The sequence below is a fragment of the Pistacia vera genome, unplaced genomic scaffold, assembly GCF_008641045.1.
Source record: "Pistacia vera cultivar Batoury unplaced genomic scaffold, PisVer_v2 Contig100, whole genome shotgun sequence".
NCBI lineage: Eukaryota > Viridiplantae > Streptophyta > Magnoliopsida > Sapindales > Anacardiaceae > Pistacia > Pistacia vera.
In genome coordinates this window covers 1,882,969-1,955,057 of record NW_022195028.1, presented here as the reverse complement: position 1 = coordinate 1,955,057, position 72,089 = coordinate 1,882,969, and the positions used below count along the sequence as shown (strand labels likewise).

At 33.8% G+C, this 72,089-nt stretch overlaps 5 protein-coding genes across 6 annotated transcripts; 1 reads left to right on the top strand and 4 right to left on the bottom strand.

Annotated features, from left to right (window-relative positions):
- Nucleotides 1-30,512: 30,512 nt before the first annotated feature.
- On the bottom strand, nt 30,513-32,159 carry LOC116130220. The gene is made up of 4 exons (XM_031415996.1): nt 31,616-32,159; nt 31,300-31,504; nt 31,027-31,223; nt 30,513-30,909 (listed from the first exon to the last, which is right to left on the bottom strand). The coding sequence occupies exons 1-4, from the start codon at nt 32,145-32,147 to the stop codon at nt 30,845-30,847; spliced, it is 999 nt and encodes a 332-aa protein (XP_031271856.1). The 5' UTR covers nt 32,148-32,159; the 3' UTR covers nt 30,513-30,844.
- Nucleotides 32,160-32,285: 126 nt separating this feature from the next.
- LOC116129099 lies at nt 32,286-33,536 on the bottom strand. The gene has a single exon (XM_031414886.1). The coding sequence runs from the start codon at nt 33,534-33,536 to the stop codon at nt 32,286-32,288; it is 1,251 nt and encodes a 416-aa protein (XP_031270746.1).
- Nucleotides 33,537-47,879: 14,343 nt separating this feature from the next.
- Nucleotides 47,880-49,322, top strand: LOC116129009 (G-type lectin S-receptor-like serine/threonine-protein kinase LECRK3). The gene is made up of 3 exons (XM_031414783.1): nt 47,880-47,933; nt 48,143-48,255; nt 48,356-49,322. Exons 1-3 carry the CDS (start codon nt 47,880-47,882, stop codon nt 49,320-49,322), a joined length of 1,134 nt encoding a protein of 377 aa, XP_031270643.1.
- A 2,823-nt stretch (nt 49,323-52,145) lies between these two features.
- On the bottom strand, nt 52,146-57,385 carry LOC116124686 (heptahelical transmembrane protein 4-like). Of its 2 annotated transcripts, XM_031410516.1 has the most exons (5): nt 57,119-57,385; nt 56,965-57,002; nt 56,306-56,565; nt 54,751-55,075; nt 52,146-53,134 (listed from the first exon to the last, which is right to left on the bottom strand). In XM_031410516.1, exons 3-5 carry the CDS (start codon nt 56,560-56,562, stop codon nt 52,481-52,483), a joined length of 1,236 nt encoding a protein of 411 aa, XP_031266376.1. In that variant the 5' UTR covers nt 56,563-56,565; nt 56,965-57,002; nt 57,119-57,385; the 3' UTR covers nt 52,146-52,480. The 2 variants fall into 2 exon arrangements, with proteins under 2 accessions (XP_031266376.1, XP_031266311.1); XM_031410451.1 differs by having other exon boundaries at nt 56,965-57,384.
- Nucleotides 57,386-61,943: 4,558 nt separating this feature from the next.
- On the bottom strand, nt 61,944-63,332 carry LOC116128917 (cyclin-D4-1-like). Its single transcript, XM_031414696.1, has 4 exons — nt 62,999-63,332; nt 62,522-62,921; nt 62,328-62,443; nt 61,944-62,144 (listed from the first exon to the last, which is right to left on the bottom strand). The coding sequence occupies exons 1-4, from the start codon at nt 63,254-63,256 to the stop codon at nt 61,944-61,946; spliced, it is 975 nt and encodes a 324-aa protein (XP_031270556.1). The 5' UTR covers nt 63,257-63,332.
- Nucleotides 63,333-72,089: the final 8,757 nt, after the last annotated feature.

Here is a 72,089-nt window from a genome sequence, read left to right as displayed (position 1 = left end):
GCTTAAGTAATTTACATTATCGCTTAAGCGATGAAAGCTTATAAACACTGGATCGCTTAAGCGATTTTTTTTTTTTTTTTTTTTTTTTTTTGGGAATAGGTTGTCAACCCCATATTAGGTGACATTAATGTGACTTCGGACATTCACAACATTAAATGATTATTAACGTTAATGTTAAGCGACATCGGTTATTAACACTTATTAAGGCCAATTAAGAAGGATTATTTGCAAACTAATTCCATCAACACATATTAAGGTTACAACCGTATGATATATGAATGAATGTCATAGAGCACTAGTGTGGCACGTTAGTGGAAACATACCTCATTTCATAAATATGGATGATGTATTTGAGAATGATTAGATTGAAATAAGCTTCAATTTTAATTGTACGATTAGTTCAGTGGACCATGATCGGTCTTGTCCATGATGGTCTTGTGTCAATTGATTTGATTATTTATATCACTTCATTGATTTTTTTTCAAAATTATATTTTAATTAAACTAAATTTTTTACGCCTGTACATAAACATGGAAAAGAAATATTGAAGTACAGAATGATTTTATATAATACAAATTTTAATGTTTTTAAAGTACCAAAGTAAATTACCCTTAATCGCCTAAGCAATATATGGTTTCGCTTAAGCAATCCTGTCTATTTAGCCTTGGTCGCTTAAGTGATAATAAATCGCTTACGCGATCTTGTCAAAGGCAGAATAAAGGACATTCTATTATACTGGATCACTTAAGCGATTTTAGGTCTCTCTTAAGCAATCCAGTTTTAGCCTTAGTCGCTTAAGCGATCACGTACAGGCCAGAATCAAGATCACTTAAGTGATGCTTCACTTTTACCCTTGGTTGCTTAAGCGATTATGTCTAAGGCAAAATCAAGTCACCCCAAATGCAAGATTGCTTAAGCAATTCTTTACTTTTACCCTTGGTCGCTTAAGCGATCTAGCGATCATGTCCAAGGCAGAATCAAGATCACTTAAGCGATTCTTCAATTTTGCTTCTTATCTTATCGATCTTTCGATATTGTGTGCGTTTGAGTGAGAAATTATATTTCGTATTGTGGGTGAGCTCTATATTCAATCATAACCATCCATATTTGTGAAATGAGGTACGTTTCTACTAACGTGCCACACTCGTGACTAATTTAGTAAATTGATTGATTAATTGACTTGATACGACAATTATGTTTATAATATTTATTTTGCCTGTCTTACTACTTTGGGCAGCAATCAGTGTCGTACAGAGGTAATATGCGAAATTTTACTTACTTAAACCCTTTTTAAAATGGATGAAAATGAAAAATAATTAATTTGATTTAACACGTTATAAAGGATGATTTATTCAAGGTAACAATTAAATTTAAAACATAAAAAATTGAAAACAGCTCCTTTTCAACGGTTGGCCTTGGCAACTCTCTCGATTTCATCCTTCTTCTTGATGACATAGCTGGAAATATAGGGACATAAAATCAGTTTAATGCACCACAAAAGAGAAACATAATAACTTCATCAAGCGATCTTCGGTCTTTTAAGCGATTTGCTTGTCAGATCTGCATATATGAAAAGATTGCTTAAGTGACCTTACATCGCTTAAGCGATCTAGTGATCACCAGATCTAATCTGAGTAGCAGATCGCTTAAGTGACCAAGGAGCGATTGGTTGTTATCTACAGATCTGAACATCAGATCGCTTAAGCGACCTAAGATCGCTTAAACAATCTGATGTTTAGATCTGCAGATAATAGCCGATCGCTTAAGCGATCTTATGTCACTTAAGCGATCCAATCTTATCTGAAGATTACTTGCTTTCTTGCTTTTGATCGATTCAAACCTAATTTTTTGGATCTGCATGTGATCGATTCTGGCAACTGCTTTTTGTATGGCTAGGTTGCTTGCAAATTGAGCACGTATTCATCCTCCGAGGAACCTCATAGGCTGATGGAATATGCTTAACTCTTTTTCTCCCATTTTTTGTCTTCTTGAATGATAGATGGATGATAATGTCAACCAACTTTGGTGGCACCATCCACTACTCTTCTAGAGGAACTGGATATATCATTTCCGAATAAGCCAACATGCAGTGATTTGCCATATAGAGAATGGAGCAAAGTTCCATGTAAATTCTTGAACCAAAATCCAGCTTCCGTTAGTGTTTCAGTGGTGCTAGTGCATGAGGACAAGGTAAACATTGAATGTTAACAGCTACAAGTTTTACTAAGAAGGTTAACTAGAGCATCCAGACCATAGCCACACACGGTGAACTCTTGAGCATTAAGAGGATAGGCAAACAGTGTATTTGACAGTTTCATACGTTCTCACAATAATTTTTCAATTGACGAAACAAAGGTTATGGTAAAATAATCTTACTTCGTACGACGCTGATGGAACCACCATGACAATGTCCTCTGGATTGCATCAAAAGGGCAACTATTGAAAACTCCCTTTCTATTAACAACTTTGAATTTATGGACTCGGCTATGTTCGTGGTCATGACATTGAACCTCCTTCTAGGAAAGTAAGCTCTACTCCATCGCTCGAAACCAACATCATGCTCAAGATACTTAGCAATTATATCATCCTTGATTTGGATTTGCAGGAAGTGTTCATGAACTCATCAACTTGATAAGCTTTTGCTGCCATGTAGTATGTCTGAAGGAGGCCAGCACACTTAAACTTTTGTTTTATGTTTTCACCAAGGTGCCTCATACAGAAGCCGTGATGTGCTTGAGGTTAATAGTGGCAATCCCCTTCTTTATAGAGTTGTGCCGATCGGATATTATGCACAACTAATCACTGTCAGGCACTATCTTATGTAATTGCTGAAAAAACCAAGTCCATGACTTGTCGTTCTCAAAGTTAACCACACACCATGCAATGAGATATGTGTGATTCTCGCTGTCCTGTGCAGTGGCCACCAACAATGTACCTCCATACTTTCCCATCAAAAAGCAACCATCAACAGCCAATACATTTCTCATGTTTACAAAACCATTTATAGTAGCACTGTAAGCAATAAAAAAATATTTAAACCTCATATTCTTGTCCCACTTCAAAGCGCTCTTCTACCTTAGTTTGTCAACTCAAGCATATAACAATACGTTTCTAATACTACATACCCGTGCTCTAGCGTTATTGTGGTTTTTGCAAGTGTACGAAATTGTGTAAGTAATAAAGTGTAAGAATACGGATATCGAACCCAAGAGAATTACTATTATCAATTACCAATTAAACTATCCTATTACTATTTGATTAATCCAAATTGTATCAAGGAAAACCTAAATAAATAAATAAAAAATTGAAATTAAAATAAATTTGATTAAAATAAATCACTGGGTTTAAAGCAAGATGACTAGACCTAGGGCATAGATTTCACACCAACTCTTATTCATATGTATCGATCACTTATACTAATTTTATTAAACTCTTCCTACAGGTCAAACTCCCAAAATTTCAAATAACTTTCTCTCGAACAATTATCAAATTAACCCCTAATTGCTAACTCGAATTATCTCTAATCAGATTTATGCAATTAGAGATCATTACGCTCTATAGAGTTTACCAAAACCTCACAAGTCGCAGTAACCTATCTTTAGCGTTCGCTCGACCTATGGTTTTACTACCATAGACCAACTAAGTATCATCTCTCAATCTCAACTTAAGCCATTAGTTCATTCAATTCTTGGGCCATAAGAATCAAAAGCATTAAGCATAATAATAAAACTTATGAAGTAATCTTAATAAAAATCAGCATAAATAAATCAACACATAATCAAGAAATTGGGCTACATCTTAGCCCTAGAAAAATAAAGTTAGTTCATAATAAACATGAAAGAAACAATCATCTTTATTAAAATAATCAACATGAATTTATAAGAAAGAAACAAGAAGAACTTCCCTATATTGTGAATCAAAGCTCAAGAAATTATGACATTTTTCTTCTCTATAGGTTTTTCTTTTCTTATTCTCTGCAAAAGAATCCCCAAAATAACGCTAAAAGACTTCTATTTATATCCCACAAGGGTTAGGGTTTTATATTCCGTAATTCTATTTAGTTTATGACTCTAAACCCTATTTTCCTAATAAAAAAAACAGAAGAAAAATTCCTAACTGACATGACTGTGCCTCAGCACTATGCTGCGGCGCGATCGATTCTGGAAAAAGTGTGCTGCGACACAGTGATAACTTCTTCTTCTTAAGTTCAAATCTTGCATCATTCCTCAGCACTCCACAGATGGTGATTTTTTATCATGATAACGATAGAATCTGGAGAAGTGGTAAACATATGAAATGTAGTCCTTTGAATTGGCTTTCTAAAAGTTAAAGAATTGGCTTAATCTAAGGTCTACAAATCAAGTTATTGTCAAAACACGGAGACATGCTCAAACTAGAGTGTAATCTAGAATCTCCTCTTTACTTCAAAGCTCCATAACTTCTTCAATTCAACTCCGATTCTCAATCCATTTTTTCCCACTCATCACTCATTCCATTGCTGACATGATTGTTCATTCAAGCATAAATTTAGCACATTGAAAAACACCCAAACACACCCGTGATCCCATAAAAGACAATTATGAAAATATTAAGCAACTTTACCAAATTAAGCCTAATTTCTCACAAATAATCCCCATAAACCACTAAATAAATGTGTATTTTCAAGCTCTTATCAGGCATACCCCTTACAAAATCTTGTGCATGTTGTCTCCCTTTCTAGCATTTCCAATAACTAACAGCGTATCCCAACTCTGTGCACACAAGTCTCTGAATGTCCTTAGGAGATGGACTTTTCCCTTCAACAAACTAACTTTTGACAAATTGTCCAATAACATAAGCGGAGGCTTGTCGATGCTCACATGAAATATGTCCTAACACACATGTGTGCTCACGGGTATATGTGCTAACAATAAATTTTTCAGACTCTACCAACCTTTTATAATAAACCCGTCACTTGCACTTTCGGTCACGACATGCAACTATCACCAACGATGAATTAGAATTTTTGGTGATGAACTCAAAATTACTTCTCACAGCAACAAGTTTTAGCTTCCTTACCACTTCCTCTTTGTTGTCAGATAAATACCATACGCGCAAGTCCAATCCATTAGTAAAAACATGAGATGATTCAATACTACCTGCAATTGCCGCCTCTGAACCTGCATAAAGGACCATAGTGTTCTCTTCCTCACAAACTACACCTTCTGCATAATTTGTATTTAAAGGAATCTCTACATCTGTGGGAACATATACGGGGTCCTCCTCATCGGCATTTTTATTCTACCACATATGACCAACCTATTCTACAATGTCTTCCTCACCACCCAAATCACCACCTACTCTTGATTTTTCAACTAAGAAATCAATGCCCTCGTAGTTCAAATTAAAACCAGCATTCTCTCCACCAACTTCCTCATCATCCCCTTCCTTTGAACAAACTTCAAACAGTTCATCTACAATAGAAACCCTTAAAATCGGCCTTGAACCATTATCGCCCACATCAATCATATATAATTTCACACCTTTATTCGATTTTAATATAGCAGGATGTACTTTATCTTAAAACATACTTCACAACTATATTACTACGTGAGCAACTCAAATCACCTCTTCTAATTATTTCATCAATCAACTCATCAAAACTAACCTCTGTGCTTACAACAATTAGTATAACTTCTTTGCTCTTCCTAATCCACTTCTAGCAACTTTCTTCCTCCACCCACTCACAAATATATTCAACACCCAAAACAACTTGTCCCATCTAATAATAGCCAAGTACCTATAATGCAAGAAAAAAAATTATTAACTGATGTATTAAGGGTTGAAAGATTTTAAAAAGCATCTACAGATTCGCTTGAGCGATCTGGTGTATCGCTTTAGCGATTTGGTATATTGCTTACTGGATTGCTTAAGTGATCCATTATATCATTTAAGCGATCTAGTATAAATAAGTCTGGTCGCTTAAGCGATCTTCTGCCATTTACTTGATTGCTTAAGCAATTTGTTGCCATATACTAGACTTATAGCAGATCGTTTAAGCAATCTTCTGCCATAAACCTGATTGCTCAAGCGATCTGTGATTTGCTGCATTACACCAGACATACCAAATCACTTAAGCGATCCATCATATCCAGAACACATTTTCAGTCATCTCCACCTACAATCGGTGCTACCACCCCCAGCTACCCACAATGCAAGAAACTATGCAACAAATTTCACTCCTTTCAACTTGTATTACTTCAAACACAACCCAATAACCCAAACAACTAAATCAAAATCATAACCCAAACCTAATCCATCATTAAATCTTAGTAAATCAAAATATAAAATGCAAAGAGGAGATACACATAGCTGGACGAAATGTCAAGAGAAGTAGGAGGAGGAGGCGAATCTGTGGCGAAGAAGATGTTAATGGTGGAGGAAGAAGAAGATGTACAGGAAGAAGATGTAGACAAAGCTTAGAAGAAACAACAACCAGGGGAGGGATGCGTTAATGGTGGGAGGAAGAAGAAGAGGGTGTTTGGGTTTGTTTGCAAGAATTTCGACTCTTTAGGGACATATTATAATTTTTAAAAGATTACACAATAATTCATTAATCCTAATTAACCACTAATCATGTTTAATTAACCTTAATCAACAATAAGGCTATTTACTTAACATTTTCAAACTACATGGCCTTTTAATTAAATTTGAACATGATTTGGTCTTTTAGTAAAATGCCCCGAAAAATTTTGTGGGTGTTTGGGCGGAAGAAATTGGTTTTTGGGCAGGAGATATGGGTTTTTTCGAGGAAGATATTGGTTTTTTATTTTATTGTATATTTTAATATTTTATAACCCTAAACCTTTGCCAAAATGGGTGAGAAAATATTCCCTTAGTGAAACTTTTAATGGTTGGGAAACTTTTGCCTCAGTGAAATTTCATAATTGTTGTTTTTTAACTTAATGTCAACGATTGAAACTACAATTGTCAAAAAAAAAAAAAAAAAAAGAAGAAAATTGTATAATTTATGTTTGACCAAATCCTTGATAATTAATAACTGTCAAGAATCATCTAAAACGGTCTAGGATTATCTCTACGGTTTAGAATTATTTCAAATTCTTTGACAGTTCATAAACTATCAAAAATTTGTCAAGAATTATAATATATATATATATAAAGCTAAATACCCATATGGGTTGATCACCACGTGGCATATTTTAGAAGCTCTAGAATTACTCTATTTTGGCCTATTGGATTGATAAGCCAATCAAATTGCTTTATCTTGACACGTTGGGTTGGTATTTATTGCTTCATCTATAATTATTAATTAATTAAAAAAATAGGGTATGTATTAATAATTAATAATAATACAGGTGCATTGCATTACCATTCTAAAGATCTAACCATAATGACACCTTCGATTTGTGATTGTCATGTGGTTGAATTTTACTGGTGATAATGTAGACAATATTAATTGCTGCATTGGTATTCCAAAGTCTAAATAGATAGACATAAAATTTGGATTACATAGGTGCATTGCATTGGTTGTATTAATAATTAATAATAATACTAATTATACAAGTGCATTGCATTAGCATTTTAGTCTAACCATAATAACATCTTGGATTTGTGATTGTCATTTAGTTGAATTTTATTGGTGATGATGTAGACAATATTAATTACTGCATTGGTATTCTAAAGTCTAAATAAATAGACATAAAGATTGGATTACATAGGTGCATTGCATTGGTAGTAAAAGCATACCTGTTTATTAATAATTATATAGATGTGTTGTATTGATATTGCAAACCTTTCTTCGTATTCAATTCATATTTAATATTTTTGGCATTTGAAATGTCTAAATAAAGGGTTATAAAAGGGGTGTATGTTCAATTGTGTATTATCGCAATATGTTAGCTAGTGTCAACAATACGTCGGGCATTTTGTTAATTCTTTATAGGTCATGTTAGTTTGTATCAATAATACGTATGTTCTTCATGATTTTTTTAATCGATGATTTTTTATTTATTTATGTTTTTGTTGTTATTTTCAAGTCAAAATTCATTAATTGGCAAGGAACAAAGGAAGGATGTCTGATTGACATTGTCAAATGAGTTGTTATTTTGATTCGTTCTTCTGAACTGTAAGTATATGTTCTAACTATTTTAATATGAGATTGTAAGTATATCTCCTAACTAATTTAACGGTTATTTTTTGGTTGAATGATTGTTTTTGTTCGATCAATCTATTTGAATGATTGATTGTGTTAGTCTTTCCGAACGGTAAGTGTATTCCTTGACAATTTTAATATGAAGATTAATTAACTTTTGTTGATTTCGTTTTTAGATAACAGTTGTTATATGAATGAATAATTGTTCCTTAACAAGCTTAACATAAAGATCGATTAAATTTTGTTATGTTTGTTTTCAAGGAAATGTTCATATACTTTACTAAGATCAAATCGAGGATGATCTTGTTGTCAGCTGAACTGTAAGTATGTGTCATATCTATATTAGTAGAAACAGGTCATTTGTGTTGAATATGTTTTCTGTAAAAACATTCGTGTATTTTAATTTGTTATATGAATGATTAATTGTTGATGTCCTGCTAATGTGTGAGTATATATGTTAAATGAATTAATTTTGGTTGATTCCATTTTCCAATTAATAGGTGTTATTTGAAATATTCATTATCAGTCTTAATATGATAATCCCTTAAATTTGGGTCAAATAAACCATTCCTTTTATCATCACACCCATTTTGTTTTCCATTGAATAATCAGTAGTAAATTGATCGTAACTTGCTTAATAAAAATCCAATTGATAGGAGGATTGAATATTTAACATAATTTGGATAATTGTAGCCCCACTGCTGAACCATTCCTTTCATCATCACACACATTTCAGCTTCCACTGAAAAGTTAGCAGTAAATTGATCATAACTTGCTCAATAAAAATCTAATTGATGAGAAGTTTCATCTTTAGAAACTAAATAGACAAGGCTTTAAATTGATATATTATATGCTTAATTTTGATAACTGTAGCCCCACTTCTGAACCATTCCTTTTATCATTACACACATTTTGGTTTCTTCTGTTTTTCGATTTCCACTGAACAGTAAGTAGTAAATTAGCCATAACTTCCTCAATCAAAACCAATTGATGTGCAGTTTGAATCTTTAAAAACTAGATAGATAGGGCTTTAATTTGAAATATGATATGCTTAATTTAGATAACTTTAGCCTCACTTATGAACCATTCCTTTTATCATCACATACATTTCGGTTTCCACTAAAAAGTCAATAGTAAATTGACCATAACTTGCTCAATAAAAATCCAATTGATGAGAGGTTTAAATATTTAAAACTGCATAGATAAGTATTTAATTTGGTATATTATACACTTAATTTGGATAATTGTAGCCCCACTTTCGAACCATTCCTTTTATCATCACACACATTTTGGTTTCCCCTATTTCTCGATTTCCACTGAATAATTAGTAGTAAATTGACCATAACTTACTCAATAAAAATTCCATTGATGAGCGGTTTGAATCTTTGGAAACTAGAAATAGAGAGCTTTAATTTGATATATTATACAATGAATTTGGATAACTATAGATTTGTGACCAAGCCATTCATTTTATCATCACACACATAAAACCAATTCAATTTTAGTGATGACAAAGAAAAACAAATATTGATATGTAGTTTTAATTGTATTTATTCTATCTCTTTTGGTTGATATTTTTTTATGTACATACATATATCAAAAACAGGTTGTTGTTAGATATAACAAATTTTATTTGTATCACAAATATCATCTGATGTTTGTTGCTGAACTATATAGCTTTAGTAAACAATTTATAATATGTCGAACCATTATTATTATCCTTAAAGGAAAACAAATATTGATATATAGTTTTAATTGTAATTGTTCTAACTTTTTTTTTTATATATATATTTTTATGTTACATACATATATCATGAAATGAGGTGGTTGTTGAATATAACTAATTTCATTTATTTAACACATACATTTCAGTTTCCACAGAACAATTAGTAGTAAATTAATCATAACTTGCTCAATAAAAATCCAATTGATGAGAGGATTGAATCTTTAGAAACTAGACAAATAGTTCTTTAATTTTATATATTATACGCTTAATTTGGATAACTATAGCCCCACTGCCAAACCATTCCTTTCATCATCACACACATTTCAACTTCCACTAAACAATCAGTAGTAAATTGACCATAAATTGCTAAATAAAAATCCAATTGATGAGAAGTTTGAATATTTAAATACTAGATAGACAAAGCTTTAAATTTTTATATTATATGCTTAATTTAGATAACTTTAGCCCCACTTCCAAACCATTCCTTTTATCATCATACACATTTCGGTTTTCCTTGTTTCTCGATTTCCACTGAACAGTTAGTAGTAAATTAGCCCTAATTTGCTCAATAAAAATCCAAGTTATGAGTGGTTTTAATATTTGAAAACTAGACAGATATGAATTTAATTGGATATATGATACAATTAATTTGGATAACTGCAGCCCCACGGCCATACCATTCCTTTTATCATCACACACATTTTGGTTTTCACTTAACAATCAGTAGTAAATTGATCATAACTTGCTCAATACAACTTCAATTGATGAGAGGTTTGAATATTTAGTTGCTAGACATACATATATTTGATTTTATATATTATACACTTATTTTGGATAACTGTAGCCCCACTGCTGAACTATTCTTTTTATCATTACACATTTCGGTTTCCACTGAACAGTTAGTAGTAAATTTACAATAACTTGTTCAATAAAACTCCAATTGATGAGAGGTTTCAATCTTTAGAAACTAGACATACAAGTCTTTAATTTTATATATTATATGCTTAATTTGGATAAATGTAGCCCCACTTCCGAACCATTCCTTTTATTATCACACACATTTTGGTTTCCCTTGTTTCTCAATTTTCACTAAACAATCAGTAGTAAATGGACCATAACTTACTCAATAAAAATCCAATTGATGCGCGGTTTGAATATTTGAAAACTAGAAAGATAGAGCTTTAATTTGATATATTACATGATGAATTTGGATAACTATAGACTTATGGACAAACCATTCATTTTATCATTATGCACATAAAACCAATTCAATTTTAGTGATGACAAAGGAAAACAAATATTGATATGCAGTTTTAATTGTATTTGTTCAATTTCTTTTTGTTGATATTTTTTTATGTTACATACATATATCGAAAACAGGTTGTTGCTAAATATAACAAATTTTTTNGCTACTTTGCTGAATCCGAATCTATCGGATGGCCATGATGCCTTGCTAGGGGCCAATCTTGGTCTGTGTATTAGTGAGACGATTAATTGGTGTTAATCGCGATACTATACACTGTCGGTATGATGAGGAGCCTATGGGTCACACACATAGAAGATAATTTAAGACTCAGAAAGAAATCATTTTGTTGGTAGCTTTTTATATTACATACATATATCATGAAAAGAGGTTGTTGCTGAATATAACTAATTTCATTTATTTAACAAATATCAACTGATGTTTGATGCCGAACCATGTAACTTTAGTAAACCATTCATTTTATCATCACATACATTTATGTTTCCACTGAACAATCAATAGTAAATAGACCATAACTTGCTCAATAAAAATCCAATTGATGAGAGGTTTAAAGCTTTAGAAACTAGACAAATTGGGATTTAATTTTATATATTATAATGCTTAATTTTGATAACTTTAGCCTTACTTCCGAACCATTTATTTTATTATCACACACATTTCGGTTTCCACTGAACAGTCAGTAGTAAATTGACCATAACTTGCTCAGTAAAAAACCAATTGATGAGAGGTTTGAATCTTTAGAACCTAGACAGATAGGGCTTTATTTGATATATTATATGCTTAATTTGGATAACTGTAGACCTACTATCGAACTATTCCTTTTATTATCACACACATTTTGGTTTCCCTTGTTACTCGATTTTTCAAAAAAAATCCAATTGATGAGCGGTTTGAATCTTTGGAAACTAGAAAGATAGGGATTTAATTTGATATATTATATGATGAATTAGGATAATTAAAGCTACTACCAAACTATTCTTTTTATCATCACACACAAGACAAATTCAATTTTAGTGATGACAAAGGAAAACAAATATTGATGTGTAGTTTTACTTGTATTTGTTGTATCTCTTTTTGTTGATTTTTGGATTGATTTTGTTGTTTGATTTGGGTTTTATGGGTTTTACAATTATCGTCTTTATTTAGGATCCTATCATCAAAATTTTATTTTTTTATTTTTTTATTTTTTTTTTGCTAGAGGTGGTAGTCAATTCTAATTGCAGCAAGTAGATTTGTGTTATAGGAAATTTATCTTCATGGCTTCTTCAATGTTTCAATTAAGTTGCCTTTAGATTATACTGTTGAAGTTGTTATTGCTTTCTATGTGAGTTCTCTTCTCAACATTTTTATTTTTTTCAATTTCTAAAATAATAATAATAAAAATAATTCATTTTCTCTTCTCAACAATCAAAATCAGTTTTTTCCTTTGGCTCTGTAAATCTCTTGATTAAAAGTTCACATTTTTCAATAAAGTTTCTCTTTTTCTAATTAATTTATAGACTTATCAATAATACCTAGTGGGTTATTTTACAATTTTACTTTTGCTTTTCTTGACAAAATTTTAAACTTTGGTTGCAGATTTCAAATGGTGACATATTTAAGAAGAATCATGATGATATAAACTTTGAGTTCAATTTGTGGATATTTTATTTATTGATTTTTTAATTATCAATTCAATATAAAATGAACTTCAATATAGAAAATATATATTTAAAACACAAAAAAACCAATAATAATGTAAAAAAAATATAATAAACATACCCGTGCAACGCAACTTGAAAATGAATATAAATTACAGAAATTGCGGAAGGTTCATATGAATTTAAAGTTTAAATAGTTGATTTTAATAATATTTAGGTGATGTTAAATATTATAAACGATTCACTACAAAATACTGATATCGAATATCAAAGACATGTCTGCAAAAATAATATCAATTGTATAAGGTGATGATCTTAAAAATATAATTAGACTATATAATATTAATGTGATCTTCTCAAGTTGGATGAATGATTTAATGACATCTACATATAATTAAAATTAATAATTATATAGGTATAATTATTAATTTTATCTTAACACAACTTTTTATATATATAAAATTTATATTTACTTTAAACTTTATATAATTTAACAATTATTCTGTTTTAGTCTAATTAGTTTATTTGTTTAAGACAAATTTATTTACAATCTACTTAAAAAACATTAAATAAATATATCTGCACGGTCCCACGTCTAGTTCTTGAAATGATTATGTATGGTTCTCATAAAATTACTCAGCATAAATAACTCAACACATAATCAAGAAATTGGGCTATATCTTAGCCCTAGAAAAATAAAGTTAGTTCATAATAAACATGAAAGAACAATCATCTTTATTAAAATAATCAACATGAATTTATAAAAGAAACAAGAAGAACTTCCCTATATTGTGAATCAAAGTCAAGAAATTTGACATTTTCTTCTCTATAGGTTTTTCTTTTCTTTTCTCTGCAAAGAATCCCCAAATAAAGCTAAAACTTCTTATTTATATCCACAAGGGTTAGGGTTTTATATTCCGTAATTCTATTTAGTTATGACCTAACCCTTTTTCTAATAAAAAAAAAAGAAGAAAAATTCCTAACTGCTGACTGTGCCCGCATTGTGGGGGGATTCTGAAAAAGTGTGCTGCGCACAGTGATAACTTCTTTTCTTAAGTTCAAACTCTGCTCATTCCTAGCACTCCAGATGGTGATTTTTGATCATGATAACGATGAATCTGGAGAAGTGGTAACATATGAAATGTAGCCTTTGATGCTTTCTAAAAGTAAAGAATTGGCTTAATCAGTCAAATCAGTTATTGTCAAAACACGAGACATGCTCAAACTAGAGGTAATCTAATCCTCTTTACTTCAAAGCTCCATAACTTCTTCAATTCAACTCCGATTCTCATCCATTTTTTCCACTCATCACTCATTCATTGCTGACATGATTGTTCATTCAAGCATAAATTTGAGCACATGAAAAACACCAAACAACCGTGATCCCATAAAGACAATTATGAAAATATTAAGCAACTTTACCAAATTAAGCCTAATTTCTCACAAATAATCCCATAAACCACAATAAAATTGTATTTTCAAGCTTTATCAGGCATACCCTTAAAATCTTGTGCATGTTGTCTCCCTTCTAGCATTTCAATAACTAACAGCGTATCCAACTCTGTGCCACAAGTCTTGAATCCTTAGGAGATGGACTTTCCTTCAACACTAACTTGACAAATTGTCCAATAACATAAGGAGGGGCTTGTCGATGCTCACCTGAAATATTCCAACACCATGTGTGCCACGGTATATGTGCTAAAATAAATTTTCAGACCTACAACCTTTATAAAAACCCCACTTGCACTTTCGGTCACGACATGCAATATCACCAACGATGAATTAGAATTTTTGGTGAGAACTAAAATTACTCTCACAGCAACAAGTTTTAGCTTCCTACCACTTCCTCTTTGTTGTCAAAAATAACCATAGCGCAAGTCCAATCCATTGTAAAACATGAGATGATTCAACTACCTGCAATTGCCCTACCTCAATAAGGCACAAGTGTTCTTCTTCCTCACAAACTACACCTTCTGCATAATTTGTATTTAAAGGAATCTCACATCTGTGGGAACATATACGGGGTCTCCTCACGCATTTTTATTCTACACATATGACCAACCTATTCTACAATTCTCCTCACCACCCAAACACACCTCTCTTGATTTTCAACTAAGAAATCAATGCCCTGTAGTTCAAATTAAAACCAGCATCTCTCCACCAATTCTCATCATCCCCTTCCTTGAACAAACTTCAAACGTTCATCTACAATAGAAACCTTAAACTGGCCTTGAACCATTATCGCCCACACAATCATATATAATTCACACCTTATTCGATTTTAATATAGAGAGATGTAATTTATCTTAAAACATATCACAACATATACTACGTGAGCAACTCAAATCACCTCTTCTAATATTTCACATCAACAACTCATCAAACTAACCTCTGCTGTTACAACAATTAGTATAACTCTTTGCTTTCCTAATCCACTTCTACAACTTTCTTCCTCCACCCACTCCAAAATATTCAACACCCAAAACAACTTGTCCCATGCTAATAATAGCCAAGTACCTATAATGAAGAAAAAAAATTATTAACTGATGTATTAAGGGTTGAAAGATTTTAAAAAGCATCTACAGATCGCTTGAGCGATCTGGTGTATCGCTTAGCGATTGGTATATTCTTACTGGATGCTTAAGTGATCCATTATATATTTAAGCGATCTATATAAATAAGTCTGGTCGCTTAAGCGATCTTCTGCATTTACTGATTGCTTAAGAATTGTTTGCCATTAATAGACTTATAGCAGAGCTTTAAGCAATCTTCTGCCATATACCTGATTGCTCAAGCGATCTGTGATTTGCTGCATTACACCAGACATACCAAATCACTTAAGCGATCCATCATATCCAAACACATTTTCAGTCATCTCCACCTACAACGGTGCTACCACCCCCAGCTACCCACAATGCAAGAAAATATCAACAAATTTCACTCCTTTCAACTTGTATTACTTCAAACACAACCCAATAACCCAAACAACAAATCAAAATCAAACCCAAACTAATCCATCATTAATCTTGTAAATCAAATATAAAATGCAAAGAGGAGATACACATGTGGACGAAATGTCAGAGAGTAGGAGGAGGAGGCGATCTGTGGCGAAGAAGATGTTAATGGGGAGGAAGAAGAAGATGTACAGGGAGAAGATGTAGACAAAGCTTAGAAGAAACAACAACCAGGGAGGGATGCGTTAATGGTGGAGGAAGAAGAGAGGGTGTTGGGTTTGTTTGCAAGATTCGCTCTTTAGGGAATATTATAATTTTTAAAAGATTACACAATATTCATTATCTAATAACCATCATGTTATTAACTTAACACATAGTATTTACTTAACATTTTAAACTACATGGCCTTTAATTAAATTTGAACATGATTTGGTCTTTAGTAAAATGCCCCGAAAATTTTGTGGTGTTGGGCGGAAGAAATTGGTTTTTGGGCAGGAGATATGGGTTTTTTCGGGAAGATATTGGTTTTATTTATTGTATATTTTAATATTTTATAACCTAAACCTTTGCCAAAATGGGTGAGAAATATTCCCTTAGTGAAACTTTTAATGGTTGGGAAACTTTTGCCTCAGTGAAATTTCATAATTGGTTTTTTAACTTAATGTCAACGATTGAAACTACAATTGTCAAAAAAAAAAAAAAAAAAAAAGAAAATGTTATATTTATGTTTGACCAACTTGATAATTAATAACTGTCAAGAATCATCTAAAACGGTCTAGGATTATCTCTACGTTTAGAATTATTTCAAATTCTTTGACAGTTCAAAACTATCAAAATTGTCAAGAATATAATATATATAATATAAAGCTAAATACCCATTGGGTTGATCACCACGTGGCATATTTTAGAAGCTCTAGAATTACTCTATTGGCCTATTGGATTGATAAGCCAATCAAATTGCTTTATCTTGACACGTTGGGTTGGTATTTATGCTTCATCTATAATTATTAATTAATTAAAAAAATAGGGTATGTATTATAATTAATAATAATACAGGTGCATTGCATTACCATTCTAAAGATCTAACAAAATGACACCTTCGATTTGTGATTGTCATGTGGTTGAATTTTACTGGTGATAATGTAGACATATTAATTGCTGCATTGGTATTCCAAAGTCTAAATAGATAGACATAAAATTTGGTTACATAGGTGCATTGCATGGTTGTATTAATAATTAATAATAATACTAATATACAAGTGCATTGCATTAGCATTTTAGTCAACCATAATAACATCTTGGATTTGTGTTGGTCATTTAGTTGAATTTATTGGTGATGATGTAGACAATATTAATTACTGCATTGGTATTCTAAAGTCTAAATAAATAGACATAAAGATTGGTACATAGGTGCATTGCATTGGTAGTAAAGCATACCTGTTATTAATAATTATATAGATGTGTTGTATTGATATTGCAACCTTTCTTCGTATTCAATTCATATTAATATTTTTGGCATTTGAAATGTCTAAATAAAGGGTTATAAAAGGGGTGTAGTCAATGTGTATTATCGCAATATGTTAGCTAGTGTCAACAATACGTCGGGCATTTTGTTAATTCTTTATAGGTCATGTTAGTTTGTATCAATAATACGTATGTTTTCATGATTTTTTTAATCGATGATTTTTTATTTATTTATGTTTTTGTTGTTATTTTCAAGTCAAAATATTATTGGCAAGGAACAAAGGAAGGATGTCTGATTGACATTGTCAAGAGTTGTTATTTTGATTCGTTCTTCTGAACTGTAAGTATATGTTCTAACTATTTTAATAGAGATTGTAGTATATCTCCTAACTAATTTAACGGTTATTTTTGATATGATTGTTTTTGTTCGATCAATCTATTTGAATGATTGATTGTGTTAGTCTTTCCGAACGGTAAGTGTATTCCTTGACAATTTTAATATGAAGATTAATTAACTTTTGTTGATTTCGTTTTAGATAACGTGTTATATGATGAATAATGTTCCTTAACAAGCTAACATAAAGATCGATTAAATTTTGTTATGTTTGTTTTCAAGGAAATGTTCATATACTTTACTAAGATCAAATCGAGGATGATCTTGTTGTCAAGGAACTGTAAGTATGTGTCATATCTATATAGTAGAAACAGGTCATTTGTGTTGAATATGTTTTCGTAAAAACATTCGTGGTATTTTAATTTGTATATGAATGATTAATTGTTGATGTCCTGCTAGTGTGGGAGTATATATGTTAAATGAATTAATTTTGGTTGATTCCATTTTCCAATTAATAGGTGTTATTTGAAATATTCATTACAGTCTAATATGATAATCCCTTAAATTTGGGTCAAATAAACCATTCCTTTTATCATCACACCCATTTTGTTTTCCATTGAATAATCAGTAGTAAATTGATCGTAACTTGCTTAATAAAAATCCAATTGATGGAGGATTGAATATTAACATATTTGGATAATGTAGCCCCACTGCTGAACCATTCCTTTCATCATCACACACATTTCAGCTTCCACTGAAAAGTTAGCAGTAAATTGATCATAACTTGCTCAATAAAATCTAATTGATGAGAGTTTCATCTTTAGAAACAAATAGACAAGGCTTTAATTGATAATTATATGCTTAATTTTGATAACTGTAGCCCACTTTGAACATTCTTTTATCATTACACACATTTTGGTTCTTCTGTTTTTCGATTTCCACTGAACAGTAAGTAGTAAATAGCCATAACTTCCTCAATCAAACCAATTGATGTGCAGTTTGAATCTTTAAAAACTAGATAGATAGGGCTTTAATTTGAAAATGATATGCTAATTAGATAACTTTAGCCTCACTATGAACCATTCCTTTTATCATCACATACATTTCGGTTTCCACTAAAAAGTCAATAGTAAATTGACCATAACTTGCTCAATAAAAATCCAATTGATGAGAGGTTTAAATATTTAAAACTGCATAGATAAGTATTTAATTTGGTATATTATACACTTAATTTGGATAATTGTAGCCCCCTTTCGAACATTCCTTTATCATCACACACATTTTGGTTTCCCTATTTCTCGATTTCCACTGAATAAGTAGTGTAAATTGACCATAACTTACTCAATAAAAATTCCATTGATGAGCGGTTTGAATCTTTGGAAACTAGAAATAGAGAGCTTAATTTGATATATTATACAATGAATTTGGATAACTATAGATTTGTGACCAAGCATTCATTTTATCATCACACAATAAAACCAATTCAATTTAGTGATGACAAAGAAAAACAAATATTGATATGTAGTTTTAATTGTATTTATTCTATCTCTTTTGGTTGATATTTTTTTATGTACATACATATATCAAAACAGGTTGTTGTTAGATATAACAAATTTTATTTGTATCACAAATATCATCTTGATGTTTGTTGCTGAACTATATAGCTTTAGTAAAAATTTATAATATGTCGAACCATTATATTATCCTTAAAGGAAAACAAATATTGATATATAGTTTTAATTGTATTGTTCTAACTTTTTTTTTTATATATATATTTTTATGTACATACATATATCATGAAATGAGGTGGTTGTTGAATATAACTAATTTCATTTATAACACATACATTTCAGTTTCCACAGAACAATTAGTAGTAAATTAATCATAACTTGCTCAATAAAAATCCAATTGATGAGGGATTGAATCTTTAGAAACTAGACAAATAGTCTTTAATTTATATATTATACGCAATTTGGATAACTATAGCCCCACTGCCAAACCATTCCTTTCATCATCACACATTTCAACTTCCACTAAACAACAGTAGTAAATGACCATAAATTGCTAAATAAAAATCCAATTGATGAGAAGTTTGAATTAAATACTAGATAGACAAAGCTTTAAATTTTTATTATATGCTTAATTTAGATAACTTTAGCCCCACTTCAAACCATTCCTTTTATATCATACACATTTCGGTTTTCCTTGTTTTCTTTCCACGAACAGTTGTAGTAAATTAGCCCTAATTTGCTCAATAAAAATCCAAGTTATGAGTGGTTTTAAATTTGAAAACTAGACAGATATGAATTTAATTGGATATGATACAATTAATTTGGATAACTGCCGCCCACGGCCATACCATTCCTTTTATCATCACACACATTTTGGTTTTCACTTAACAATCAGTAGTAAATTGATCATAACTTGCTCCATACAACTTCAATTGATGAGAGGTTTGAATATTTAGTTGCTAGACATACATATATTTGATTTATATATTATACACTTATTTTGGATAATGTAGCCCCACGCTGAACTATTCTTTTTATCATTACACATTTCGGTTTCCACTGAACAGTTAGTATAAATTTCAATAACTTGTTCAATAAAACTCCAATTGATGAGGGTTTCAATCTTAGAATAGAACATACAGTCTTTAATTTATATATTATATGCTAATTTGGATAAATGTAGCCCACTTCCGAACCATTCCTTTTTATAACTTGATTTAATATGTTATAAAGGATGATTTATTTAAGGTAACAATTAAATTTAAAACATAAAAAATTTAAAACAACTCCTCTTCAACTATTAGCCTTGGCAACTCTCTCGATTTCATCATTCTTCTTGATGACATAGCTAGAAATATAGGACATAAAATCAGTTTAATACACCACAAAAGATAAACATAATAACTTCATCAGATCGCTTAAGAGACCGAAAGCGATCTTCGGCCTCTTAAGCGATCTGCTTGTCAGGTGGACATATAAGAAAAGATCGCTTAAGCAACCTTACGTCGCTTAAGTGATCTGGTGGTCACCAGATCTGATATGAGTAGCAGGATCGCTTAAGCAATCAGCTGTTATCTGCAGATCTAAACATCAGATCACTTAAGCGATCTTCTATTCAGAGTTACAGATAAAAGCAGATCACTTAAGCGACCAAGGATCGCTTAAGCGATCGGCTGTTATCTGCAGATCTGAACATCAGATTGCTTAAGCGACCTAAGATCATTTAAACGATCTGATGTTTAGATCTACAGATAATAGCTGATCGCTTAAGCGATCTTATGTCACTTAAGCGATCTGATCTTATTTGCAGATTGCTTGCTTCTGATCGATTCGAACCTAATTTTCTGGATTTGCATGTGATCGATTCTGGCAACTGCTTCTCTTATGACCAGGTTGCTTGCAAATTGAGCACTTTTTCATCCTCCGGGGAACCTCATAGGCTGATGGAATACGCCTAACTCTTTTTCTCTGCTTTTCTGTCTTCTTGAATGGTGGATGGATGATAATGTCAACCAACTTTGGCAGTACCACCCACTGCTCTTCTGGAGGAATTGGATATATCATTTTTGAATAAGCCAGTATGTAGTGATTTGCCATATAGAGAGGGGAGCAAAGTACCATGTAAATTCTTGAATCAAAATCTAGCTTCCGTTGGTGTTTCAGTGATGCTAGTGCATGAGGACAAGGTAAACGTTGAATGTCAAGCACTTTACAGCTGTAAGTTTTACTAAGAAGGTTAACTAGGGCATTTGGACCATAGCCGCCCATGGTGGACTCTTGAGCATTAAGAGGATAGGCAAACAGTGTATTTGACAATTCCATACATTCTCCCAATAATTTTTCTTTTGACGGAACAAGGGTTATGCTCATGGAACCATCGTGACAATGTCCTCTGGATTGCATCAAAAAGGCAACTATTGAAAACTCTTTCTCTATTAACAAATTCGAATTTATGGACTCAACTATGTTCGTGGTCATGACATTAAACATTTTTCTGGGAAAGTAAGCTATATTTCATTGCTCGAAACCAACATCATGCTCAAGATACTTAGCAATTCTATCATTCTTGATTCAGATTTGCCAGAAGTGCTCCTCGAACTGATCAACTCGATAAGCTTTTGTTGCCATGTAGTATGTTTGAAGGAGGCCAGCATACTTAAACTTTTGTTTTATGTTCTCGCCAAGGTGCCTCATATAGAAGCTGTGATGTGCTTGAGGCTAAATAGTGACAATCCCATTTTTTATAGAGTTATGCCTATTGGATATTATGCACAACTCGTCACTATCAAACACTATCTTACGTAATTGCGAAAAAAACCAAGTCTATGACTTGTCGTTCTCAGAGTCAACCACACACCAAGCAACGAGATATGTGTGATTCTCACTGTCCTATGCAATGGCCACCAATAACGTACCTCCATACTTTTCCATAAAAAAGCAACCATCAACAGTCAACACCTTTCTCATGTTTACAAAACCATTTATAGTAGCACCGTAAGCAATAAAAAAATATTTAAACATCATATTCTTGTCTCACTTCAAAGCCGTCTTGCTACCTTGGTTTGTCAATTGGTGTTGTTGTGGTTTTCGCAAGTGTACGAAATCGTGCAAGTAATAAAGTGTAAGAATACGGATATCGAACCCAAGGGAATTACTATTATCAATTACCAATTAAACTATCCTATTACTATTTGATTAATCCAAATTGTACCAAGGAAAACCTAAATAAAAAAAAAAAACAATTGAAATTAAAGAAAACTGATTAAAATAAATTTGTGGGTTTAAAGCAAGATGACTAGATCTAGGGCATAGATTTCACACCAACTGTTATTCATATGTATCGATCACTTATGCTAGTTTTATTAAGTTCTTCCTACATGTCAAACTCCCTAAATTTCAAATAACTTTCTCTCGAACAATTATCAAATAAACCCCTAATTACTAACCCGAATGATCTCTAATCAGATTTAAGCAATTGGAGATCATTACGCTCTATGGAGTTTACCAAAACCTCAAAGTTGTGATACCCTATCTCTAGCGTTCATTCAACCTATGGTTTTACTACCGTAGACCAACTAAGTATCATCTCTCGATCTTAACCGAGTCCATTAGTTCATTCAATTCTTGGGCCTTTAAGAATCAAAAGTATTAAGCATAATAATAAAACTTATGAAGAAATCTTAATAAAAATCAACATAAAAAATCGACACATAATCAAGAGATTGGGCTATATCTTAGCCCTAGAAAAATAAAGTTAGTTCATAATAAACATGAAAGAAACAATCATCTTTATTAAAATAATCAACATGAGTTTATAAAAAAGAAACAAGAAGAACTTCCCTATATTGTGAATCAAAGGTCAAGAAATTCTGACACTTTTCTTCTCTATAGGTTTTTCTTCTCTTGTTCTCCCCCAAAGAATCCCCAAAATAATGCTAAAAATCTTCTATTTATATCCCACAAGGGTTAGGGTTTTATTTTCCGTAATTCTATTTAGTTTAGGACTCTTAACCCTTTTTTCCTAATAAAAAAAAGGGAAGAAAAATTCCTAACTTTCGTGACTGTGCCCCGGCATTGTGTTGTGGTGTGGTTGATTCTAGACAAAGTGTGCTGTGGCACAGTGATAACTTCTTGTTCTTAAGTTCAAATCTCGCGTCATTCCTCAGCACTCCAGAGATGGTGATTTTTGATCATGATAACGATGGAATCTGGAGAAGTGGTAAACATATGAAATGTAGCCCTTTGAATCAGATTTCCAAAAGTAGAAGAATTGGCTTAATCTGAGTCTACAGTTCAGGTTATTGTCAAAACACCGAGACATGCTCAAACTAGAGCGTAATCTAGAATCTCTTCTTTACTTCAAAGCTCAATAGCTCCTTCAATTCAACTCCGATTCTCGATCCATTTGTTTCTACTCATCACTCATTTCATTGCTGACATGATTCTTCATCCGAGCATAACATTTAGCACACTGAAAAACACTCAAACACACTTGCGATCCCATAAAAGACAATTATGAAAATATTAAGCAATTTTACCAAATTAAGCCTAATTTCTCACAAATAATCCCCATAAACCTCTAAGTAAATATGTATTTTCAAGCTCTTATCAGGCGTGCCCCTTAAAAAATCTTGTGCATGTTGTCTCCCTTTCCAGCATTTCCAGTAACTAACAATGCATCCTAACTATGTGCGTACAAGTCTGTGAATATCCTTAGGAGATGGACTTTTCCCTTCAACAAATTGACTTTTGACAAATTGTCAAATAACATAAGTGGAGGCTTATCGATGCTCACCTGAAATATATCCCAACCCACATGTGTGCTCACAGGTATATGTGATAATAATAAATTTTTCAGAATCCACAAACCTACTACAATAAACCCACCACTTGCACTTTCGGTCACGACATGCAATTGTCACTAACGATGAGTTAGACTTTTTGGTGATGAACTCAAAATTACCTCTCACGGCAACAAGTTTTAGCTTCCTCACCACTTCCTCTTTGTTGTCAAACAAATACCCTACGCGTAAGTCAGATACATAAGTAAAAACATGAGCTGATTCACTACTACTTGCAATTGCCACCTCTAAACCTACATAAAGGACCATAGTGTTCTCTTCCTCATAAACTACACCTTCTGCATAATCTGTATTTAAAGGAATTTCTACATCTGCGGGAACATATAAGGGGTCCTCCTTGTCAACATTTTCATTCTGCCACACATGACCAACCTATTCTACAATATCCTCCTCACCACCCAAATCACTGCCTAGTCTTGATTTTTCAACTAAGAAATCAATGCCCTTGTAGTTCAAATTAAAACCAGCATTCTCTCCACCAACTTCCTCATTATCCCCTTCCTCTGAACCAACTTCCAACAGTTTATCTACAAAAGAAACTCTTAAAATCGGCCTTGAACCATTATCGCCCACATCAATCATATATAACTTCACACATTCATCTGACTTTAATATAGTAGGAGATACTTTATAATGTTCAGGAACTCTGCTTAAAACATACTTCATAACTATATTTCTACGTCAGCAACTCAAATAACATTTTCTAATTATTTCATCAATCAACTCATCAAAACTAACCTCTGTGCTTACAACAATTAGTATAACTTCTTTGCTCTTCCTAATCCACTTCCAACAACTTTCTTCCTCCACCCACTCACCAAAATATTCAACACCCAAAACAACTTGTCCCATGTCTAACAATAGCCAAGTACCTATAATTGAAGAAAAAAAAATTATTAACTGATGTATTAAGGGTTGAAAGGTTTTAAAAAGCATCTGCAGAGTCGCTTGAGCGATCTGGTGTATCGCTTAAGCGATTTGGTATATCACTTACTGGATCAATTAAGCGATCCATTATATCGTTTAAGCGATCTAATATAAATAAGTCTGGTCACTTAAGCGATCTTCTGCCATTTACCTGATTGCTTAAGCGATCTGTTGCCATATACTAGACTTATAACAGACCGCTTAAGCAATCTTCTGCCATATACCTGATCACTTAAGCGATCTACGATCTGCTACATTATACCAGACATACTAGATCGCTTAAGCGATCCATCATATTCAAAACACATTTTCAGTCATCTCCACCTACAATCGGTGCTACCACCCCCAGCTACTCACAATGCAAGAAAATATTCAACAAATTTCACTAATTTCAACTTGCATTACTTCAAACACAACCCAATAACCTAAACAACAAAATCAAAATCATAACTCAAACCTAATCCATCATTAAATCTTTGTAAATCGAAATATAAAATGCAAAGGCGAGATACACATGCCTGGACGAAATGTCAGGAGTAGGAGGAGGAGGCAGATCTGTGGCGAAGAAGATGTTAATGGCAGAGGAAGAAGAATATGTACGTGAAGGAGAAGATGTAGACAAAGAAGAAGATACAGAAGAAGAAGAAGAAGATGTAGATGAAGCTTAGAAGAAACAACAACCAGGCGAGAGATGCGTTAATGGCGGGAGGAAGAAGAAGAAGGTGTTTGGGATTGTTTGTAAGAATTTCGGCTCTTTAGGGATATATTATAATTTTAAAAAGATTACACAATACTTCATTAATCCGCTATTTACTTAACACTTTCAAACTACATGGCCTTTTAATTAAATTTGAACTTGATTTGGCCTTTTACTAAAATGCCCAGGAAATTTTGTAGGTGTTTGGGCGGGAGATATGGGTTTTTTCGAGGAAGATATTGGTTTTTTATTTTGTTGTATATTTTAATATTTTATAACCCTAAACCTTTGCCAAAATGGGTGAGAAATTATTCCTTAGTGAAACTTTTAATGGTTGGGAAACTTTTGCCTCAGTGAAATTTCATAATTGTTGTTTTTTAACTTAATGTCAAGGATTGAAACTACAATTGTCAAAAAAAAAAAAAAAAAAAAAATGTGTAATTTCTGTTTGACCAAATCCTTGATAGTTAATAACTGTCAAGAATCATCCAAAACGGTCTAAGATTATTTCTACGGTTTAGGATTATATCTGATTTTTGACAGTTCATAAACTATCAAGAATTATATATATATATGGGTTGATCGCCATGTGGCACATTTTAGAAACTCTAGAATTACTCCATTTTGGCATATTGGATTGACAAGCTAATCAAATTGCTCTATCTTGACACGTTGGATTGATATATATATATTTGGATTGATATATATATATATATATATATATATATGGGTTGATCGCCATGTGGCACATTTTAGAAACTCTAGAATTACTCCATTTTGGCAGATTGGATTGACAAGCTAATCAAATTGCTCTATCTTGACACGTTGGATTGATATATATATATTTGGATTGATATATATATATATATATATATATATATGGGTTGATCGCCATGTGGCACATTTTAGAAACTCTAGAATTACTCCATTTTGGCAGATTGGATTGACAAGCTAATCAAATTGCTCTATCTTGACACGTTGGATTGGTATTTATTACTCCATGATAAGAGCTTGAAAGTATATATTTTGTTAGTGATTTAATTGGATTATTTGTGGAAAAATGTGTTTAAATTTGTGGAATTTGAATTTATTCTTTCATAAATACCTTTTACGGGATCACGGGTGTACTTTGAGTATTTTCAGGTTCAAACCGATATTTGAAGGAAAAAGAATGATGTCGATGGAATTCATGACGTGTAGGAACAAACGGTGCAAGAATCGGAGTTGAAACGAGAAAGTTGTGACACGTCGAAGATACAATATAAAATCTGAAAATCCTTCAAGATGAGCGTGCTGTGATGTTTCTGTCATAACTTGAGCTCTAGAAATCAAAATTTGAAAATTTTTATGGCGTTGGAAAGCTTATTCAGAGAAATATAAAGTTCATGTTTATGACTTTACCAAATTCTGAAGATCACAGACTCACAGGACAGAAAGGACAATCACTGTAGCGATCATTTCTTATCAACACAACGATGCGTCACGGGCCTGTTTGGGTTATTACATTCTCCTAGTCCGAATCTGAATGGGTTAAGGAATTTAACTTTTTCCTAAGTAACCTCCAAACCCTAGTACTATAAATAAGGGTCTTTAAGTAGTTTTAAGGGAGATTAGAGAAGGAGAAAGGACGGCTACTATTTTGGAGATCGAAATTCTTGTAGTTCTCATTCGCCAATTAGAGAAGTTTTTATATTTTTCTTTCTTGAACTCATGTTATTGGATACAATGGTTGTTTTTATTACTAAAATTATGAACTAAATCTCTTTTCTAGGGCTAAAGATGTAGCCCAATTTATGAATATGTGTTGACTTTATTGTTGTTAATTCTTATTGAGCATTAATTCTAAGTTTTATTATTATGTATAATGCTTTCAATTCTTAAGGATCCGAGGGTTGAATGATATAATGGGTTGGGTTGAGATCAAGAGATGAAACCTGATTTGTCTTAGGTAATAAAACCATAGATTGAGCAAACACTAGAGATGGGTTACCGCGATCTATGAAGCTCTGGTAAATTCTATAGAACGTATGATCATTTAACTCCTAAATCCAACTTAGAGATATTTTGGATTGTTGCTTAAGGGTTAATTCGCTAATTGTTTGAGAGAAAGTTAGTGGAATATCAGAGAATTTGGCCTTTAGAATAAGGTTAATTAGATTAGCAATAATTGTCAATGCATAGGATTAAATTGGAGTGGAATCTGTGCCCTAGGTTTAGTCATATTGATCTGTTTACCAAAGTATTAATAAAATTATGCTTTTGTTTAGTTTTTGGTTTGTTTTCTTTTTCATTAAATTCATTCTTAAAATTATGTTTTATCAAATAGCAATAAAATAGACTAGTTTGGTACTTGGTAGGTAGTTCTCTTGGAATTCGACACTTGTTTACTCGAGCTTTATTACTTGCGCGATTTCGTACACTTGCGAATAGCCTGTCAAGTTTTTGGCGTTGTTGCCGGGGAACTATTTTGTTTTACCAATATCAATACGAAATTTTTAGTTGCTACTTTGATGTGTTTTATTTTTGCTTAGAAAATAATTTTTGTTTTTGTTTTATTTGTTGCTTTTAGCTAGAATCTGGAGAATTTACGTTCAAGAGGTGGTGGTGATCTTAATCCACTATATTTTGAGATCAAGAGAACAGCTAAACAATTGAGGAAAGAAAAGAGGCAAGCTAACTTTGAAAAATCAATGGCTAACACAGGAATTGTGAATCTCAATGTCGAAAATCAAGAGAATGAGAATGAGGATACCTTAGGAGGAAATGCAATGGGTGGAGCAGCAGTGGTTCAAAGAGCATTGAAGGACTACTCTAATCCTACCGTTGATGGGTGCTATTCTAGCATCAGGAAACCACCAATTCAAGCGAATAATTTTGAGATCAAGCCAGCAATTATTTAAATGATTCAGCAGTCGGTCCAATTCGCTGGGTTACCTAATGATGACCCCAACTTGCATATCGCCAACTTTCTGGAGTTATGCGACATATTCAGGCATAATGGAGTATCTAATGACACAATTAGGCTGAGGCTTTTCCCATTTTCTCTTCGGGATAAAGCTAAGACTTAGTTGATTTCTCTGTCACCTGGAAGTATCACGACATGAAGTGAGTTAGCTCAAACATTCCTCACTAAATATTTTCCACCTGTCTAGTCTGCCAAGTTGAGGAGTGAGATTACCAACTTTTACCAACAAGATTTGGAGTCATTGTATGTGTTAGACCAGTCGTCACAGTGACAAAATTAAACCTAAATACCGTAGTTAGCGGTAAGCAGGGTCGAATCCACAGGGAGCAAGACTAACAACCTAATGTATTTTAAGTAGCGAAAATAAAATTGGCAATTGATTAATGAAACTAATCGACTAAATGCAAATAATGAAATAGTGAAATTAAAACAAATAAAAACTTTATAATAAAAATGTTGCCGTTACGGTTTTGGTTTGACACGAGACTGACTCACACAATTCTTCTCCACCCTCTACGATCCCCTAAGCCTATAAGGCAAGATAAATCAATGAAATGGCTTCCTGACACTCTAGGTATAATCTATCCTGTCTCACCTGATCACTCAATTTCGATTGGTTAAAGACTATCATTGAACGTCGATAAACGCTACAAGGCAAAACCACTAGTTGGTACGCGAGTAACAAATACCATTTGTCAACACGTAATATCCAATCAACCAACTTCACAATAAACGCAACAATAGTAGAAATTAAATTAAATCCGAACACAACTCAATTATAATCGATGCGAAGTAATGAAAAGCAATATTCATCATTTAATTATTTCAAACCAACGTTTATCATTCAGCAAGTTCTATGAAAACATTAAATCATAATGGACAACAAAATTCATCACAAGTTATGCTCAAATCATATTAAAGTATCGAAATCAAACATGAAATGAAAACGAATATAATCCAAAGCACAATACTACCAAATGTCCTATAATCGGGCTCATCCAACTAGTTGAGAGCTGATGAGGAGAGTCGTGGAGTAAATCCTGATCTCGCCTATGCCGTAACAGAAAATCGGGAACTTAGCCGCTCATGCTGGTGATGACGGAGGCCGAAACAGTGGAAACGAAGTTGACCATGGCAGAGAGGAGGTAATCGACAGCGATATGATGTGAAGAAAGGGCAAAAACGACCAACGGATAGCCCAGAATACGAACAGCCGCACTTTGTTGGAAAACGTTAATTTTCCGGTGGGTCTTCCGAAAAACGGTGGCGGAAATGGGATCCAAAGGTACCGATGGAAAAGCTTTGGTGATAGGGAGTTCAGATCAGGTCCTAGGGAGGTGAGTAGTCACCGAAAATGAGCAGGATCTAGGCTGGAAGATGAAGAGGCGCGACGGCAAAATCGAGGATTCTGGCGGTTTTTGTGGCGGTTGAATTTAGGGAAGTGTAGATCCGACCGTGGGGAAGGGAGATCGACTCTTGGGGAGTTGAAACGTCGTCGAAAAATGGCCAAATCTAGCCAGGAAGATGAAACGTCGTGGTGGGAAGATGAAGCTCATGGTGGCGTGCGTGATTCACGGTGGTGATGAAGGGATGATGGTGACCGGAGCAAGGGGAAGCCGAAATGTCGCCGGAAAAGGAGATGAAGGGTCACCGAAGCTTGATTGGAGAAGGTGAAGACAATGTTCTGAAAACCGGATCGGGAGCCGACCTGGCTAAACGGCCGGTTCCCGGTTCGAACAGTTTGACCGGTCCGACCGGTCGGTCGGACCGGTGACGTTAGCATGCTGACATCAGCATAATGTCATGCTGATATCAACATGCTGAAATAAGAAAAAACGTAAAAAAAGCCAAAAAATTCAAATTTTCCATCTAATTAAAGTTTAAAAACCATAAAAAACAACCCTACAACAATAATTTCTTCATCTAATTAAAGTTAAAATTTTAAAAACCATCAAACCAACTCTACAACAATAATTTCTCCATCTAATTAAAGTTTAAACTTTAAAAACCATCAAACCAACCCTAGGCTACAACAATAATAAAACCATCAAAGTTTGATAGTTAAAGTTTACAAATTCAATCCTCAAGTCTAAAGTCTAAACTCTAAAGTTTCAAACAACATTAAAGACTTAAAGTCATTACAAAGTAATATCATCAATTATCAAATATGAATCCACCAACGGCCAACCATCAAAATTACAAAATATCAAAATACCTACCAATCCACCAACCAACATATAAAATTACATAATATCAATCCATTCCACCAACCCAACCACAAAAAAATTCAATAGAAGCTCACGGTAAGTGAAGGGAAAAAGGAGAAACCAAACAGATTCTTCAACGGGTCAACCCATCCTAAATTGATTATCCACATCATCATCCGAGTCATCATCATTATCATCACCATCAACTACAAATTTAGCAAAAATTAAAAACATAAGTTAAAATTTATAATGTACATTATTTTTTGATATTATAAAATATAAATTATAATAGTTACCAAGTTGGTTAAAAGTTAGAAAACAACCTTGTGAACCACCTGCTGAATCATAATAGGGTTGGCCATCAACACCGACAGGAATAGATCCTTCTTCGTAAAGTGCTTGCTCCAATTCATCTAAATTGAAGTCATCACCCTCCTGTTCATCATCAGCAATCCAAAATTCTGTTCTATCAATGCTTTCATAATCGATAGGATCACAACTGCTTTTCTTGTAACACATCCTGAAAGACATGCCAAATAAAAATATCACTAAAAATATGAGATAATAAAAATATTAAAATTGCCAATGCTTTATACCTATTTTTCAAACGCAAGTTATAATGGATAAAAACCAAATCATTCAACCGTTGATGCTCCAATCTATTCCTTCTTTTTGTATGGATACGTTCGAAAACACTCCAATTTCGCTCACATCCCGAAGAGGTTGAAGTTTGGCTCAGAATCTTAATTGCAAACTCTTGTAACTGTGGAGTACTATACCCATATGTCCTCCACCATTCATCTAATTAAAAGTTAAGAGTGTTCAGTGTTAACCATATGAAATAATCAAATAAACAAATTCATAACTTAGAAATTGGACTTAAAATTGAGAAATTTAATAAGTATTACGTACCAGGTCGTGTGGTTCTGCAAGTTTGAAAGGCAAGCTCACGAGAAAAGCTTTCCTCGCGATCTCGATATATTCTACTTTCGTCCACTACTCTTGTCTTGTTCAACTTGAATGCACTTGCTTTATTATCGACAACATCAAGGAAACCACGCATAACCTCTGGTTTCCTGCAGAAACTTGCACGGTCATACTGAAAAGCCGGATTCAAATAATAAGCAGCAGCATGAATGTCGCGACGCAAAAGCAAATCCCACCGCTGCTTAATAATTTCGGTATAAGGCTTGTACAATGTCTTTCTCTTTTTAAAGAACTTCTTGATCGCTTTTTTGGCTCTGTACATGCCATCATACACGTATCCTATTGCAGGTCTCTCATCTGAGTCCACAATTCGCAACAAACGCATCAAAGGAGCCACAATTTTGGAAACGTAACCCATGTTATCCCAAAATTCATTATCTAGAATTATGGGAACAACATTCTTGCCTTTACTACTTCTGGCATATCGAGAGTCCACAAAAAACCTATCAGTCACCATAGCTTGCAAGTCATGTTTATGCTGATGTAGACTTCTTAATGCAATGAAAGTAGTAGCAAACCGAGTTGCACCCGGTCGTATGATTTCTCTCCAACCCTGTTCAAATGATACATACAATACATAATAGATGTTAGTAAATTAATACAAAATGTTTATTAATAACTTGACAAAAACATGAGTTAAAGGTTTATAAGCTATTACCTCTCTTTTCCTCAACCAAGCTATCAAAATTGTGTGATTATACACAAACTTGGTTACTTCAGAAGCACGTTTTGCAAGATGCACTATGTGGTCCAACTCAGATATATCTTTCAAAATTAAATTTAAGCAATGGGCTGCACAGGGTGACCAAGTAATATTCTGATACTTCTCAGACAACATTCTTCCAGCAGCTTTATAATTTGCTCCATTATCCGTGACAACATGGATAATGTTGTTTGGTCCAACCCATAAAGCCATTTCCTCAAACAACTTGAATAATGTAAAGGCATCCTTTACAACATCTGAAGCATCCACTGATTTTATAAAGCAAACACCTTTAGGACAGTACACAAGAAAATTGATCAATGATCTATGGCAAGTATCAGTCCAACCATCAGCCATTAATGTACATCCAACCTCTTGCCAAATCCTCTTATAATTGTCAACAATTAATTGGACTTCCTTCTTAGCATCTCTCAACAAATTCACACGCATAGCATCATAAGTAGGTTGTTTATACCCAGGGCCAATTGCAGCTACAGCATCTAACATAGGCTGAAAATAAATTGAATTTAAAGCATTCATCGGGATGCAAGCATCATAAAAGAATCGTGCAACAGACATGTCTGCTCTCCACTTTGCATCTTTTCCAGCCAAAACACTCCTAATTGAAGGCTGAGACCCAGAAGTAGTTCGTGGAGCAAAATAATTACTAACCCCTGTAGTTTTCTTTCTCTTACTGCTCGTAAATTGTTTTTTACCGCCACTACTACCACCTTCATTCATGGTCATTTGTGATGGTAAAACCTCTTCATTTTCTTCATCTAACTGATCACACTCAAATTCATGTACTACAACATCAAAAGGAGTTGCATGCTTCCGGAAATCTTCTTTTTCCTTATTTTTTAATCCTATTTCTTTCAATGATTCATTCATATTGAATCTAACATCAAATGGAACCTTTGGACACTTTCTAATATCCCCTTTTACTCCTGCTAGGTGTTGCTTCATTCTAAAAATACCACCACCTCTAGTAACCTTGCCACAATGAAGACAAGATAATATTTTCTTTCCATCTTTATCAACACTCTCAAGAACATGTCCCCATGCTACATCGGTCTTTCCTCGAAAAGATTGCGAGGAAATGGATGCGGCTGATGAGTTATGTGCAGACGAAGATGATGACATTCTCTCCCCTGACAAGTGGCAACCAACAATCAATTTGTTATCCTATATGAACCTAACTACTTTATCACCTTAGATTCATATAGGATATAGAATATGCTAAACCTTATTTCAAATCTCTGGCATTAATTAGTAAAGCCTAATTATTTGTTTCCTTCACTGTTTTTCCCATTTTAGAAAGAGCCAGTTGATATTTCAGTTTTATTTTAATTTCTTGAGGCATTTGGTTAACTAGGATTCTCATTTTTTATTTTTTATCTCTTCATTCTTTAAGTCCATGTAGCTGTGGAACATTCAAAAAATTTGCCCTAGACAGGGCATCACTTGTAAAGAACATTGACTCTATATACATAAAATAAAATTTTATTATTTTCAAGACACATGAATGACATTCTATTGACTTACAGTACCACTTTCTCATACCCTATACACATCTTTCGGCTAATGTTATTTTACATTACAACTTAATTTCTACTTTATTAATCGTCCCTAACTTTGATCATGAAGTATCCCTTTGAAGCAAATAAACATATATACAAGATCCTAATAGAATGAACCAATACAAAATCTAAATTTCGTTTTGACAATTTAAGGGTTGCTTTTAATCATATGACTTCTTTTAAGTAGTAAACTTGATAGAATCTATAAGCGTTCATAAATCTGTACATAAAGCATAGAAGACAAAAAAGATAGAAATCTGTAGATTGTTACTTGGTCACGGCAAATGGCAGCTCGTAGATGGTGGCAGACGGCGGCAGACGGCAGCAGATGTGAAGGCTGAAGTTGAAATCTGAGCTGAAATGACTTATCCGGCAGATCAGCAATGGAGATGGTGATGATTGAAGAGTTCACGTTGAAGACTAGAAGACTGATTGAGGTGATGGCAAACAATAACTATATGAGGACTTTGGAGAGAACTTCAACAAGGAAATCAGCAGGAGTACACGAAGTTGATAGTTACACCGTATTGGCTGCTCAACTTTCAAACATCCAAAAGCAATTAGGTAATGTGTTAAAAATAAATGCAGTTGAATCCACTTCTCTAACATGTGAACTCTGTGCAGGAAATCATTCATTCAAGGATTGTCAAGAAAGGAACCTGTTTGCTCAGCCTGAACAAGCTAATTACGTCAATAATTTCCAAATAAGGGCAAGGGAATCCATATTCCAACACATACAATCCAGCATGAAGGAAAGACCCGAACTTCTCATGAAGCAACAACAACGAGCATAAACAACCTCTTGTTTTTCAAACTCAAGAGCCAAAATCTAACTTAGAGAATGTACTTACCAAGTTCATTGAAGAGACAAGCATGAGGTTTGAGAAGACTGACATCCTTGCCCAAAATCAATCAGCTTCTATTAGGAACCTTGAGACTCAAATTGGGCAAATTCATAACATATTAGCGGGAAGAGTTCAAGGAGTTTTGCCGAGCAATACAGAGAAGAATCCCAAGAAACAAGTGCATGCAATCACTTTGCAGAGTGGACAAATTTTGGAGAATTCAGAGGGTGAAAAATAGAAGCAAGAACAAGAGAAAGATTTGAAGGAAGAGCAGAAGAACGATCGCCGCAACGATTGTGAGAATTTGGAGAAGCTCGTCAGCATGAAGGACGATCGCTGCGGTGATGATACTGGTGGCTGCAGCAAGCTTGAGTCTACTCCCAAATTGTCAGAATTTCCAATTCATCACCGCGGCGATGAATCTGATGGCCGCAGCGAGCGTGAATCTAAGTAGAAACTTTCTTTGAGCCATGCAAACCTTCCATACCCACAACCTTTGAAGAATCAGAAGCTTGATAAGCAATTCGGTAAGTTTATTGATATGTTTCGAAGTTTGCATATTAATATTCCTTTTGTTGATATGTTAGAATAGATGTCGAAATATACAAAGTTTCTAAAGGAAACCCTCACACACAAGAGAAAATTCGAGGAACACGAGAAAGTTATGTTAACGGAGGAATACTGCTCGCTGATTCAAAAGAAATTTCCACCTAAACTACGAGTTTTACTATCCCTTGTATTATTGGTAGTTGTTATTTTAATAAAGTTTTATGTGATTTAGGGGCAAGTATAAATTTAATGCCATTTTCCATTTACAAGAAACTTGGATTAGAAGAAGTGAAGCCAACCACCGTGTCTTTCCAATTAGCTGATCGATCAATAACATATCTTAGGGGGGTGGTAGAAGACGTCTTGATTAAGGTAGACAAACTAATTTTTCCAGTAGATTTCATAGTGTTAGACATGGAGGAAGATAGGGAAATACCTTTAATTTTAGGATGACCTTTTCTAGCCATGGGTAGAACATTGATAGATGTTTACCAAGAGAAATTAATCTTAAGGGTAGAAGATGAGCAAGTAGAATTTGATGTTTTTGAATCTATGAAACGTCCATCTGAATTAGACACATGTTTTAAGATTAACGTTCTCGACACCATAGTGGAGCAGAATTTTGAAGAAAGCTACCCCATTTCCCCCTTAGAGAATTGTTTGCTGAATTCTAGAGATTATGAGGATGAAGTTGATAGTGAAGAGATAAGAGAGTGTTTAAGGTACTTAAATGCTCTACCACCCTTGGTTCATCCTGAAGCTAAATCGATCAGAGAAATTGGAGCCGTGGTGTCTCAGTCCACTTCACCAATCACGAAGCCACCTACACTTGAGCTCAAGCAACTACCATCTCATTTAAGGACTGCATTTTTAGAAGATGGTAAATTTTTTCCAGTCATTATTAATGCTTCTTTGAATGTTGTAGAGGAAGAAAAGTTGCTACGCATGTTAAGGAAATACAAGAAGGCTATTGGATGGACAATCACAGATATAGAAGGTATCAGTCCTTCAATTTGCACACAAAATCCTAATGAAGGAGAGCTATAAGCCTACCATCCAACCGCAAAGAAGATTGAATCCATAAATGCAAGAAGTGGTCAAGAAGGAGGTATTGAAGCTCTTAGATGCAGGAATTATATATCTAATTTTGGATAGTGCATGGGTAAGTCCAGTCTAAGTGGTGCCAAAGAAGGAAGGAATGACAGTGTTCCGTAACGATAACAACGAGTTGATTCCAACACGAACAATCACGGGATGGAGAGTATGTATCAATTATCGCAAACTGAATTCCGCGACTCGTGAGGACCATTTTTCATTGCCATTCATTGATCAAATGTTAGAGAGGTTAGTTGGCCATGAGTTCTATTGTTTCCTAGACAGATATTAAGGTAGTCCTTTTAATGGTAGATTTTCCAAAATATATGGGTCTCTATAAATCAGAAAATTACTCAAAACAACTTTCACACTTCATGTAAGGTAGCTCTTTCATAATGGTGACAAGAATGGACAATCAACTCATGATGCAATAAGGTCATGTTATAGAGAAAGTCTCAGTGGACATAACATACCAGAGTTAGCACACAAATATGAGAAAATAAATGACAATTAGAAAGCTAACATAGATCAAGGAGTCTTGACAAACAAAAATAGAAGTAGCATGTTCATGCTTTATTCATCAACTGAAATGAAAAACTATTCAAGTTGAAGTAGTCCAACGGACTTCCTCAAGGAAACAAAAGTATCATAGTCAAGTGCTTTTGTAAATAAATCAGCCAATTGGGATTTTGTGTTCACATGAGCAAGTGCAATGATGTTCTCTTCAACTAACTCTCTAATGAAATGATGTCTTATGTTAATGTGCTTAGTCCTAGAATGCTGGACTGGATTCTTAGAGAGGTTAATGGCACTCGTGTTATCACAAAAATTGTCACAATCTTGGTCAATACCATAATCATACAACATTTGCTTTAACCATAAAATTTGATTGCAACAACTCTCTATGGAAATGTACTCGACGTCGGCAGTGGATAAGGATATTACATTTTGCTTCTTGCTGTACCATGTGACAAGATTGTTTCCAAGATAGAAACATCCACCCGAAGTGTTCTTCCTATCCTCAAAACTTCCTGCCCAATCCGCATCACTATATCCAACCAAACAACTGTTAGAATCAAAAGAGTACCAAAGGCCAAAATCACACATACTTGAAACATATTTCATGATTCTTTTCATTGCATTCAAGTGCCACTCAGATGGATTACTTTGAAACCTAGCACAAACACCAACACTAAAGCAAATATCAGGTCGGCTTGCAATTAAGTAAATAAGGTTTCCAATCATGCTTCGGTACATCTTATTGTCTACCTTTATACCATGTTCATCTTTGCACAGCTTGAGGGTAGCACTCATAAGAGTTGTAGCATGCTTTGCATTCTCAAGACAAAATCTTTTCAACATGTTTTTGGCATACTTTGATTGCGAAGCAAACATGCCATTATCCATTTGTTTAATTTGAAGTCCAAGAAACATATTCAATTCTCCAACCATACTCATCTCAAACTCATTTTTCATCAGGTTAATGAATTTAAGTGCGTGTGAATGAAATGTAGAACTAAACACAATACCATCAACGTAAGTCTGTGCACACATTATTTCATTGTTAGCACACTTGATAAAGAGGCTTTTGTCGGCATTACCTCGTTCATAGTTATGCTCAAGAAGGAAATTTGTCAACCTTTCATACTTGGCCCGTGGGGCTTGTTTCAAATCATAAAGAGCTTTCTTCAATCTGAAAACATGATTAGGTTTGTGGGGGTCTTGAAATTCAATCGGTTGTTCAACATACATTTCTTCAGTGAGCATCCCATTTAAGAAGGCGTTTTTGACATCCTTTGGAACAACTTGATCTTAAGGCAACAGGCAACAAAAAGCAACAACCGAATTGATTCAAGTCAAGCAACAAGTGCAAAGGTTTCATCAAAGTCGATTCCCTCAACTTAAGTATATCCTTGATCTACAAGCGTAGCTTTGTTACTAACAACATTACCAAACTCATCAGTTTTATTTTTGAAAACCCATTTGGTACCTATTATGTTGATTCCTTTTGGTCTTGGTACAAGCGTCAAAACATCATTTCTTTCAAATTGTTCTAGCTCTTCATGCATGGCCTCAATCCAATTTTCATCTTCCAATGCTTGTTTGACATTTTCGGTTCTGCAAGAGACACATAACAAAGATGATTAATTTCATTTTCTTTTCTCCTCATTGTAACCATTACCTCATTTGGATCTCCAATCACGGTTAAAAGTGGATGAGCTTTTTGAACCCATGTCGGTGGATCTTTTCTTCTTTGGTTTCTCTTTTGAATGCTTTCATTATAAAGATCAACAACCAGCTCTATCCTTTCATTTTGCAATGAATCAGCAAATGATTCTTTGCATGGAGTAGATCCTATTGCTGTAGCACCAGGAGCAGGTGACAACATGTTTGTTGAAGGTATAGGTTCAGGAGATTCAATAGTGTTCACACCATTTTGTGTAGGCACACGAGGAACAAATATGTCTTGAATTTCACATTCTTGAGAATATTTTGAAAAATCTTCTGCATCACTAAACACAACATTAATGGATTCTAAGACTTTTTTAGAAATCATGTTATAGATCCTAAATGCACAGCTATTGGAAAAATATCCAATAAAAACTCCTTCATCACTCCTAGAATCCAACTTACCTAAATTCTCTCTATCATTCAAGATGTAACATTTGCATCCAAACACATGAAAGTAAGAGAGATCAGTTTTTTTTTACCTTTCCACAGCTTATAGGGAGTTTGAATAATACCTTTTCTAAGGTAAACTCTGTTGGAAATATGACATGCCATGTTAATGGCTTCTACCCAAAGTCTTCTAGGAAGTTTTTTGGCATTAAGCATTACCCTAGCCATCTCTTGAAGCACTCCGTTTTTCCTTTCCACGAAACCATTTTGTTGAGGTGTCTTTGGTGCTAAAAATTCATGGAATATGCCTTGCAATTCACAAAAATTAGCAGAGTCAGCATTCTCAAATTCCATTCGATAGTCACTCCTAATTCTCACTATCTTTGTAGCTTTAGAACTCTTCTCAACAAGTAGTCTTTTTGCCAACTTCTAAAATGCATTGAAAGAACAAATTTCTCAAGCAAAAAATCAACCCAAGCATATCTTGAAAAATCATCAACACAAACAAACACATACCTCTTACCTTCCAAACTCTCAGTTTGCGTAAGACCCATTAGATCCATATGGAGCAATTCCCCACATGAGATATTGAGATTTGACAAGGCTTTATGAGATATTCTGGTTTGCTTACCATGTTGACATGGACCACACACATTACCTTTTGGAAATTCAAGTTTTAGTAGTCCTTTAACCACTTCCTTCTTTAAGAGTCTTACCAAGTCCTTGAAGTTCATATGAACAAGCTTCTCATGCCACAAGTTTGTGAAATTTGTTTTAGAACTGAAACAGGACACACGGTTAGAAAGCAAGTATCAATTGTCGTTTGACCTCTTTCCCTCAAGTAGAGAAACACCTTTACCATTCAAGATTTGACACTTGTTCTTTCAGAATTGAACCACGAAATCTTTGTCACAAATTTGATTGATACTAATCAAATTAGCTTTCAATCCATCAACAATAAGACATCTTTCAAAATAGGAAAATCAAGAAGCACAATTAACCTTTTTCCAAGAATTTTACCTTTCTTACCATCTCCCTAAGTGACATGTCCACTGTCAACCGATTCAAGTTCAGTCAAGAAAGATTTATTACCTGTCATATGCCTTGAACAACCACTGTCTAGATACCAAAGATCATTTTGAAATACTAGCAAAGAAGTAATAGACACAAAATTGTTCACATCAGCTTTCGGTTTCCAAAATCTTTTGAAGGAAAAACCATTGTTAGCATTATCATTTTCATTAGCAACAAAACTATGGTTTTTGAAAACTTTCTTCAAATAAGCAATGAACCCGAAGCATTTGGGTCTAATGTGACCTTTCTTACTACAAAAATGACAAAATAGGAATGAATTTTGATACCTTTGTAACCTGTCTCATAGCAGTTCCTTCAGCAAGAGTTTCGGTGGCTTTCACAAATATGTTAGCACCATCTTTCGATGTGCTCGCACCGAGACTGAATTCCAAACCATACCAATCTCTGAAGGATTTTCCTTGGCTAAGCACTTCATCAAGCTTAAGAGAAGCTGCATTCAACTCATTAATGATGGCCTTAGCCTCAGATAGTTTAGTAGTAAGAACAACAATCTTTTCAGACAAGACTTTCTTTTGTTTGAACAAGGAAGCATTCTCAATACCAAGAGATTGTAACTTTTTCACAACCTTTAGCCGCCATTGGTCATACATCTTATCATATGCCTCTTGTTGCTCAGCATAGATATCTACAGTGTAATATAAAACTTCACTCTTACCGTCTTCTTGATTCACAGTGAAGGCTTCATCACCCGAATCATCATCATCATCATCACTCTCATCATGCTCACTCTCACTCAAAGTGGCAACCATGACTTTACCTTTCCTCTTTTTTAGAGTGTTAGCACACTCAGATTGTATGTGCCTAAAACCCTCACATTCGAAACAGTTGATACCTTTATTTTTCTTTTCTTTATCTTTTGAAATTTTTTTTGTAAGGGTACTAGGGGTTTGATGGTCATAAGGCTTTTTCACAAAAGGTTTTCGGCCATAACCACTATTATGAGGCTTTTTCATGTTTTTCTTTAAAAACTTTGCAAAATTCTTTGTCAGTAAAGCACAATTTTCATCATCTGATGAACTTGAATCACAGTCATCAAAAGGATTAGAATCAACCTCATGTTTGAGAGCCAAACCTTTACTCGGTTTTTGTTTTTCCCATCGTTGTAGAATCAGCTCATAAGTTTGGAAAGAGTCAATGAGTTTATCAATGTCCATATCATCCACATCTCGGCATTCTTCAGTGATGGTGACCTTTGACATAAACCTCCGGGGCAAAGAGCAAAGCACTTCCTGATAAGTTCCGCATTAGAATATGTTCTTCCCAAAGCAAAACATTCATTAGAAATATCACAAACTCTACCATAAAAATTAGTTATAGTCTCATCCTCTTCCATGTTCAAAATTTCAAAATCAGTGACAAGTCTTCTAAGCCTATTTCTTTTAATAGCATTAGTTCCCTCATTCTTGACTTGAAGCCTATCCCAAGCATCTTTAGAAAGCTCACAATTAGCTATGACTTTCATTTGATTCACATTAATAGCATTAAAAAGTGCATGAAGTGCTTTAGAGTTATAATTAGAAAGAGTTATTTCATTAGCATCCCAACTAGCAACAGGTTTTGGTCTAGACACTTCATTTTCAATAATAACTGGGGTTGTCCAACCCTTCACAACCATGGACCAGACTCTTTCATCTATAAACTTAAGAAAAGCACGCATCCTAGGTCTCCATGTGTAATAGTTAGGTGCTTCTAACAGAGGTGGTCTATGAGCAGATCCACCTTCAGTGAAGAAACTCGTGACAAAAACAATCAGACAGATGTTAACACACAAACTGAAGTGCACACACAGACACACAGCAGATCTGAAACAAAAAACGCAACACAAATCAGATTTCGTTCAAACACAACACCATTCAGATGTACACAAAAACAAGCAAAATGGGTATGGATCTACTAAAGTAACTTATCAAAACAAGGTCTAATACCACTTGTTGGAGATTGGTTAACACACTTCGATGTTTAAGTACCCATTTTAACGTACAGCAGAATATTACCAAGTTGATTAAGAGATTTCCAGTTTTTAACCATATCAAACATAAGTGCAGAAAGTAAAGAACAAAACAATCCACTAAGTTAAAAACACATTACAAGATAATGTTCAAAGTTGATCTAAGTTATAATAAAAAAAAACTCCCTATTCAACTTTATATTTAGCACCACACTCTGAATCCTCAACGCGTAGCAACTCCTTGGATCTTCTTCACGTTAGGAACACAGCCGAAAATAGCTTGTGAACCACCAAACTTCAAGTGTTGAAGCAACACACCAGCATTAGCAAAGGAACAACGTTCCAAGAGCCATCAAGTCTATGTTTGATATGGTGAGGTTTTGGCACAAAATGGAAAATGAATCTTGAACCTTAAGAGAAAAGAATCTTGTAAGAAATTTAGAGTATAATGAAACAAAATGTCAAAAGGTTATATTGATTCACACAAGAAATAGTATTATATAATGAAGAGTTTCTTACTCAACAATATAGTGCCACATCAGCCAACAAGGGGCTGACCCATGTTTGGTCAAATAAGGAAAATATTCCTTCTTTTTGTTTGGATCACAAAGTAAATTGGGAAAGATAACTTATTCCCTAAGATCACCTAAGCATATTGTGACATATGTACAAAGGTCCTAAAGAGCAAGAGACAAAGATAAACAATATATTTTTCACTTTATCAGATATGAAACTCGTATTGGGTTGCAAAATATCTGAAGCGAGAGTGTAAACACAAACCGTTGTGCACACACACTCGAAAAGAAACAAGCCAAGACATAACTCTGGTAACCTATGTGCACATAGAAATGTGCACACACACAATTCATAAGTTTGACAAATATGAATATTCCATAAAATCTAATTTAAAATTATAGTTATTTGTTACTTTCTTTTGAATTATCAATACTTTTGAATTATCAGCATAGGCACGGTGTAGGTTTTTTTTTTTTTTTTTTTTTTAATTGTACTTAATGTGCTTTCTGATACATTTCAAGGTAGGTTTATGTAATATTGTATTGTTTAATGATTTTTCATTATCTACGCTTTCGGCATAAATGAAAGAAAAAAGGGAACGGCATAATTTCTTTGGGTCCGCGCCAAGAATTCAATTGTAGTCTTTGGTAAGGTTTTAGTTTCCGAAGAATCCTGTGTTGTTACAAGGACTCTGTGTTCTTGATTACGTATTATGATTTATGCGTGGTGTTACATGCGTGAGTGCCTGTTAATTGGACAAGAGTTACTAATTAGGGTTTTTTTGGGTTTTTTCTCTTGAGTGATAGTTTTCAGTTTTGATGATAATGTCATTTATGCTGATCCTTTAGGCCATAGGTATTGTTTTCTTTAAATATATAATCAACGCTATTGGCTGACGAATAAATTGAATGAAATTTGTCCATTTGAATACGTAGGTAATATGTATGAAAGAGACTATCATTTGTTATAGGAGAATAGACAGAGTCATCTAACCCATACGGTGATCATTTGTTATAGAATACTAGATATGTTGATGATCCCAGCTCTGTAAAATTCACTAGCCTCAAAAGTGTTGAGTGATTAGAAAGAACAAGGAGTCCCTAAATCTAAGAAGAAAGATTTGACTTAGCTTCCCAAAATCGCAACCTTGGAAGTGATTTGAAATTACTGAATGAAGAGCAAGGGGATGAAGAAAAATGTAGAGATTTTCATATTTGATGACCGAAAAATAGATTCTCATTTGGACTGGATAGTGGCTTTCTTTGGAGGCGTTTCATGTATTAGCGTTATTTTTGTTATTATTATTAGTATTATTATTGTGGAATGGTTGATTGGACCATACCTGAATAATTAATGTTGTATTTGAACTGTTTGAACGCACTAAGTGCTCCTTTCTCACAATTACAGACATTCAATAGATCGTGATGGTGAAAGCACATACACAAGAGCATGTTTACAAGCACCCATGGGAGCGGGTAACTTCTTCATCTTAGCGCAAGTTTGCTGACCCTGAGAACTAGTGTACGTAGTCCTATACTTGAAGTGGATAAACGCAAAGATGGGTAAGAGATTGTTGTTTTTGGGGTTGGTAGAAGAGTTGAGCGTAATAAGATGGGTAATGCTGGGTGAGAACAATAGGGATATCAATTTCTCTCGGTGTGTATTGACTTTAAAGAATTGGTGGACTATTGAAATATTGAAAGATACATTATTGTTCAAAGTGGAAACAGCTTGCATGAGAATGACAAACTAGACTTGGAGAACCAGTGGATAAAAGTCTAGCTGGTTAAAAATTCATAAGTATATCTTTATATTTAAATCGTCATTACTGTAGATATCAGTTTAAAGAAACAGTTAAGAAGTGACTCCCTACCAAATTGAGTCATTAAAAAGCCATGCTGGGTAATGGGCTTTGTACATAAGTGTGTGCTCGGTAAAATATGAAGCTGAAGTTGCATCAGTGACCTGAAATAATAACGTATTGTAATGAATGATATATCGAACAGTTGGGAGAAATCAATGAAGTCCTGGAGCAATCAGAAGCGTAGCCGTAGTGTTGCGATACGTACGAGGCATGCGAAAGCACGATGAGGATGAGGTCTAAAGCGACAAAAGAGATCTCACTCCATCACTAGGTGAGTTATCTTCACTTATTTTTTGGATTTTTTTTGAGTTATTTACTTGTATTGATGTTAAGGGTTAGCAGATGGCGACTTGATGTAGTCAGGATCGAAAGGAGTTAATTCATAAACAAGATAAGAATGTATATACGGTATTCTCATTTACTTCAATGGGAGAAAAAACAAAAAACATAAACCAAATTTCATGAACGAAATATTATATTCTAATCCATAAATACTGAAGATATAACTTTTATTTATAAAATAGAAATATACTATTTATTTCATATATAATATTTTTTGTTTGATTTTCTTAATTATCAATTCAATATAAATAACTTCAATACATAAAAATATATTTAAAACTAAAAAACCAATAATATATAAGAAATAAACAAATATACCTGCGCAACGTGTAGGTGTGCCATCTAGTTTATGTATAATTGGAATTCAAATACAAACATTCTGAAAATTTTAATTTGCAAATCAAAAGTAGCATATGGTTGCCTGATTCAGATTTTTGGGGTTGTGAACTAAGTGAGTACTAGACAATAGACATTCACCTTTGATCTGCACATTAAGAATTTTAGAACATCTAGATTGGAGAATGACTAATATATAATTATTACAAAACAATGTGAACATATAAAGCATAGGGTGTTCAAAACCGATTAACCGATTTTGTGAACCGAACCAATTTTTCGGTTTACGATTTTCTTGAACTGAAACCGAATTGGTTAAAGGGAAAACCAGTTTTAATTAATATTTAATATTAATATATATTTTTATAAAAAACGGTTTCCATATTCTCCCAAACCAGTAACTGAACAAAAAATTCTGTTTTTATTTTCTTTGAACTGAAACAAACCGATTTTTCGGATAACCAAAAATTCAGTTCGGTTCGATTTTTGCATTTTTTTTTAATACCCCTAAGCATATGTAAACTATATGGATTACAATTTCACTTAGTGTATCAGGTGTGTTATAAATTTTTGTTATAATAATAATAATAATAAATTGAATGTATTTAATATCATTAATATTTCTTTCCTATAACTACTTTGTGCAAAATTGACTATCATTGAGGTTACACCACATTCTTCCTATGAATCAAAAATTCTTTTAATAATTATTGGATTTAAATATATATTTATTTTTATATTATTTTTTGTCACGCTACTCTGTACAATATCTTGTAAAATTTCTTTGTAGGGTAAAATTACAAATCAAAGTAATAGTCCCATCCTGATGATAAGGTTGTTAATCCAAGTCACACGGGCCCAAACAACACCAACAAGCCGAAAAGCAGGAATGACAACATAGACCCAAACTCCAATAGACCACAGAAAAGCCCAACAAACTAAACTACAAAGGCCCAAGATAACTTTAAACACCTAAAACAGCATCCCATACAAACTTTAGTTCGCCCAAATGAAGAAACATCCAATGCAATGTAGATAACTAATTAATGATTGATTAATTTTTAAGAAACAACAATGGTAAACAACAAGCTACTTATAAATTTATTTTGTGAAATACACATGAAATTAGAACACTGTCAATGTTAACTACTTTGGGTGATTGAATGGTTCGATAGGGACTCTTGGGTATATTACTCAAGAGGTTTTGAGTTCGAGTCCCTCCTCGATTGATAATAGGAGTAAGCTAGAGCTCTTATGGCTGATAGTTTTAGGATTCCAATTATTAGTGAGGTGCTCGTAAGCTGGCTTAGACATTTTCGATCATTAAAAACAAAAAATTAGAACGCTACCCATGGTGTAAAAATGCATTAAAAGGAACAAATTAAAAAGATGGGAGGTGTTAAGTTTGCCATCCTATCTAAAAACTTAAAATTAGAAGGTGAGGATTCAACACTGTGTAGGCCTCTTCACTTAAATGATCTTTTGCTCTTTTTTCCACGATTGAGAATAGTACTATTGAATTTACTAAGTCAAATTGAAAGTTAGGCGATGTAGTCAGATAAATCCTTAAATCTTCACGTGTTCCCACTTGGAAAGAATAAAGCAGGACATAAATTTCAACAAATTTAAATCTCATTCAAGACTGGATAGCTATTCTTTCTGTTATGATGTTTCCAAGAGGCTAAATTTTAATTTACGCGACTTGACTTGGCAGACTTTTGAATACACCTTAAATTTAAATATGCCTTCCAGTTTATTTTTCACTTCATCTCGGGTTCTCATACTACAAGCAAATTCTATTCTTCAGAATATGAAGATCAAATTTCAGTTTCTTCTCATGAAATCTCTCCTATTCTTTCTGTTATGTTCATTATACAGTTACAGCTCAACAGAATCAGTCTCATATAAGCCCGGGATCTTCCCTTCACCCACCGGAAACTTCTCATGGCTGTCAGCTTCGGTCTCTTCGCCTTCGGATTTTATCCGCAAGGCAATGGCTACGCTGTTGGCGTTTTCATTCTGGGTTCCGAGCAAAATGTTGTCTGGACAGCCAACAGAGATAACCCACCAGTTCCAAGAAATTCTAACTTGCTGTTTAATACTGAAGCCGTCTCGCCTGCAAACAACTCCAGGCCAAGATATTAATATAGCTGAAGCTTCCGGAGTGGTCTCTTCCGCTTCAGTTCTTGATTCTGGCAACTTTGTGCTTCTAATCTGATCAAGAAATTATGTGGCAGAGTTTCGATCGTCCAACAGATACAATTTTGCCAACCCAACGTCTCCCGGAAAATCGGGGAATGTTTTCAAGCGTTTGGAAACCGACCATTCAACGGGGATATTCCGGCTCAAGATAATGCCTCAAGACGGAAATCTAGTGCAGTTCCCAAGGATGGTGCGACGCAACTGAATATAATTATTGGCAATCTAATACATCTGGAACGGGCGGAAATGTTTCACTGATCTTGGTGTTGATGGCCATCTTACCTGCTTAATAACATGGCTTCAACATAAAGAATATTACTGAAGGAGGGTATCAAAAGGAAGGAATGTCTATTTCATGAGACTTGATTATGATGGGATTATCCGATTTATTCACACAATTTGACTGAAAAAAGTTCCAAATCAGTTTTGTGGGAATCTTTGCAAGATAAGTGTATCCCGATGGGTCTGTTGGGTATAATAGCTTTTGTGTTTTAAATGACGAGAGCCCTGAGTGCAGATGTCTTCCAGGATTTGTTCCTGTTAACCCAGGTAATAGAACTGCTGGCTGTGAGAGAATTTCAGATCAGAAAGTTGCATCAAAAGGTCTGGACAGTCAGATCATCCATTAAACAAGTGGAAAAACTTGTCTGGGAAGATGCTTCATATTCAGATCTGTCACAACAACGAAAGGACTGCGAACAAGCATGTTCGGCGGATGGAAATTGTGAAGTTGCCACTTTCAGTAATGGCCAATGCAGCCTGCAAAAGCTTCCTTTGAGATTTGGGGAGAAGAGATCTCAACACTGATTAAAGAATATTGCTTTCGTCAAGTTACATACACACCCTCTTCAGATGTATTGAGCCCAAAGAGGTGAGAAAGAGCTCCGAAGTGACATCATAACCAAGATTATATTTTCATTTGTTGCTTTTATACTTGTTATTTTGGCAATTTTCGGAATTGTCATTTACAGATACCATTCGTGGTCATATAAAAGAATTCCTGGCAATGGAAACACCAAATATTGTGAAGGTATTGCTCCCCTGTCATTTAGCTATGCAGATATTGAAAAAATGACTGATTGTTTCAAAGAGGAGGTTGGTAGGGGATCTTCAGGAAGAGTCTATAAAGGGACTATGGCCAATCGTCAGAAGTTTGTAGCTGTGCAGAGATTGGAGAAGGTTTTATCTGATGAGGAAAAAGAGTTCTTGACTGAGATAAAAGTAATTGGAAGGACTCATCATAGGAACCTTGTTCGTCTTATAGGCTATTCCTCTAACGGACCCAACAAGGTCTTGGTATACGAGTATATGACAAATGGATCTCTAGCTGATATACTTTTCACACCTGAAAAGCAACCTAACTGGGTTGAAAGACTAGGTATTGCTTGTCAAATTGCTACAGGCATTTTGTATCTTCATGATGAGTGTGAGACTCAAATCATCCATTGTGACATAAAACCTCAAAATATTCTCATAGACGAGAATGGGTGTGCAAAAATTTCTGATTTCGGATTGGCAAAGTTATTGAAACCAGACCAAACTAACACCTTTACTGGAATTAGAGGAACAAGAGGATATGTTGCACCGGAGTGGCATCGAAATATGCCCATTACAATCAAAGCAGATGTTTATAGCTTTGGAGTTGTGTTACTAGAGATCATATGTCGACGAAGAAGCATGGACCAGAATCTTCCACAGGATCAAGTTATTCTTGAAGATTGGGTTTACCAATGTTTTGAGACGGGTGAGCTGAGTCAATTAGTAGAAGATGAACAAGTGGAGCTCAAACAATTGGAGAGAATGATTAAAGTTGCCCTTTGGTGTATTCTTGATGAACCATCATTGCGCCCATCAATGAAGAAAGTTTTACTCATGTTGGAAGGGACTGTTGACATTCCAATTCCTCCAAATCCTACTTCTTATCTTAGCTGCATCTAGGTTACATGCGTTTGTTTTAATTTGTCTGTGTCGTTAGCCCCTTTAAGTATCATTTTACATATAGGAAATAAAATATAAACCAGTATTGCAATGTGCTCTGTAAATTTTTAGGTTCGGGGGTGTTGTGTTTTAGAATCTGTTCTTATATATCCCTATTATGTAATGAAAATTTTCAGATTTTTAAAAATTCCTGCAACACTTTCAGTCTCCTTACTTGGGGAATCTCGTGCGCGACCCTGAGCTGAAATCACTGTCAACATTACTAAAGCTTTTACTTCTTTCATATGTGCATATTTATGTTATGTAAAACATCTATAGTCAGATTTCCTTTTATGTAAATGCAATGTAGTAACACTTTCTTTTGATGCAAGCTATTTAGTAGAGTATGTTGAACACGTTAAGATACAAAAGTAGAGATAAATGCAATAAAGAAATTAAAAAAAAAAAAAAAAAAAACTACAGGAATTCTCATGTGCATAAATCCCATTTAAAAAAAAAAAAAAAACAAATTCAGACTTCATTAAGACGCCAATAATAAACACTAAACGACATATTTTCATGGTTTTTTATGCAAAAATTATTATTTTAATTATTTAACCGACCCAATATTAGTTTGTAAAGAAAGTTAGAACTTAAAAAACAACTAAACCAGGTAATTGTAAGAAATATTTTAAAAACAAAATACAATCAATTTCAGCTTTAGTACAATGTTCTTTGGCTNAGCCGACAGTTTGGACTAGGTTTTCTTCATGAACTTTGTGTTTTGCCGTTCTTTACGGTTAATTGTCTGCTTAATTGATGTGTTATTGAAATTAATTAAAACTGCTCTTCACAAACTGTGAAACACATGACTCTCTGATACACAACAAATTAATAAATATTTATCTAAAGATTTTGTCAGTAAGATAATGTTTAAAAATAATCAATCAAAATCTCAATCTTCTCCAAATTATAATCAATGAATTTATTTATTTATTTTACACCCGACCCGCGGGGAATTCGAGGATTATATTACTTTTACTCTACTTATTCTTTTGGACTCGAATTTTTTATTTATATATATATATATATATATATATATATTTGGGCTATGACTTATCTAAATTTGAACATTTTCATACTATCAATTTTTATTATATATAATAATAGAGAACATATTTAGAACCTAATAATTGTCATAAGTATATAACAATTAAAAATACTGTATGTTTTAACTTTTTGCTTATAGATCTTAACTTTTTTGCTTATATAATTTATGTTAGAAAATAATATGTTTTAATTTGCCACCAAAATATTTAAAAATACAATTCTTATTCCATAATTACAAGATTATTTCCTTATTTTAATTTATAATGAAAGATTTTTATTGATGGATTTTAAGATCCATAATTAACTTATTTCTAAATCTTCATTATTAATTTACTTTTTTTAGACTCTCTTCATTTAAAAAATAAAAAACCTTAAAATTCATTTTTATTTTTGTCTCTTGATCTACTGAGTAATATATTTTTTTGAATTAAAATAGAAAAAAATAATTTTACTAATCATCCACCAAATAATATATATATTTGGGCCGGGCCGAGAACGTGTTCACCTCTGTCACCGACCTGTTATATAATTAATTCAGAGAATCTCTGCCCCATTTGGGGTGAGGTAGGGAAAAGGCTCATCCCTACATAAACTTTGAAGATGTGAAGAATATATATATATATATATGTATAAATTTTGAAGTAAAGAATATGGGGGTATAAAAAGGTAATTGAAAATAGGTTATGTAAATGGGTAGGGATATAATTATAAATAATATATAAAGAGAATGATGTCAAGACAATTAAAAACTCCATTAAGTGAAAAGTAAAAAACTATAGCTCTTTCAATTAACTGAATTTTAAGAAAGAAGACTGAAAAATAGAAATTAAGTTGAAAAAAGTAATACACGAATAAGGTTTTATCAACTAAATAAATGGAATTACACGGATTTCAAAAAAACAAATAAATTCCAATATGAGTTTGCTTCTTTAATGATAATTTCAACAAGTTAGTCATAAATTGTTGAAATCATGTTCACTCACAAACCCAAAAGCAACAGCGCAGCGGGAGTCAGGATTTTATTTAATATCAGAATCTCAATCTCTACCAGAATGAGCTCATAAACCTGAGGAAAAGCACTTTGCCAGTTTTTTAACATCTGATAATTGAATATGTAAATAACTCAAATTAAACTATGCTATATTTTTAAAATTTGAACGTCCTCATATTGTTTTGCAGGCGTCACTTTCATTTTCAATATTGAAAATTATCTTATTAGAGCCCCTTTAAATCTCTCTACTTATCAAACATAAAAAACGTGACTCATAATATGTCAACCATAACATTGATAATTGAATATGTAAATAACTCAAATGACGTGCATGAATCATTTAACTCCATAAAATTGCAATAAAACACAGCGGCCCAGTTTAATTTTCCATATTTCTTGATTGATTTTGCATGCAATAAACAAAACATTTCGATATAAAATGGGTGCGATTTATTTATTNATTTGAACGTCCTGATATTGTTTTGCAGGCGTCACTTTCATTTTCAATATTGAAAACTATCACACTATCTTATTAGAGCTCCTTTAAATCTCTCCACTTATCAAACATAAAAAACGTGACTCATAATATGTCAACCATAACATTCACTCAAAAATGGTTATGTGAAATTTATTTGTATATGACGTGCATGAATCATTTAACTCCATAAAATTGCAATAAAACACAGCGGCCCAGTTTAATTTTCCATATTTCTTGATTGATTTTGCATGCAATAAACAAAACATTTCGATATAAAATGGGTGCGATTTATTTATTTAAAAAAGTCTAATCAGAGGCAGGCATCCATGTTGAGTCAATTTAATTGCAGGAAGGGTCCTTGTAGGCACCCACAGACAAAGCGACGGCTCAGAGCCTCAGACAACATTTGGGCCCCCATCATGTGATCCTCTGACAATTCTGGCTCAACTATGATATACAATTAAATTTACTTGATCAAGTCATCAAGTACTGTAATTACAGTGACAATGGGGATCCATCCACTAACAAGTTATTGCAAGATATATTTTTACTCCCTAGTTCCCACTTCAGCTACTGATCAATTATTCTAACTGCACTTCTTCAACATCCTTCCATGTCCCGCCACTTCAGGTAAACCAGACCTGCACGATAATGAGTGTATGCCCCGGCCACAACCAATATGTGAAAGAGCTGATGGCTATGCCCAGCAATGTCAAATTTCCCAGGCATCCATCGTTCTGGAATCCTTGTGGCATAAACCAGTGCTCCTATCCCATATAATACCCCCATTAGAATCTCATACCCAGTTGTGTGGAGAGCCTCAGGCTGGTGCCAGAACATGATAACCTTGTGCAGAATTGGTGCCACCCCGGATAAGCCCATGCCGAAGAAGAGTGATGCACGAATGGTACGGAATTCAGGATTCTGAAATACTGGTAGGAGAGAAAACAAGACTGTAGCAATTCCCAGAACTGTTATAAATCCCATGTAGAGGTTGCAAAAGAAGGGATTACACATAAAAGAATAGTAGACAGGAGGGTAGAAGGAGGTAGATATAAGAGCTGCTATTCCTGCATAATCAAGCCTGAGCATAATGTATGATAATCGCTCGGAGTGGCATGAGAGAAGGTGGCACGTGCTGCTTGACAGCAAGCAAAACATGGCCCCACCCATGAAAGCAAAAAATGGCCACCTTGTTATCGGTCTGACCATCAAAGGTGCTATTATGTTCGCTACATCCTCCTTCACGGTGCGCTGCGTTAGTCAAAAGTAAAAGAGTAATTAGCTGCATGAAACTCCCTGGATGAAATAACTGAATCAATAGTAAAAAGTTCGATTTTTACGACTAAGATCGGTTCAATAAACATGGAACCCAAAAACAATACTAAAACTCTTAACATGTCCTATTGTATGTAACATGGATCCAAATATAATCAAAAGTACGGATACCAATGCAGACACATTCTATGACAGCAGATTTGAGCACAAGATTTCTCAGTCAAACTGACTGGAACACCATGTAAGTAACAACTACATCAAAAAACTTAAAAGTTAGTAGATAAGTGCCGACACTAGTATATTTCTACACTAACAAGAACTCCAACTACAGAAGCAAAATTACTAGAAGGCACAAACTGCACGGGCAAGCATATCTTTCAAAGAAATTAGACACTCTTCGCATGATCCTTTAGATACATAAGCAGAAAGGTCAAAGTTGTAGCCTCAAATGACAAAGAGATCTTGCATCCAAACATCACCATTGGTAACACTTGATTAGATCTTCACATAATATCAATTCAGTAAAAGCTTCTACTAATAGTATCCAACTCCGAGCTCATAATGCCCTTACTAGAAATCATAAAGCTTCAAGTATGTGTCAATCAACACAGCCTTAATTTAAAATGCTGAAAGACTTCAATATCAGAATTAAAATGCATCCCCAATATTTCAGGATTGATTAAAAATGCCTTTCAAGCCCTTAATCATGAGAAGTTCCAAAGTCAGAAGGCTCAGACAGATGGAAAGGCACAGTTTTACACACACTTTTAGAACACAACTAATGTAACATCAGCAATACTTCAAGAGAAAAGTTACTGAGACAATGCCAACACTCTCATACAACATCAAGAAGATAAAGAATAAGATTCTTCACAGATTTGCAACTCTGATGTTGTACAATGCATGGACAGCAATCAAAAGAATTTCAACAATAAGTGACACAGCTGTTATATGCACACACCAAAGGAGACTTTAGGTAAACCTCTCAAAAGTATGCATGCACAACTCTGTGAGAAAATACAAGTTGAACTCTACATTTCCTCCAACCAATGTGTAATGCCTTAACACATCAACAAGGGCACAGTAACTCAACCTTTCCAGGCCATTTCTTCAAGTTAAAAGTCATGTTTTCCATTAAAGCATGCAATCCATGACTAATTATACAATATATAAATATTGCAAATATTATGGCACCGAATAAGCAGCAGAATGGATAACCCTGCCTGTGCTGAGTTGAAGAAATTTAGGCATGAAACCTTTTTACTATACAATAATGTTACACTAATAAAGTTGGGATCCTAATTATTCATTCCGGCTTATGTGTGGTCGTTAATATGGGAACAACACAAAGGATGATACCATAAGTGATATAGCTAGCCAAATTAGCTACCACATCATTTGGACAGAAAGTTGGATCCTAATTTTGTAAGTATTAACATTATCTTTTGCTATATTCCGCCACATCGCCAGTTTCTACAACTAAAAAGGATCATACGGAAAGTTAAAACATAAAGAATCGCAATTAATAAAATACCAAAATCATGCAACTGTATAGTAATCTCAAAAATTAGCCATCAGCCTTGAAGCATTACCAGAACACAAACTTCAGTGTTGTTTCCATGGGAGAATCTCTCGGGCAAACAATTATATAAATGTTCCATGACATGCCAACTCAAAAGTGATGGAAGTAAATCCATTGAAGGCAATGTAGTCTTTAACTCTTCCCTAAGTTTATGCAGATTGGGCATATTTGGTAAAGAAGGAAGGCATGTTGAGAGTTCTGTGCGCAATTTGTGCAGATCTGTATTTTTCAACACCTCAGGAAAATGTTGTAGAGAATGAAGATCAACCACCCTTGGAACCTTCATTGCAGTATATATAGTAAGAGCAAGGAAAATGAAGAATCCAATCAAATGCCTGCAACACATAACAAAATTATGCTTCAAAAAAGCTATAGTAGGAAAACTCATTCCCTAAACCAAGTATCAAGTAATGAGTAGTCCAACAACTTGTTTTTTAAAGTTTAAGATTACGTGTCATTGGAAGAGACACATACATCTCAATATCTCATAGCTGTTAATCCTTGGATAGCTTAAAAACTAATCTCATAGCAACATTTTAACAACATTCAACTTATAAACAAGTATATTAAATCACAAGTTTATTAAAAAAAGAAAAAAACTACAGTAGTGTTTTGTTAGAAATAACTGGAATACTTCAACCCAAAATTTTTTAGTAAAATAATTTCCTCCTAACCGTAGTTTCAGTGAGATTTTCTAGTTTCCAAGGAATCACTGAAACAAAGATTGCAAGATAAACATTCTGAACCACAATTTTTTATCTAATTTTTCATTTTAATCAATTTGAAAAATAAACAAAACTTAACATGATATGATATCTACAAATTAAGTTTCCAATTGCAGAGCGAGCAGGGGGTCCAAGTTATCTCTTATAACTTAGCCTTACAGATAAAGGTAACCAAGACCTTTGGATTCTCATAGTAATTACAAATGGTATGATATCTGGAACCAAAGACATATAAATAAAAATAAGTTGGAGCAAATGAGTGATTTGGATACAACAGTTTTCTTTTTCTTTTCTTTATGAATAAATACAAGTCACTCGAAAATTTGTTGCCACACAGAAGTTAGAGTAGGTTTCTTCCAACATTAATAGCGTAGCAGATAATGTTTAAAGATAGTCTCTGTTTCCAGCACTGAATATATCCACATTTATTTAAAGTAATGGAGGGGAAATCAATTTCCTTCACTTCCCTTGTATTATCTTACCCTCCTATGATTATCTTCTAATGTCTGATTCATCTTCCCAAACATATGTTGAAGAAGTATGAAGAAGCATAAGTAAAAGCAAAAGTAGAGTTTTTCTTTTCTTTCGGAAAATTCATTCCTTTTCTCTTGCAAATGGAAACATTCAACACAAAATTAATAAATAAATTCCTGTCCTCGTAAGAAGAGCAGAAATTAAAACTATTTGACAGATCTACCATGCCTCTTAGCTTATTATGAAATATTTTTAACAGAAAAGAATCCAATCAATTCAGATATAACAAGCAAAAAAACTTACAAGATAAATCATCCTCAATTCTGTTATAAACTGAAAATACAGATGAATAGAAGAGAAACTTACGTCCAAACGTTCAATGTCTCATTATGGATGGTGAATATACTAAGCAAAATCTGCTTCAAAGGCCACTCTGATCTATAATGACCCACAATGTACTCATTATCCCTTAAATACCCAGGCAAAGAATGATATTCTACCAGCTGGTACTTCACTTTGTTCCACAATCTTCTCGTTTTCCCTTCCTTTGAAGAAGATTCTCCATTGTGAATTGTTTTACCTGACACTTCCCTGTGCTCACAACTTTGTTGCACACCACTCATTCTCTGTTCACAATTATCAATGAAAGGCATTAGCTAAAACAAAATTACTCTCAGCTTGTAAGCTGAAAAATGTCAAAATCAGAACTAAAAAAGAAAATTAAAAATTTGAACTCCAGATTTTTTATATGTAACAAATTCGTGGCTCCCAAAAGCTTCATTTAACTAATCATCATATGCAACTTCACAGCTAGGTGTAATCAAGTTAGGATTGTCAATAATTTACAAAATCCAACTGTTTTCATCTTCAATGTAACATAAATTTATAATCAATGGAAGAATGAAATATACGAAGTATAAATGTTCTGCTTTCCAATTTACAGTATTTTTTTTTCTAATTTTCCTTGTCTTTTCAAACAACCAAACATATGATCAGCAAATAAAGAAATGGTTGAAAGAAAGTACCTAAATTGAAGAAGAAGAACAAGAACAAGAAGCTGAAACTGAAAACCCAGACGGGGTCTATTCAGAGATCATATAATAACATATATAATAAAGAAAAGAAAAGAACGTTATAGAAAGTAGAAAATATCTTGGGGCTAGATTGCAAACAACGCACGCTATTGGTATCTTAGACTGTAATCAAAGAAAAATCAAAAACAGGAGCACAATATTGAATTGTCGACGTTATGAGAGTGACAGCTTCTTCTGAAGAAAAGAGAGAGGGACAGAAAGATCCGATGACGAGATGCGGAGATGCCAATGATGTTCTTGTTCTTGTTTTAATTCTTTATTAGAGAGAGATTTTTAATTAATCAGCGTGAGATTTGCTGGACCCCTCCAAATTTGGATAATTGCAGTTCATCTCACCAAATTTGGAAGCAATTTATGAGCAGTGGGGTGCATGCATTACAGAAATCAAACATATAAGGATTAAATAAAAATCTTGGGCGTACACAAAATGGAGGTATTTTTTTTTTTCAGTTATCTCCACTGTCTCTTGCGTATGATTTTATTAATTAATACGTGTATGGCTACGAGATGCCCACCAACATCCTTATAATTTCAACCTAAATGATTGAAATGGATTCAGTTTTCCGAATTATAATAAAATATTTATTATTGGGACATTTTGTGCTAACATTGTATATGTAATGGTGGGCTTTTGACGCATCAAGATTGTTATCATATTATAAAAATTATTTTTAAAAAATATGTTCTATATTGCTTGTAAAACATAATCTGCTAGCCACGTTATATGAGATTATGAGTTGTAACAAAACTTCTTGGATTATCTTATTAACACGTACACCCTGCCACATACTGCCATCAGTGTCGTGACGTGCTTATAAATTAGTTTGGATGTTTTCAATTAAAGCATTTTCTGAATAGGGAGAGCGTTTGCCGCGGCCCATGGGGATCTGGCCCAAATGGGGGCTGAGAATCCCAAAAAATGCCGGGAATGGTCCTAAAAAACTCTGCCACCGGGGACGCGCCAGGGGAGGGATTGCCCGTCTTTTTTTATCGAGAATTTTATATTTTTTTTTTCTTTTATGAGATTGTATATAAAATTATAGTTTAAATCATAATTTTAACTTTTAAGTAATATATCTAAATTTATGATATTTATTTTTATAATACTTTTTAATATTTATGTTAAATTTATATAAAAAATAATTTAAATGAGGGAGTCTAATAATTAAATACATATATTATTAGTTTGTGAATTTCACAAAGTAATAATACGTGCCTCAAAAATAAATTTGATTAGATTATTACAATTTACCAAACCAATATAAAAATATACACAATTGCTTAACGACTTACAAATTACACAAATTTAATTATCATTATAATTGATTAATTGAAATATTCTCCATCGAGGATAAATCTCTATGAAGCCCCGGTCGTCGGGTCGGGTCGGGTCAAGGATGGGAGTGATTCCATCCCCACGGGTCGGGGATAGTCATGAGAATTGTCCCCGTCAGCGGGGACGATCATGAGAGTGGATATCGAGGACAGGGAACAACGTCCCCGGCACCGACCTGGCCTGCGCCCATCCCTATTTTTGAATATACTCGGTATTATATTTGAAAAATAATATTATGAAAATGAAAATACTAAATGCATTCAGATGTAGTAGAGTTTTAGTACAATGACAATTATGCATAAAAATAAGGGTTGACACACGCTGACTTCATTTCCAATAAGGGCGGCTGACACGCGTTGACGTCATCTCCACCAATTAGGACTAGTCTCTCCACTAATCAGAATTCGACATGCACCCAAAGACAATAAGAATATTAGCTGCACATCTATCCAAACCTTATTTAATTTAAGGATGTACATGGGAGTTCTCAACGAATGAGAAGGCAGGAATAATCTTCACAATATCAGGCCACTTGCAAAAATCACTCATTACCTTGAACAAAAGGGGTATAAATAGGTAGCTTTCTCTCACAAAATAGAGGTTAGAAACAAATGAATTTCACAAAGCAAATAGCAAGAATACACTAATAGAAAGAGACCGACTTAACATTTTCTTAGAACACAAACACTTGTAATCCTAGATCGCAAATCTCATCCTTTGTCAACTTGTGCAACAATCAGAAATAAACACTCATATAAACAAATACAGTGAATGTAGAAATCACTTTTAAGCATCTGAACCATTATAAAAATTCTCATCTATAATCTATTCACATATAACTTCTTAACACTTTACACGTGCGAAGTCGTTAGTGTAAAAAATAAGCATCAACAATAACAAAATTACGTTTTTGATATATAATTATTAAAACATTTTAATTGTATTATTAATAACTTTTAAAAATATATTCAAATTGTTGATACGAAATAATAATTCAATGTTTGATAATAATTTTTGAAAAATAAAAAATTGAGAAAGTAATATTAAAAATGCTGTAACTGCTTTCAATATTTTATTTGTTAAGTTGAAAAAACATGGTGATTTTATGAAAACAAAGAAACAAGTAATACTAACGCTCTCCTCTTCGCTGGACTGCTGAGGTGATTGCAGTTTTTGCTGGCTGGGGCACGGCTTTCCTGGTTTCTGTTTTGTAAGGTCCTTCGCTGCTGCGGTGATGTTAAACCGCCTTCGCTCTCTCATCAAAGATGATTAATGGGCTTATAAAAGAGTAACCAGCTGGGTATTAATTCCATTAATGGGCCTTGTACTGGCAAACGAGAAAGGCAATAACATAACAGCCTCATTATTCCTCCTTTATTTTTACTTTTGTCCATCATTTATTTTATATCATATTTTCACACTTCCTAAAATTATCTTTTAATTTATATTTTATTACAACAATAACCTCTTATTACACTAATTTTTCTAATTTTATTAGCCTTAATTAATTAGCGCCAATAATTTTTAGTCTTGGGCCGGTAGTCAGGCCTGGTCTGCAATCAACCTAGTGCCCAATTTGCCTTCATGCGGGCTTGAAAGCGATCTGTTCTCTGCCGCACCAGCGCCTCAAACTACAGGTATGCTATGCCCAATTTGCCAAAAAAAATTGTTTAAAGTGGAGATTTGGGAATACAACTATACATGTTTGCTAAAATAAGGAGAAAACTAATAGGAAGCGTTTCTTTTAATTCGACTATTATCGTATTTGATTGTCAAAAAATAAAATATTTTGGTATTCTTCTAATACCAATAGTGATTATTGTAGGTGATACGGAGGGTAATCTGATTATTGACTGAAAATATTTTTTTTTATTACCGGGGTAATCCACTATTCATACTAATTTTACCCATAATTAATAAATATTTTAGACACAAATGTCCTCATATGTCTACCAAATAATAATTGGCTCAAATTAGCAAAATAACTTATGTAACCTCATAAATTTTTTTTTGGACAAAAATGCCCTCACTATTTACATGAATAATACCTAAAATATCTCCAACCACCCAAGACAATTGTAGGCCACCGACAATCGTCTTGGATGGCTAGAGGTATTTTGTTAAATTTTAAACTTTTGTTGTGACTGTAGTGTTTTAGCTAAATTATCAAATATAGGAAATTAAAAGTAATATTCTAAATAACAATATTAAAAATGAAAGATAATTTAATAAAAGTCTCTTTGATAATATTTTATTCCCTCGAATCAAACATATTAATTATTTATATTCACAAATATAACTAAACATATTAATATAATATTCTTAATTAATTTTTAAGATAATTTATCTTTTTATTAATATAACATTCTCAATAATATAATATTTTAAAACCAAAAGCTATCTAAGTCAGGAATTATAATTGGACATACAAAATTTGGGTAATTTTTCCTCTCCATTTTAGTGAAATATTGCCCTATTTCCATGTTACATCTTGTCAGTTAGCCCTTGAGTTATGTCACATCCATGTCTTATTAGGCTTGTCTTATTGCTAAAACCAGTAAATCTATCTCTTGTTTGGAAGGAAGTCTGAATCAGACCTTGATTTTAAATTTTAAACGGCTAGTGTTAAAAGATCATAACACGAGAGATCATAACACGAGAAAAATTGTAAAAGTAACCTCTTTCTAAATTAAAATTGGATCCAAAAATCTATTATAAGTTTGCAAATAATGATGATGAAATAATTGTAGATAATACTGTCAGAGTAGCCCCACCACCACCTTATGTGAAATGAACTTCCGATTGAGGACCTGAATTTTGACTCATCAAACACTATCGATGCAAAGAGAAACTTCCTATTTCACATCAATCTTTGTACAAAACCAACGTACACTCGTGACAGAATAAAGTGCAGTCTAAAGACTCTAAACAAGCAAAAAGGACCTTTAGATCATCATTAATCGTTGGCTCTTTACCCACGATCCTTCCTTGTTTCTGTCTTTTACTTCTCATATGTTTCATGTTTCCATCTAAATTATTTGAAACAATACCAACTTACATGATTAAACATAAACTTTTTAGTCCAAATTATTGATGCATGCAACTGTTTCTTGGTATATTGCCATAATCTTAAACGTCAGAAAGTTCTGTTGTATCAGAACGCACCAATAACTGTGTACGATAATCACATATAGCACAATTTTTTTTCTGTCAGAAATGTGGATGTTTGGTCAGTTTCTTAACATTTGCCGGAACTTTGGAATAATTCATACTAACATTATTGATCATATATATGGAGAAGCATATATATATGTACAGGTACCGAATTGGTTTGCATAACTTTCTTGTTAATATTAGTTGTTTTCAAACATATTCATTATGTGGAAGACATCAATTTTCATGAAGTAAAACTGGTCAAGCATCAAGTGAAAAATGGCAAGCATAATAATTGTTTAATGGCAATAACCAATTCCACTATGTCAAGTCAAACACAATCCAACGTACACTCAAACGCAAAAAAAATCATATTCTTACAGATTGCAACTTTTCGGGAAAGAATAAAACCAAATACAAACTAGATATTTATCTTCCCCAGAGTCTTAGCACTTATTTCTGAGCAAGCCTTTGTCGATTTTGTCTCATCATCACCCCTTCCCAGGAGAGACACTCCGAGCTTATCATTTGACGGTACACAATGCTCCAGTTTTTGTAGTTTAATCTGTAGCAGTTGGGACATGTTCCTTTTTACAAGACTGTAACATCTTTTCACCATATCCTGTTACAATGAGATTATGACAAAGAATTTTTTTATCTGGTTAAAAGTGAAAAATAAACAAAACACATCATTGAAACAGTCTTCTTGTTTGGTAAAATTTAGTGCAAACAATCAACAATGCAACAAAACTATATGTTACTTTTGATTTTACATATAGAAACTGAAGCATAGTAGATGACTTACTTTGTTCAGTCTTTTGTGCAGGCACTCCAACTTGTGATCATCAACAGGCTGATTTGTGACCCACAGCACCACAGCTGCAGCGGTTGTAGATGGAGGATAATCCAAGAAATCAATCACTGTTTAAAAATAGCCACATTATTGAGTCTTGAGAATGAAGGACAGAAAGATTTAAATCAGTCTGGGAATTAAATCACCTCTACTTGTACTGATAATAAGATCCGAGGCAGCAGAGATCACAGAGCTGAATCCATTACTATGTTGGGGACTCGAACAATATGAAATTTTAGAAATGAAATAATGTAAAAAATCGAAAGGTGTTATGCTGCGCAATCGCCACTTGAGACTGCTCCCAACAAGAAGCTCCATCCTTTGAACCGTTTTGGGCTTGAACAAGAATCTGGGTTCTATTAGTTGCAGGTCTAAGAGAAGTGGGACACTTGTTTCCTCCATTTTTGCAGCTAGAGATAGACACGCTACTGATAAAAGCCGCCAGTGCCATTCTTTCCCAGTCAAATTATGGGACAAGACGAAACGATCCAAATAATTCACAGAAAGATACGCGGTTTCAGGCTGAAATCGATAATGAGAATGCACCTGCAATGTATATAATTTACAAAAACAAAAAGAATTCCATTCGAGGTACACAATAAATGAAGCGAAATAGCACGTACCTTCAACATCCATTTGATTGCCTCTTGACGAGAAGTGACAATCCCTGGAAGTTTACCATACTTGGAAAATAATTCATGTCCTTGCAATTGATCAAGCTCAGAGTCGAAAATACTAACAATGTAATTCTCTTCGTCGTCATCAACGTGAACAAAAGAACCACAAGATTCAAAGTCGTCACAAATGTCAGCATCTAATGAAACCAAGTCGCCGGCTTCTTCTGTGCAGTACAAGAAGTTACAAGTTGGGGACAGAGACATTGAAGATGATATGGTGAATGTGAATCTCTAGTAAATAAATATCATCTTCAATTACTTCTCTATCTTTCAGAAAAAGTTCAGAGATTTATGCAGTGATAGTTGTGTCGGGTTCCTAGCTATTTGTAGTGGAGCTTTGTTAGTCAAAATCAGAGTTACACTTAGGTTAGGTGCTGATGTGGCAGGAAGAGTAGGCCTCTACTGATTTTTGTACGAAACTTCGTTGCACTGATGCCATGTGATGTAGGGACGTCATCAATCCTGAGATGTGGAAAAAAAGTTTAGTGTTATGGTTTGAAGAAGAGGAAGAGGAGAAGTGGATAAGAAAATTTAGTGTTAGGGTTTGAAGAAAAAAGAGTAGAAGATAAAAATTGTAATTTTTGTAAACAGAATGCAAGGTGTATTTATAATTGTTGTAAACAATTGAGGTGTATTTGTAATTTTTGTATGGTATATTTGTCATTTTTGTGAATAGCAGGGGTGTTCTCATAATTTTCCTAGGTACCCAAAACCGGAACCAAAACCTATGTTTCAGGTTTTGGTTCTAGGCATTTAGGAAATGGAACTAGCTGGTTTTGGTTCTGGTTCCAAATCGTAGGAACTGACTTAACCAGTTCCATGGGATTTAGGCAGGTACTCAGACCCTCCCACCCATATGCTTAGTAGACCTATCAAAATAGGCGGTGGGCCAGGTTCAAGCTAGGCCTAATAGGTACGAGCCCCACAGGTATGAGTACAAAATGGGTTGGTTCAAAACATATCCAATATTTTGAACTCAGACCCTACCCTATGCGGGTACAGGTGGACTAGTGGGTACCCATACAGTTCACTCAAAACACCCAAAATCCTATAGTTTTCAATTTTTACAATTACACCCCGACAATCAACTACTCCAAATTCAATTCAATCACCACAAAAGTCCACAACCAACTCAATTTCTCATCAATTTAAAACCAGCAAACATATAATCTATAGAAAACAAATACATAAACACTAAAACACAAACAAAATAACACAAATGAAAAATTACAAATACATAACATAAAATTATGTTCGCAATGTTCAACTAAAGAAATTCTTGGCCAGTTCATATTCATTCCACAATGTTGGTGTTAGTGGAGTCTCTTAATTCCACACTCCTAGGATTAGTTAACCACACTTGAAGGAGATCATCATCACAATTAACAACTATAAATATTAATAAATGAAAATAATAAAACATATGAAAATATTAGTTAATGTGCAAAAAGAATGGGTGAAAGTTTAAAGATAAGTTGCATAAGCTAAAATTCAATAAAAAGTTTACATATAAACAAAAAGAAAGCATGTACGTTAATGAAAGTGGGATCATTGTATCAAAAAGGAAACANAACTCATGGCATTTGGAAATTTGGTACGAGGGTGTGGATTACTTTGTCTGGCACGAGTTGTACGCTTTAAGGTTCTATAGTTTTCCTCATGCATGTTTTAAGGCTATTTTCGTATAAATATACTATATTATCCACTCACTAGGCTTCCTAACTCACTGTTTTATGTTTTCACCCCAAGATTGCATACAAGGTACATGAGGCACTTGCTAAACGCTTTCAACTGGCCCATAGACACATGTTCATTGGCACGATGCCTGTACATCTTAGAACACTTTGATGCAGTTGTTTTATGTAAACTGTTTGCTAAGATTTACGTTTTAAGTTGTACTTATGACAATAAATATTTTTATGAATGGAGTTTTATAAATTGTTTTGTTGAAAAAATTTTCACCCTCCCGTTGGGATCTTGAGTCTCTCGAAGCACCATGATCCAACAGGAAAGGGACCAATAGGGAGGGGGTGTGACATTTACGACCAGCACTAGAGTAGCCATTTCTTTTCTATTAAGGCCACTATCATGATTTGAATCGAATTGTTGAAAAATTCTCTTTACCTTTTTTGATCTGCTCCTTCTTGTAGCCATTTTTAAATTAAAAAAAGTTTAGTGTTATGGTTTGAAGAAGAGGAAGAGGAGAAGTGGATAAGAAAATTTAGTGTTAGGGTTTGAAGAAAAAAGAGTAGAAGATAAAAATTGTAATTTTTGTAAACAGAATGCAAGGTGTATTTATAATTTTTGTAAACAATTGAGGTGTATTTGTAATTTTTGTATGGTATATTTGTCATTTTTGTGAATAGTATGGGTGTTCTCATAATTTTCCTAGGCATTTAGGAAATGGAACTAGTTGGTTTTGGTTTTGGTTCCAAATCGTAGGAACTGACTGAACCAGTTCCATGGGATTTGGGCAGGTACTCAGACCCTCCTACCCCTATGCTTAGTAGACCTAGCAAAATAGGCGATGGGCCGGGTTCAAGCTAGGCCCAATGGGTACGAGCCCCACAGGTATGAGAACAAAATGGGTTGGTTCAAAACATATCCAATAGTTTGAACTCGGACCCTACCCTATGCAAGTACGAGTGGACTAGTGGGTACCCATACTGTTCACTCAACACACCCAAAATCCTGCAGTTTTCAATTTTTACAATTACACCCTGACAATCAATTACTCCAAATTCAATTCAATCACCACAAAAGTCCACAACCAACTCAATTTCTCATCAATTTAAAACCAGCAAACATATAATCTATAGAAAAAAAAATACATAAACACTAAAACACAAATAAAATAACACAAATGAAAAATTACAAATACAAATACATAACATAAAATTAAGTTCGCAATGTTCAACTAAAGAAATTCTTGTCTAGTTCATATTCATTCCACAATGTTGGTGTTAGTGGAGTCCCTTAATTCCACACTCCTAGGATTAGTTAACCACACTTGAAGGAGATCATCATCACAATTAACAACTATAAATGTTAATAAATGAAAATAATAAAACATATGAAAATATTAGTTAATGTGCAAAAAGAATGGGTGAAAGTTAAAAGATAAGTTGCATAAGCTGAAATTCAATAAAAAGTTTACATATAAACAAAAAGAAAGCATGTACGTTAATGNTGTTTCCTAATTAATTACAATTAAGGAGAGATAGGAAAATAGTTTCAACAGTGAATATTCAAAGTAAGAATTGATTTACTTTTGTATCAATGATCAGTCGTAAGATTCCGATGTTGGATGTTGACAAAGACCAAGTTTTGTTATATTAATTGATTTCGAATTGAATTGTTTTTGTTTTTGGCTAAGATTGTTTTATGTTTTACTCAAAACCCCCCAGCCTTTTTCACATCATCAAAAATTCTGCTGGACACTCTTCGTGGGATCGACTCTTGCTTACCCTATTTACAGTTCAGTAGTTAGGTTAGAAAGGTTTTTAATCTTGGCTGCCTACGACAGCACACCAAGTACATAATTACAGCTTGAAAATATGTGTTTAGTTACTGATTTATTTAGAGCATTTGTGTGAAAGTTAATTTAAATTACGAAATTTCAGTTAATTATTTCATAAATACCTTTTATGGGACCACAGGTGTATTTTGAGTATTTTTAGGTTATAATGTCAGGAAACGATCAAGTCATGGTAGCGGAAAACAAAAATTATATAACACAGATCGTTCCCTTAGAACCAAGATCAGGGAACAAATTTTCAGTTTATACATGAATCAAAATCTGCAATAAATTCATATTAGAGTTAAGAATTCATACGCACATTTGGAGGCTCCTTCAACCTTGTCTTTGAATACGTTTCGCTACCGATCCAAAAGTAGGATTGAACCAGCGGTAGTCCACACGAAGATAACCCTAAGAGCTAAAGAGGGATTTTGTAACGCCCCGCTTGAGGTACGTTGTTATTGTTCCTCTTTCGCCCTTAATCGAGTTGGTTTTTGTTATTATTGTTTGATTGAATGTCATGTTGAATGTTGCCCTGAATTTTGGTTGAAAATAGAAGAATTTGTGTGTACCAAGCTTCGTCGGGGCGAAGAAGAATCTTCGCCGCGGCGAAGATGGGTTGAGCCAAGGGTGAAACTCTCTGGACAGTTTCGCNTGTCTAAAAGAATTTTTTAACAAGTACAGAATTTTCAGTTGACATGTTAAAACCTAAAAGAATGAACTAAAGTATTAATATCAATAATGAACAAAAAAAATCCATGCTATATTAAAAATTAAAGTCGGCCCATGATTAAGTTCAATCAATGCATGATAGTCAATGTTGAATTCAAAGTAGTAGGTAAAACTATAGGGTGTTGGTATAACTAGACTTTAATGGCAATTTGAATTTGTTCATATAGGTATATAGATATACTATTTAATTAATTGCATAAACCAGGTGATTGAATACTTGAGGACGAAGAATTAAATTAAATTGAATTAAATAACTGGAGGATGAAGACAAACACATTATGTATGATGTATCTCTATTTTTGAAAGCTTAACTCAAATACAATTAAATTGAATCAACCTCATCATGTGCTATTGTGTACTTGTTTCTCAAAATAATAAGGAGCGAAACTTGTAATTTGATGAAATGAAAATGATGTTAACGTTTAAAGAAGCCAAAATGACAGCTCCAATCCAATCATTCGAAATAATTGATGACAAATCCTCCTGGTAATTACGTATTGTATTGTAAGTAATGGGGATTGTAATGAGTATTGACAACAAAGCTAAACAACTATAAACTTATAAACACATCTTGAAACAATCTCAAACCCAAACCCAAACGGAAACAACATTAAACACAATCAACATTTCAAGCTATAGCGTTTCAATTTTCAAGCATTTCAAGCTTTATGAAAATACCTTTGAAGAGGGTTGAAGTTTGGTCAGATCGGAGAGATCAAATCAGCAAGATTTTAAAACTTGGCCCAGCCTGGCCGATTGAATCTGTTCGATCGGGACCTAGCCACTGAGTCAAGCCAGGCTAGCATAAAACCCGAAGAGTTGAATTTACCCAATATGACTGGCAGTTGGACCGAGGTTACTGTAACAACCCATCGGTCCAACCGGTTTTGGGGAAAACCGGGTAAACTCTTACCCCCTCCTAAAATGCAATTTTTTTAACAGTTTTCCCAAATTTTTCATTCTTTCAAGCTCTAACCCATATTTGAACTCTTCCATTTGTCTATTTCTTCATTTCTTTGTTGTTTTTTTGTTTCATCTCTTAATCTTTTCATTTCCACTTCAACGACAACTTTGTTTCATCTTCATTATCTTTATTTCATGTTCGGCAATAGCTCCAATCACCGTCGAAGGTTTCAATTGTCATTTCATCTTTTTTCGATTGATAAATTATGAGGAGAAGCATGGAGTCCAAAAGGAAGGTACTGGAAGTAACTTCCAGGAGTGATTCTCTCTCCCATAAAAGATGATTGTTCCAAGTCAAACAAACAACACACATCAAAATAAAAAACACAAGAAAAAGAGCAAATACCTAGATAAGAAAACATGATTTGAAAGAGGAAGAGGAGAAGTAGATAAGAAAATTTAGTGTTAGGTTTGAAGAAAAAAGAGTAGAAGATAAAATTGTAATTTTTGTAAACAGAATGCAAGGTGTATTTATATTTTTTGTAAACAATTGATGGTATTTGTAATTTTTGTATGTTTTTGTCATTTTGTTAGTATGGGGTGTCTCATAATTTTCCTAGTCATTTAGGATGGAACTAGTTGTTTTGGTTTTGGTTCCAATCGTAGGAACTGACTGAACCAGTTCCATGGGATTTGGCAGGTACTCAGACCCTCCTACCCCTATGCTTAGTAGACCTACAAAATAGGCGATGGGCCGGGTTCAAGCTAGGCCCAATGGTACGAGCCCCACAGGTATGAGAACAAAATGGGTTGGTTCAAAACATATCCAATAGTTTGAACTCGGACCCTACCCTATGCAAGTACAGTGGACTAGTGGGTACCCATACTGTTCACTCAACACACCCAAATCCTGCAGTTTTCAATTTTTACAATTACACCCTCAATCAATTACCCAAATTCAATTCAATCACCACAAAGTCCACAACCAACTCAATTTCTCATCAATTTAAAACCAGCAAAATATAATCTATAAAAAAAATACATACACTAAAACACAAATAAATAACACAAATGAAAAATTACAAATACAAATACAAACATAAAATTAAGTTCGCAATGTTCAACTAAGAAATTCTTGTCTTATCATATTCATTCCACAATGTTGGTGTTAGTGGAGTCCCTTAATTCCACACTCCTAGGATTAGTTAACCACACTGAAGGAGATCATCATCACAATTAACAACTATAAATGTTAATAAATGAAAATAATAAAACATATGAAAATATTAGTTAATGTGCAAAAAGAATGGGTGAAAGTAAAGATAAGTTGCATAAGCTGAATTCAATAAAAAGTTTACTATAAACAAAAAGCATGTACGTTATGAAAGTGGGATCATTGTATCAAAAAGGAAACATTAACTCTTAAAAAACATTAACATCAGCTTGCTGTGCTTCTTCTTGCTGTATGTTTGGTTTGAGGTCATAAAAATAACATCGTAATCTATCTTTTAATCTAACAATAACCACAGTTGCGTGTTAAGTAATAATATTTGGTGATCGACCAATACCAATATGATTACTGTAGGTATATAGGGGTAATTCGTTACCATCTAAAATGGTGTTTTTTTTTTATACAGGGTAATCCACTATTCTAGCAATTTTACCCTTAATTAATAAACATGTTGGACACAAATGCCCTCATATGTCTACTAAATACATTAGCTCAAATGCAACAAATCCTTCATATATCCTTGTTTTTTATGGTTGGCGTCCTCAAATCTATGTGATAGCAATTCTACACTGTATTTTTGTTAACAATTTCATTGTCTTTTGCTTTTCAACATAAAAACATTTCAATATGTCTGCCTTAATAGTGTTTCTGGACACAACCTGAAATGGTTGAATGTGTTGCAAAATTTTCTAAATCCTAATGATCAATCATGCTAAGAGGACACTCATGTAGAATTATCATAGTCGCTAGGTCATTCCTCCCCTCCTCTTGATTAAAATGATAAGTGCCAAATGTCACTTTGGACTTTGATCCTCTTTTTGGGAATGCAAGCAACTTTTGTCCTGCATCTTGATACTTTTGTCTTGGACAAATTTATAATGATCATGCAAGTGTCTTATCCAGTTTTTATCACCACCAACAAGTTGTCTACTACAATAGTTACACTCTGCCTTATCCTTGAATTAACTTTCACTTTCTTGAAATGTTGTCATACCACTGATTTAGATCTAGACCTTACACTATCCCAGCACTGTCAGGGTGGTTCTGGAGAGGTGTTGAGAAGGCCTATTTAAATGTGTTGGTTTGCCAGTATCTGCAACTAGAATTGCACTCGATTACTGTCAATAGGATTTGGAGTTGCAAAAGTTTGAAAACTCAAACCCTCAATTTTTTGACGCCTTAGAATATTGATTAGAGGCCTAAACTAAAATTTAGAAAAAAAACCTAATCAGAGATACTGAAAAAAGTCTTGCAAATGTGAGATAGTAAGAGAATAGCATTTGACGATTCGAATTGGTAGCACCAAAGATTTGACAATTTCAACTAAGAGAGAGCAAAAGGGACACAGACGAACAACTGAATTTTTTTTTTTTTCTAGAATCCTGATTGAATTTTTTATATGACATGAAAAATTACAAAATTGCCCCACTCTTTAATGTTATTTTAGATCAGCCGTATTTCTTGGTTCCGATTCCTAACTGTAGAAACTGGAACCAGTACTGCACAGTGCCAATTCCAGATTTCTAGAGCCAAAATTGACCATATGACGATCAGTTCTAAGTGGGAATCGGAACAAAACCCTGCGTATCCACCGTTTCTAATTTTTGACTGGTTCTTTTGCACACCCATAACAAGTAGGGGGTAAATTGTAAGGATTAGAACGTTTTGGCGCTACATAATAAAGGACAAGAATGGGGTGTGAATGGATTTTTTATGCAATGATGTATTTTGGGAATGTTTCGAGTATCATGCTCATATTTACATGTTGTTGAATAGAAGAACTATAAGATACTACTACATGCATAGGCATAAGGACGTGCATGAAGTGTGAAGTGTTGAATATTCGGGTGAGTGTGTAAAGAAGTGTGAAGTGTTGAATATTCGGGTGAGTAAAGAAGTGTTTAGGTTGGAGAGTATGATTATGTTTGTTGGATTTGAAACCACTCTTCGGTAGTACCTGTCCCTCTCCAAACATCAACTAGCACTTGTATATTTGACCTATGCTGATGAGAGTTTGTCAACCCGAGGATAGACTGTGGATGGTACCACCCCGAAAATAGACTGTGGATGGGATATTATTACTTGATACCCTGAGGATAGACCTTGGGTGGGATTTGACGAGATGACACCAGGTGGGTATTGACCTTATTGGGATTTGAGTAGCCTCATACGCGTATTGAGATAGCCCGTACTACCAAATGATGATGATCTATACCATCCTATCGGGATAGGACGAGCATCTGGCGAGCTCCAGGTAGGATTACACCTCGAGGATAGACCGTGGCTGGGATGTTGATACTTGATGCCCCGAGGATAGACTATGGGTGAGATTCTTTTATACGATACCATATCATGACGCCTTGAGGATAGACTATGGGTTGAGTATGGTTATCCTATGATGATTTAGCCATCTTGAGAATAGACTATGGATGGTGTCACCCGAGGATAGATTGCAGGTGGCCTAGTTGGTTGTCTATATTAAAGACCCTAGGTACTAGTATGGTGGTAGTAGGGGTGGTTGCATTAACTAAATGAGTGGAAATTATGGATACACAGCAGGTAAAGGCTGGGGTGGAATTTGTGTATACCTAGTAGGTAGAGGATGGGGTGGAAATTATGGATACCCAACAGGTATAGACTTGGGCAAAAGA

Excerpts from the sequence above, each read along its gene's own strand:
- LOC116130220 (XM_031415996.1), bottom strand. The coding sequence starts at position 32,147 with ATGGTGACTGATAGGTTTTTTGTGGACTCTCGATATGCCAGAAGTAGT. Across the intron at positions 31,224-31,299 it reads AACTTGCGTTTGAAAAATAG|GATGTGTTACAAGAAAAGCA; the intron begins GTATAAAGCATT and ends CATGTCTTTCAG. Across the intron at positions 30,910-31,026 it reads TTCAGCAGGTGGTTCACAAG|TTGATGGTGATGATAATGAT; the intron begins GTTGTTTTCTAA and ends CTAAATTTGTAG.
- LOC116129099 (XM_031414886.1), bottom strand. The coding sequence starts at position 33,536 with ATGTCATCATCTTCGTCTGCACATAACTCATCAGCCGCATCCATTTCC.
- LOC116129009 (XM_031414783.1), top strand. The coding sequence starts at position 47,880 with ATGACGAGAGCCCTGAGTGCAGATGTCTTCCAGGATTTGTTCCTGTTA. Across the intron at positions 47,934-48,142 it reads ATTTGTTCCTGTTAACCCAG|CCTGCAAAAGCTTCCTTTGA; the intron begins GTAATAGAACTG and ends TGGCCAATGCAG. Across the intron at positions 48,256-48,355 it reads GATGTATTGAGCCCAAAGAG|ATACCATTCGTGGTCATATA; the intron begins GTGAGAAAGAGC and ends TGTCATTTACAG.
- LOC116124686 (XM_031410516.1), bottom strand. The coding sequence starts at position 56,562 with ATGAGTGGTGTGCAACAAAGTTGTGAGCACAGGGAAGTGTCAGGTAAA. Across the intron at positions 55,076-56,305 it reads GAGACATTGAACGTTTGGAC|GCATTTGATTGGATTCTTCA; the intron begins GTAAGTTTCTCT and ends TATGTGTTGCAG. Across the intron at positions 53,135-54,750 it reads ACACTGAAGTTTGTGTTCTG|CGCACCGTGAAGGAGGATGT; the intron begins GTAATGCTTCAA and ends TGACTAACGCAG.
- LOC116128917 (XM_031414696.1), bottom strand. The coding sequence starts at position 63,256 with ATGTCTCTGTCCCCAACTTGTAACTTCTTGTACTGCACAGAAGAAGCC. Across the intron at positions 62,444-62,521 it reads TATTATCAGTACAAGTAGAG|TGATTGATTTCTTGGATTAT; the intron begins GTGATTTAATTC and ends ATTTTTAAACAG. Across the intron at positions 62,145-62,327 it reads TGCACAAAAGACTGAACAAA|GATATGGTGAAAAGATGTTA; the intron begins GTAAGTCATCTA and ends TCATTGTAACAG.